The sequence below is a fragment of the Gossypium raimondii genome, chromosome 6 (assembly GCF_025698545.1).
Source record: "Gossypium raimondii isolate GPD5lz chromosome 6, ASM2569854v1, whole genome shotgun sequence".
NCBI lineage: Eukaryota > Viridiplantae > Streptophyta > Magnoliopsida > Malvales > Malvaceae > Gossypium > Gossypium raimondii.
Window position 1 is genome coordinate 54,404,787 of NC_068570.1, and position 52,730 is coordinate 54,457,516.

Below are 52,730 nucleotides of genomic sequence, written 5' to 3' on the forward strand. Positions count from 1 at the left end.
GACTTTTATGTGTTTATTATGCAAAAATAACAAACAGACATGACAGGATATATGTGATAATATGTTTGCAATATAAAATTTTGGAATTATTTGATCAAAATTCTTATTTTATAATCCAAAAAATATAAAGATTAATCAAATTAGAGTACATAGATTAAAATCTATAATTTACTCATAATATAGGGACTAATATAACAATTTAACCATGATTATTTTGAACCTATTTTGATAGACCTTTTCTCACAAAATGCAGCTTTTAAGAGAGACGTTAAACCAATGGCACGTGCCCCATCTGTTCTTCTTCGTCTTCAGTTCAAAAAATCAAATCCTTTTAGCCCACTCACCATCTCTCACTGTCTCAGCAAATGTCTTCCCTTTGTAACTCAAAGCTTTTAGCCTCTTTTTGGGGTTTCTGTTTTCAAAGATAAAGAAAAGGGTAGGGTGTTTTTTTTTTTTTGTAAAGTTAGCAAAGTATTTAAATATGGAGGCTTCAATGAAGAAGAAAGATAATTGGACCGAGTCATTATCTGCAACTGAGTTGAGTAGCTTTAATGACGGTGGTGAGTCGAAAGAGAGCAGTTCTAGTATTTGTAGTAGTAGTAGTAGTAGTTCCAGTGGGTGCGTTTCAGCTTCTTCTCTTTTGGGTTTGCCTATAAGGAAAGCCATTGCTACTGCTGCTGGTTCAGTGTCAAACAACTTAGATGTTTCTAATGGAAATGGAGATGAAGATGAAAAGTATAAAAAAATGGGTTCAAAGATCAATGGTTAGTAATGTTGTTTATAAGTTTAAAAATTTGCAGTTTTTTATTTAGTTTTTTTTTAAATCTAATTGTAATTTTTTTTCTTTGTAAATTTCTAGTAGAGACAGATATGATGAAAGAGAGGTTTGCAAAATTGTTGCTTGGTGAAGACATGTCAGGTTCAGGAAATGGGGTTTGCACAGCTTTGGCCATTTCTAATGCCATCACCAATCTTTGTGGTATACCCTCTTATAATATTGTATGTAGCTACTATATTTAGATCTTGGGTTCTTGTTCCAATTTAATTTGGGATATATTGTATATAGCTACTGTATTTGGGCAATTGTGGAGATTAAAGCCCGTTCCTGAGGAGAAGAAATCAATGTGGAAAAGAGAGATGGAATGGTTTGTTTGTGTTAGTGACCACATTGTTGAGTTCATACCCTCTTGCCAAAATTTTCCAGATGGAAGTAAGCTCGAGGTATTGCTCTCATTCTTCTTTCTTTTTCTTGAAATCTCATTTTAAATATTCGTGTTTGATGTATATGTAGATATAAAAACTGAAAAGATAAAAACTGAAAAGATCTGTATTTGATGCTTATTCCTAGCAATCCCCGAGCTCGAGTGCCTTAAAAACTTCGAACATTCACACCCGAGTTTGAGTAACATGTCACCAAAGATAAAGTTTCTCGTCCTTTTAACTGTTCTTTTTTTTTTTTTGTTTTTCATAGGTCATGACTTGCAGGCCTAGATCAGATATTTTCATAAACCTCCCAGCCCTGCGTAAACTCGATAACATGCTTCTGGTAAGAACTAGCAATGCTTGCTTTCGGGTTCAAGTTTGAGTTCAGAACATGCTAGCTTTGTTATGCAGGATATATTAGATGGTTTCACCAATGCAGAGTTCTGGTATGTTGATCAAGGGATTATATCCCCGGATGCCGATGGCTCTGCCTCGTTCCGGAAAACTCTGCAACGCCAGGATGAGAAGTGGTGGCTACCAGTGCCCCGTGTGCCTACTGGTGGTCTCAGCGATCATTCGAGAAAGCAATTGAATCACACTCGCGAGTGCACGAATCAAATATTGAAAGCTGCTATGGCAATCAACAGCATTTCTATTTCCGAAATGGAAGTTCCAGTTTCGTATTTAGACACACTCCCAAAGGTCAGAAAACTAGACATAATTTGCTGTCTTGTTATGTTCTCCGTTTGGGGACAGCATTCCAGTCTACGGACAATGTCACAAGTTCCTACTTGAGCTCTTAAATGTTACTAACTGTTATCAAATGTGTCACACATGACATAGTTCCCGAAAATTGTGTTGCAGAGTGGAAGAGCTTGTCTTGGAGATTTCATTTACAGGTATATAACATCTGATCAATTCTCGGCAGAGTGCCTGCTTGATTTCCTCGATCTATCATCGGAACATGTTGCACTTGAGATTGCAAACCGTGTCGAAGCCTCAATATACGTGTGGTGTCGAAGATCTTATTCAAAGCTTCCAGTCAATCCGAACCGATCTACTACAAAATCATCATGGGAAATAGTAAAAGATATGATGGTTGATGGAGATAAAAGAGAATATCTAGCAGAAAGAGCTAAAACTCTCTTGCTTTGCTTGAAGCAACGATTCCCGGGTTTGACGCAAACTACGTTGGATACAAGCAAAATCCAGTGCAACAAGGTTCGAACTTCGAACCCTTTTCTCAAAAATATCTGGTTTTGCTGACAGCTGCTTCATTCTAGTCCCGAATGTTATTCAAACTATTCCTTATTTTAAACTTGCAGGATGTTGGAAAGTCCATTCTTGAAAGCTATTCAAGAGTTCTAGAAAGCCTGGCATATAACATTGTGGCTCGGATCGATGATTTGATATATGTCGATGACTTAACGAAGTATTCTGAGAATTTGTCATCGGTTCCTACTACAGTTAGTCTAATCACGTACAAAAAGGTCCCGGTCATGCCTGTCTCAAGCACTCCATACAAAACAGCAATCACCAGACCGAGCTTCTCGCCTGCTGCACCCCTGATCAGCCCTGCAGGGGGAGAAAGAACTCCTTTTCTCAAGGAGAACCGCAACAACAACAACAACAACAGCAAGCCTCATCGCCGTGGCATCGGAGTGAAGAGGGTCTTGACTAGTTATCTTGGAGTTGATCCTAGAGCAAAGGTCTGCGGCAATCCAACCGGTGATGGTTCATCAATAATGAACTCCAAGACTACAGATATGCCAGAGAATCAAAAGGGTTAAGTTACATCAAATCAATCATCGGTACACCATAATGGGACGAGTATGCGGCAAAATTGTCTGTGATATACTGTCAGTTGAGATTTCCTGAAGATGGAAAATAATACAGATGTGATAAATAGAAGGGAATAGTTGATGATAGAAAACTTGTTAGGTGCAGTAGAAGAGTGATATTTATGTTCCACATTGTTGTAGTAAATTTGAAGCAGGTTTTGTATGAAAAGAGGGTATACATTTTTATAGGACGTTAAATGTGAATGTAACCGAGAATGACATGATATCAAAGTTTATAGGCCATTGGACGTTGGTTCACTTCACATGCTTTCTCCAATTATAGCTGGAAAAAGCGAAAAAGAAAGGGGGCATTCCGAGAATTGAACTCGGGACCTCTCGCACCCTAAGCGAGAATCATACCACTAGACCAAATGCCCTACACGGGTCATTGGTTTACTTTACATGCTTTTTACAGTTATAGCTGAAAAAATTGAAAGAAAGGGGCATTCCGAGAATTGAACTCGGGACCTCTCGCACCCTAAGCGAGAATCATACCACTAGACCAAATGCCCTTTCTGTTGGCTGCAGGTTAATATAATTTTTCAAAACAATTTCGATTTAATTTTTGGGTAAACAACTTGAGTGGTCATCCAATTTTTGGGTAAGTTCTATTTTGATCACTCAACTTCAAAAACTTCCAATTCCATCAACAACAGTTTTAAAAATTTTGTCAGACTTCACGGAAGGTTGACGTGGGCATTTTTTTATTGGCCTAATAACAAATTTATCCTTTCAATATTTGCACATTTTATCAATTTGATCTTAAATCTAAAATTCAATAAATTTAGCCTTCAATGTTTACAAAATTTGTCATTTAATTCTAATACCAAAAAATTAAATAATTTTAACCCTAAAAATTTTCCAAATTTGTTAATATCAATCTCAACCCTTAGGTATTTGGTTTTTACTTTTTAGCCGTTTTATTTAAACATTTTATGTAAAAAAAATACTACTTTAAATTATAATTTTTAAGTAATTTCACTAATCGAACACCAAATTCAATCATAGAGATAACTAGATTATATCTGAAAAATTAAAATTTCAATGTAGCGTATAATTTTAAGAGTTTTATTACCAAAGAAAGCAAACAGAGACATGAAGCAGCCAATTACATCGTACAAACATGGAGTTAACAAAATAGAAGGATGTTCATATAAACGCAACGATGGGACTCCTCACTTTGTGCTCACCATCGTCCCACACTAAAGCACCAGACACCATAGCTTTATCCATTGTCGCTTCCACTATTACTTCAAAAGACAGCTTTTGTCCCACCGACGTGAACGACAGAACATCGGGGTTAACCCTGATTTTCAACGTACCTGTCGAAAAACTCAGGTTAGCTCTGTAAACCGCCGTCGGAGATCCCACGTTTGTGACGGTCCTTTTGAAGGTACGGCTGAATGGTTTCAATGGCGAAGTGGAAAGACCAAAGGAAGGGTAGTTTAGTTCCGAAACTGTCCCATTAGTGTCTTTAGGACAAGTGGAGTTGTCTTTGGATAATAATTGTATTAGCCGAGTGGCGTATCCTTGTCCGCATAAGAAGTTTATGTAATCGGTTTCATTAGCATCCTATACTAGACCTGGATTTGCAGCTTTTAAAGGATTCAAATGGCCTGAACCGTATGCAAATTCAGCTTCCATGTTGATGCCAGAGCTCATGGGGGCGGCTGCAATTAACATTGCAATTGGAAATTTAAGTGAAAGTTGTACCTAATCGAACTATAAAACATATTTGTTATGAGGTTTACAATTAATTACCTGTGGTCATAAGGGCAGATTGAATAGCAGCAGGAGACCATGTGGGATGAAATGATTTAACGTAGGCAGCTGCACCAGAAACATGAGGACAAGACATTGATGTTCCTGAGATTATGTTGAATGTCACGAACTTGTTGTCGCCTGGAACTGAAGAAACAGGAGAAATTGAAGACCACGCTGCTAGAATGTGAACCCCTGGTGCTGATATATCTGGCTGCAAACAACAATTTAATGAAAAAAAAAACCATCAATCCATCACAAGTTTCTGCAAAATCATATACTATCATATACTTGGAAAGATTTAGATAAAAATATCACCTTACCATTTTTTTCTAGATCTATAATATAATATTTTATTTTCTTATATTAAATTGTAATTTATATCCCATCAAAAAATATTTTAAGTTATCTATTTTAAAATTTTAATAAAAGAAAAATATTAGAATACTATAATTTTAAAAATTATATTGTTTAGAATTGAGTAAGAAAATAAAAAAATCAAAGATTGATCCAAATCGAGGTGTTTAGATGATGAAATACAAGTTAAAATATTATGGTTATCCGGACCGAGTCGAATGCTACTTTTTTGTTTAATTTATAATCAATTTTAATTTTTATGATTTAAAAATAAATATTTTATATTTAAAATAGTAAAAATAACTTAAAAGTTCTATATAGAAATATTTTTAAATTTACCATATAAAAGTTATTGGTTATTTTTATTTACTTGAAAAATAATTTTTTAGAAATATTTATAAACAAAAGTTGAAATTTTATCAAATGATATTCAAAGATATAAAATAAAATTTATTTTTCAAAATAAATTTTAAATTCTAAATAAGGATAAATCGAGAATCGAATTGAGTTATGACAAACGAGTTAAAAAAAAAACCAAACTAAACTAAACTCATCCCTAATATTGACAAGCTTAAACAAATTTGGATTAAATATTTACTAATCCGAATATGCTTGAATTAAATCCTTTGACCACGAATACTTCTATATTTACGTTAAAAATGTTTATGTTTTATATATTGGACACAATAATTATTGAAAGAAAAAAAAGTCAAACCATTAAATTTTCCATCAATTTACCTTAATAATCTCGGGTGTAATCGGGTTCGGACCTCTCGATGAGAAAGAGATGATATAAGGAGCCAACGAGTCATTAACCTCACTACTCCTGAATATAGTTGCTGTTGGAGTTGTACAAGCCCAATTTGCCCGGGCCCAACAACCAAATAAAACCCAAACCAATTAAACTAACCCACCAGCCCAACTAACCTAATACCCTTCAGCCCAAACCAATTACAACCCGGGGCCCAAACTAAAAGACTAAGCCCAAATAACCCAAACCCAACAAGGAGTCAAACTAGGGTTTCAGCTTTTCTGAAACACTAGGCGCCGCCCCTTTCTTCGGACCTTTGGTCTCCCAAGCGCTGCATGCTTCAGACCTTTGGTCTTCTACCGCCACCGCCTCTGTCCCATCCGCCGGCACCCATCAAATGCCTGCAAAAAAGAAAGAAAACAGACAAGCAGCAAGGGAATAGAAATAGGAGCAAATCGGCTATATAAAGGCCGAACCACATTCTGTATTTCTCTCTTTTTTTTTACAACATTTTGGAATACAAAAATAAGCAGATTAAAAGAGCAAAAAAGGTGGATACCAGTTTTTATTTTTGTTCTTGTGTTTATCTTAATTCATTTTATTTTTTTTATGTTTGTTTATATTTTTTTTACAACCCTATTTAACGAAAACGAAACAAACGGGGAAGAAAATACCTGTTCGCAACGAAAACCGGTGTCGGAGCCCATCTTCGCCGTCACCGAAGCCGAACGGTGAGGGTTTCCTTTCTTTTTCTCTCGGTTCCATGGCTGAGAGGGACTAGCCCTCAGGGACGCCTTAAGGAGAGGGTTTTGAAAGGCTTTACGCTACTCCGACCACGGTCCACGAAGGAGTCTTGGCGAAGGCCAAGGGCCAAGGGCCGGATACCCCTGAGGAGAAAAGAGAGAAATTTTTTAGGTTTTAAAATTTTTGTAAAAATGATAGCTTTCAAAATTTTTTGGGTTAAATATTGTTTTCCGAACGGCATCGTTTTGGCAACAGGGGTCAGGTGCCAAAACGACGCCGTTTTGGCCCTGACCCGTGACCCGACCCGTTGGCCCTCAGGATCCTCGTGTTTTTGCGGTAAATGGGCTATTTGCGCGCAAGGCCCTTCCTCTTTTGAGCTGTAGTGCAATCGGGTCCTTGTGGTTCTTATATTTTTGGCCTTATAATTATCTGATTGTTTCCTTTTGGTCCGGATTGAAACGCTGTGTTTGGGGGCTGGGAATATTGCACGGTTGATCCCTCGTCCCTTAAACGAGTTTTATTTTGGCCCCGAGCCATCTTCTTTGTTTATTTGCGATTCAGACCCCAGAGTTCTGTTTTGAGTTTAAATTAGTTCCTTTTTTGTTATACTCTTGCTATTAAATTAATTTATTTCGATAACGTTACCATTATTTTTACTATTATTATTTTATATATTGTTATTATCATTATTTTTCCTATTATTATATCTTTGTAATTTTAGATTTAATTACATATATATACATTTCGGATATATATATAGATACATACTTATATTCTTATATTTTGTGATTTATATTCGTGCATGCATATTTTGCTTTCATAAATATATATATATATATATATATATATATATATATATATATATATATATATATATACTCTTATATATTTTAAGATTTTAAAATGTAATCTCCTTTATACATGTTCATAGTTCACAAGCATATATATATATATATATATTATATATACTTATTAATTCTAACATACATACATATATATATATATATCATTTTATTCATTACCATTATTTCCTTTGGTATACATTTATCTATTTATCTATTTACATGCTCATTATTATTACTTATTTAAATGCTTAAATTTTTTATTTGTGTATACATTATTGATTTCTTTTCATTATATATTTGCCATTTATTTATTTATCTTTTATTATTTGCTGTATTATTTTGTTTGCATTATCATCATTATTCTTTTACATTCATTTCAGATTAGTCAAAAACAAAAAATTTTAAAATGAAAATAATACTCGATATTTAGAATTTTCGAGAATCGAGCCCTAACGTATTGGGTTCCGATTTTCCTCGTTGAATCTAAATAATCGAGATTACTCTTTTAAAAATAATAAAAAGCTCATTATCGGGAATTCAATATGTTGTATCCTAACGCATTGGATATGACACGCTGTTTTCCTGATATGAGAATTTTTTCTAAAAAATTCTAAAGTAAGGCAATGTTTTGCGTTTGGAAATTCGAGAAAACATGCCCTAAGGTGCTGGGTGTCGTTTTTTCTCGTTCAACCAAATAGCTTAATATCCTTCCCAAAATTTCAAAATAAGGCAATGTTTTGCGTTTGAAAATTCGAGGAATGTGCCCTAATGTGCTGGGTTTCGATTTCTCGTTTAACCAAATTGCCAAATATCCTCTTGAATTTTAATCCATGCCATTTGAGTTTTTTCTAAGGATCGTATTTTAAATTTCTTTAAAGTTTTCAGTTTTTCGACACTAAGACATTAAGCAATCAACTAGGTACCAATTTTGGGCGTATCGAGGGTGCTAATCCTTCCTCGTGCGTAACCGACTCCCGAACCCATTTTTCTGAATTTCGTGGACCAAACTTGTTGTTTTAATAAAATCAAATTGTTTATTAAAAACAACCACTTTTCGAGGTGATCCGATAACACCTCATCAAAAAGGATCGGTGGCGACTCCCATTTTTGTTTTCATTTTCCAAAACCCAAGTCGACCCCGTTTTCCATCAAAAAAATGGTGTCAACAGCTTGGCGACTCCACTGGGGACATTTCCAAAATAAGTGAGTCGAGCCACGAGTTGATTATTTCTTGTCTTTTTGTCGAAAGTTGAAAATTTGATTTAAATATACGATCCTCTCATTGCATTTCATTTGTTTTGAGTTATAGTTTTCATCATGTTTAGTATTTTAAATTTTTATATCTTTTTGCACATTGCATTGCATGACCGTTGGTCACACCTTTTAAGTGGGAGTGAGAAACTAGTCCTTCGTGAGGTTTTCACCTCCGTGCAGGATAGTGGATCGCTTTCGGGATACATCTATACCTGTGTCTTCGTGAGATTTTCATCTCCGTGTAGCCATAGGGAAATGTATTCCCCTGAACCGAACTCGGTCCGTATGAGCCTATAATGGGTGAAGATTGAGGAATCTGCTGGTTCGGATACCTTGACTTTAGAACCAACCCTCATATAGTGGACTTAGGAACTTAACCTAGGTAGAGCCACTCCAAATCCCTAGTGGTTACCTGATTAGGTACTTTCTGTTTTCCTTGTTTGTTTCTATTTGGTACTAACCTATCTTGTTTCGTTTTGATTATGATTGCATTGCATATGCATCTTAGGAAGGAGATATTGATTCAAGTTTGATTACTAACTTAGAAAGCTTGTCATGGAATACAAATTCCTTGATAAAGTGGAAAACAATACGACTTCCCGAATATATTCTGAGAAACTCAAGAAGGATGATGAAAGAGTTCGTGACCTTTACTTCGTGGCCTAAGGATTCAAGACGATTGTCTAAGAGCTTTTGACATTCCAACTCCCTTAAAGAAGCCGACAAGCCTTATGAAGATGGACAGATGATGGATCGCGACCAAGATTAAGAAAATGAGCTAGTAGTGGCATCTTTTGGAAATTGGCGAGATTATCTCAAACTTGCGGATGAAAAAAAAGATCGATGTTGCCTCTTGGAATATAAGGGCGAGGCCGTACATGAATCTGCTTTATGTAAAGGAATTTGCTTTCTAGAAAAGTTTCCTAAATGTAATTGAATTAGAATCAACGTCTCTTTAGGCATTCATTTCATGCATCTACATATCATCATTCATCATATGCATTAAAGTTTTAAAAAAGGGATCCTAATTAATTTAAAATTATGACAGAATTACTCTGGAAACTAACAAAAATTCGCCAACCGTTTATCACTACGGTACCCGTCGCAAAACAAAAGTCATGGATCAAAGATTAGAAAGACTCGAACAACTCCAAAAGGAGATACAAGAACAAATGCAAGAGCGGTTAGAGAAGATTCAACAAGATATGAGGAACAAAATGATAGAGTCTCAAAAAAGCATGATAGCTGAATTGACGCAGTTGTTGAAAGGGGGAAACGACAAAGGAAAGGACCCCGTGGTTAATATAGAAGAAGGAAATAATGATAGCCTTCTCTATCCCCCAGGTTTCACACATCCGCACGCGCAAGCTCAAACTGAGGCGTACCTACACAAATCCCCTGTTACAATTAGACCTCAACTATTTCCAACAGGCAGCTCGAGGCCAACAAACTTCCAAATCGAAGTAAGCTCTAACCCCGGAGAAAACCCTACCAACCATATCGTCCCAGATTTCGACGAAGTGGCTGAGAAAGAGAAAACGACAGAAGAATTGCCAAAGCAGTTAGAAGAAAGATGCAAATGGCTCGAGAAAAGGTTCAATGCCATGGAAAGCATTGAGAATTATCGAGGGATTGATGCTAAAGACTTAAGATTGGTCCCAGATCTGGTACTGCCCCATAAGTTCAAAATGCTAGAATTTGAGAAGTACAATGGGACTAGTTGCCCGGAGGCACATATTACTATGTTCTGTAGGCGTATGGCTGGACACGTCAGCAACGACCAACTGCTCATACACTGCTTTCAAGATAGCCTCACAGGGGCAACGTCTAAGTGGTACAATCAATTGATGCGTACCCAGATTAGTTCTTGGAGGGATTTAGCACAAGCCTTTATGAAACAATACAGTCATGTAGCTGATATGGTCCCTGACAGAATTACCCTGCAAAACATGGAGAAAAAACCTAATAAAAGTTTTAGGCAATACGCACAAAGGTGGAGGGAGATTGCCGTACAAGTTCAGCCACCACTCTTGGAAAAAGAGACAACAATGCTCTTCATCAATACGTTGAAGGCCCCGTTCATTACGCATATGTTAGGAAGCGCAACAAAAAGCTTTTCTGACATAGTTATGAATGGTGAAATGATTGAGAATGCTATAAGAGCCGAAAAAATTGAGGCAGAAAAGAGTGATAGGAGGTCAACCCCAAGGAGAAGAGAAAATGAGGTGAACAACACAGGTTACTCAAGGTCAGTAAGTTATCCAGGTAAAGGGGTCGATAGTCAACAAGGTTCATCAAGACAAGAATCTTATGTGAAACAAGGCACTGAGAACCTCCAGTTCACGCCAATTCCGATGTCGTATAAGGAGCTGTATCAAAGCTTATTCAACGCGTGTATTGTCGCCCCTCTCTATACGAAACCTCCACAGCCTCCGTACCCCAAATGGCACGATGCGAATGCACAATGCGAGTATCATGCGGGAAATACGGGGCATTCCATAGAAAACTGTATTGCCTTTAAGAAACTGATTGAAAGGCTTATCAGTATGGGCGTCGTTAAATTTGATGATCCCTCCAGTGCAGAAAATCCATTACCCAATCATAATTGACAAGTGGAGTGAATGCAATGCCCAAGCAACTGAAGAAGGGACCTTGTTAGTGTTCTAAGCAATTCGACTGCGGAAGAAAACCCTATAGTCTCTAGAGCTTTTTAAAGTAATGTTCAGAACATTTTTGTTGCTTTTAGCCTAAAAATGATAGAAATTTCCTTTGCGAAACAGGCTCATGTTTGAACGTTGTTATTTTAATGAAATACATCTTTGCAATTATTACTGAGCCAATATTTTCATTCTTTACAAACAATTCCAGATTCTTTCATTCTTTTGAATTTGCTTCTAAATTGTTATTCATTCATTCATAATTATATTGTATAAATAATCATTCGTAAATTTATACATTCTTCTGTATATTCTTCGGTACTTATTACGGGTCCTCAGATATCAATTTCGTGAATGACCCTGCTACAGACCCAGATTTTCCTTTTGGGCGAGATATGTTTTTAGAGGAATCACATGACTTTGAAAATGACATGGATTTTAGCCTATCTCTGGACTTGTTGGGGATGGTAGCGCGAGAGGATAGACAGATCCTACTTCACAAGGAATTATTGTGAGCTTGGCAAAGATTAAAATTGACCTGTCTTTAAAGATGAAGCAAAACTTTGTTCAAAGATGTCTTTGTAGGATCATACCAGGATATGCCAAGGATAAACGCTGATAAAGAAATCTGCACAACAGCACGATGACAGAAATTTGCAGTAGGAACGATGCATTCCTTTGTCGAGGCAACGCCTTTCTCGTGGAGTCAGCATAGTTTTGCCCATTTGAAGTCGAGTTTCCATCCCTTTAAGATGTTTTCTTGTCGTAGTTGCGCCCCAAAAGGCTCTATGAAGGAATTTGATATCAGAGAAGATTCTTCGAAAGGAATAACAGGGACTTGCCTAATCCCAAGAGTTTAAATCCAATTCAAAAAGAAGAAAAATAAATCAAAATCAAAGTCAAAATGAAAATAAAAAAGAGAAAAGAAAAAGAAAAAGGAAAAAGAAAAGGAGAGGCCAGGGCGAAAACTTGCAAAAGGCGCCTTGTGACCGAAGGTGGTTTTGAGTTGAAAACCCGAAAGGGGCGACTCAAATTTCGAGTAAAATGGGGGGTGAACATCACCATTATCGAAGGTTTCTATTGGGCACTGCTTCGCTATTGAGATCATTAATTACTTCATCAAATGAATAGAGGCTACTGCATGCGTCAATGTCATCATATGCCGATATAGAACTCCAGAAAAGATGGTATTGAAAATTGCATTGAACTTGAATGACAGCACGATAGCTAAGGGCTGTAATCAGTTCAAAATCAGACATCACGGTTTGTCACCGTACACAATGGATTTCAAGAATAAAAAAACAAAAAAAAACAAAAAAAGATGAAAAATGAAAATGAAAAATGAAAAATGAAAACGGAAACGGGGAGGCTAAGGGGAAAACCCGCAAAGGGCACCTTAGGCAAAAGGGGATTTGAGTTGAAAACCCGAAAAGGGCGGCTCAAATATTGATTAAAGTGGGGCATGAGGTAATCAAAGCAACTCGAATCTTGACCAAACAAGGCATATGGTGATCTTTCTATGCCTGAATCAACAGGAAAGGATAGGCGACATCTTGGGGCATCGACAGAGCACTGTAGATCTCCTAAACACATGTCCAACTCAAAATGATCTTTAGAAAGTTTGTACAGAGAAGTTCAAGCTGCGATATCTGGGGCACCCAATTCTCATATTATTTGTTGTTCTTGGAATACTTTTTCCTTTCCAAGATATACATTCCCAATTAATTTCTTTGTCATCCTTCTTTACTATTTTCGATAATTTGTTCTTTCGAGCTATGCTCAGAACCAACTTTATTCTTATCCATTGTTATGACCTTTTTGCAAACATGTTGCATTGGAATAATGATTAATGGACTAATAAAACTTTCACAAAGGAAGTTTTGCATATTACTCTGAAAAGTTTCTAAATAATATAGGAGCCTGAAACAGGACTATTGTTTAGAACACACCAATTTTAAAGGTTGGAAATCTGAGAAGGAAGAGGCTGAATTTAGACTTTCTCTTTGAATTTTGTTGTCGAATGCATTGGTTGAACAAAATGATAAGTTGACGGGTTAATGACAAAGCTTAAATGAACAAGCAAGCAATGATCACCAGGCAAGAGGAGGAGGTTACCTCGGAGAAGAGAGCCTTCATCTGCGCATAAGTCTTTGGTACGACACCCTGTAAAGGGTGTAAGAAACCAGAACGGTTCAGATCTTATATCCCCGAATTGTGTTAAAAGAGGACTGAGGAAAAGTCACATATTTCTACCCTTGGATTACAGTGGGAGAATGATGGTATAAATTCTTGTGCCCCAGTGGATTAAACTTTAAGGTTTACAATATGAGGCAACCTGGCTAATTGTTTCTTCAGAAAAGCCAGTCATGCAAGAAGGCGTTGTAGCACGTCAGTCGCAAAGCTTTAATAAACTTCGAGTAATGAAAACCTAAGCGAGATCATTCTCAAAATAAATAAATAAATAAATAAAATTCTGTATTCAAGCAAACACCATTCACACATGTCTAGTTAGGAGCATTTGATTCATTTTGATCATGCCATCCTAATCATTAGGCATAATTAGGTTCATTATACATGTCATGTTCCCCAGAGAACAGATCAGTGAATATTTCAGATCTTATCTCCCTGAGGTTACAGTGGAGCAGATCGAAGATGGCGAATCTTATCTTCCTAAGCAGTAGTGAAGCAGATTTAAGCCACCAGTCCTATCTCCCTAAGCAGTAGTGGAGCAGGTCGAAGATTGTAGATCTTATCTCCCTAAGCAGTAGTGGAGCAGATCGCATCAAGTCTTATCTCTCTAAGCAGTAGCGGAGCAGACAAAAGAAACCAGTCCTATCTCCCTAAGCAGTAGTGGAGCAGGTCAAAGATATTAGATCCTATATCCCTAAGCAGTAGTGGAGCAGATCAAAGACGACGAATCTCATCTTCCTAAGCAGTAGTGAATCAGATTTAAGCCACCAGTCCTATCTCCCTAAGCAGTAGTGAAGCAGGTCAAAGATATTAGATCCTATCTCCCTAAGCAGTAGTGGAGCAGATCGAAGACGGCGAATCTCATCTTCCTAAGCAGTAGTGAAGCAGATTTAAGCCACCAGTCCTATATCCCTAAGCAGTAGTGGCGCAGATCAAAGACGGTGAATCTCATCTTCCTAAGCAGTAGTGAAGCAGATTTAAGCCACCAGTCCTATCTCCCTAAGCAGTAGTGGAGCAGGTCAATGATATTAGATCCTATCTCCCTAAGTAGTAGTGGAGCAGATTGAAGACGGCGAATCTCATCTTCCTAAGCAGTAGTGAAGCAGATTTAAGCCACCAGTCCTATCTCCCTAAGCAGTAGTGGAGCAGGTCAAAGATATTAGATCCTATCTCCCTAAGCAGTAGTGGAGCAAGTCGAAGATTGTAGATCTTATCTCCCTAAGCAGTAGTGGAGCAGATCGCATCAAGTCTTATCTCCTTAAGCAGTAGCGGAGCAAACAAAAGAAATCAATCCTATCTCCCTGAGCAGCAGTGGAGTAAGTTGAAGATTGTAGATCTTATCTCTCTAAGCAATAGTAGAGCAGATCGCATCCAGTCTTATCTCCCTGAAGTTACAGTGGAGCAGACTAAGACCACAAACATCGTCCCTCTGAAGTTGTGGCAAAGAAGATTGAAGCTTCAAGTTAGACCTCTCTGAAGCGTAGTGTAGTGGATTGAAGCAATAGGACACAGTGGATTAGAATGGGGCTACTTGAAGAAGAAAAGCACCAAGAAGTCAAGACTCAACGAGACCGGGAAAAATTGGTCTTTCTTAGTCTTTGCTCTGTTCTCGTTACACGACAACGAGCAAAGAGGGGCAGCTGTACAAGCCCAATTTGCCCGGGCCCAACAACCAAATAAAACCCAAACCAATTAAACTAACCCACCAGCCTAACTAACCCAATACCCTTCAGCCCAAACCAATTACAACCCGGGGCCCAAACTAAAAGACTAAGCCCAAATAACTCAAACCCAACAATGAGTCAAACTAGGGTTTCAACTTTTCTGAAACCCTAGACGCTGCCCCTTTCTTCGGACCTTTGGTCTCCCAAGCGCTGCATGCTTCAGACCTTTGGTCTTCTACCACCACCGCCTCTGTCCCATCCGTCGGCGCCCATCAAATGCCTGCAAAAAAGAAAGAAAACAGACAAGTAGCAAGGGAATAGAAAAATGAGCAAATCGGCTATATAAAGGCCGAACCACATTCTGTATTTCTCTCTTTTTTTTTACAACATTTTCGAATACAAAAATAAGCAGGTTAAAAGAGCAAAAAAGGTGGATACCGGTTTTTATTTTTTTTCTTGTGTTTATCTTATTTCAATTTATTTTTTTATGTTTGTTTATATTTTTTTTACAACCCTATTTAACGAAAACGAAACAAACGGGGAAGAAAATACCTGTTCGCAACGAAAACCGGTGTCGGAGCCCATCTTCGCCTTCACCGGAGTCGAACGGGGAGGGTTTCCTTTCTTTTTCTCTCGGTTCCATGGCTGAGAGGGACTAGCCCTCAGGGACGCCTTAAGGAGAGGGTTTTGAAAGGCTGTTTGCGCATCTCGACCACATCACGAAAGCGGTCTGGCGAAGGCCAAGGGCCAAGGGCCGGATACCCCTGAGGAGAAAAGAGAGAAATTTTTTAGGTTTTAAAATTTTTGTAAAAATGACAGTTTTCAAAATTTTTTGGGTTAAATATTGTTTTCCGAACGGCATCGTTTTGGCAACAGGGGTCAGGTGCCAAAACGACGCCGTTTTGGCCCTGACCCGTGACCCGACCCGTTGGCCCTCAGGATTCGCGTGTTTCTGCGGTGAATGGGCTATTTGCGCGCAAGGCCCTTCCTCTTTTGAGCTATAGTGCAATCGGGTCCTTGTGGTTCTTATATTTTTGGCCTTATAATTATCTGATTGTTTCCTTTTGGTCCGAATTGAAACGCTGTGTTTGGGGGCTGGGAATATTGCACGGTCGATCCCTTGTCCCTTAAACGCGTTTCATTTTGGCCCCGAGCCATCTTCTTTGTTTATTTGCGATTCAGACCCCAGAGTTCTGTTTTGAGTTTAAATTAGTTCCTGTTTTGTTATACTCTTGCTATTAAATTAATTTATTTCGATAACGTTACCATTATTTTTACTATTATTATTTTATATATTGTTATTATCATTATTTTGCCTATTATTATATCTTTGTAATTTTAGATTTAATTACATATATATACATTTCGGATATATATATAGATACATACTTATATTCTTATATTTTGTGATTTATATTCGTGCATGCATATTTTGCTTTCATAAATATATATATATATACTCTTATATATTTTTAAGATTTTAAAATGTAATCTCCTTTATACATGTTCATAGTTCACAAGCATATATATATATATTTTTATATATACTTATTAATTCTAACATACATACATACATACATATATATATATATATATATTTATCATTTTATTCATTACCATTATTTCCTTTGGTATACATTTATCTATTTATCTATTTACATGCTCATCATTATTACTTATTTAAATGCTTAATTTTTTATTTGTGTATACATTATTGATTTCTTTTCATTATATATTTGCGCTTTATTTATTTATCTTTTATTATTTGCCTGTATTATTTTGTTTGCATTATCATCATTATTCTTTTACATTCATTTCGGATTCGTCAAAAAACAAAAAATTTTAAAATGAAAATAATACTCGATATTTAGAATTTTCGAGAATCGAGCCCTAACGTATTGGGTTCCGATTTTCCTCGTTGAATCTAAATAATCGAGATTACTCTTTTAAAAATAATAAAAAGCTCATTATCGGGAATTCAATATGTTGTATCCTAACGCATTGGATATGACACGTTGTTTTCCTGATATGAGAATTTTTTCTAAAAAATTCTAAAGTAAGCCAATGTTTTGCGTTTGGAAATTCGAGAAAACATGCCCTAAGGTGCTGGGTGTCGTTTTTTCTCGTTCAACCAAATAGCTTAATATCCTTCCCAAAATTTCAAAATAAGGCAATGTTTTGCGTTTGGAAATTCGAGGAATGTGCCCTAATGTGCTGGGTTTTGATTTCTCGTTTAACCAAATTGCCAAATATCCTCTTAAATTTTAATCCATGCCATTTGAGTTTTTTTCTAAGGATCGTATTTTAAATTTCTTTAAAGTTTTCAGTTTTTCGACACTAAGACATTAAGTAATCAACTAGGTACCAATTTTGGGCGTATCGAGGGTGCTAATCCTTCCTCGTGCATAACCGACTCCCGAACCCATTTTTCTGAATTTCGTGGACCAAACTTGTTGTTTTAATAAAATCAAATCGTTTATTAAAAACAACCACTTTTCGAGGTGATCCGATCACACCTCATCAAAAAGGATCGGTGGTGACTCCCATTTTTGTTTTCATTTTCCAAAACCTAAGTCGACCCCGTTTTCCATCAAAAAATGGTGTCAACAGGAGCACTACAAAAACATATAGGCAAAATCTTACATGATATTCATTTGTGTATTCATATTATATTCGCATCGAGTAATCGTACCTGGTGGAGTTTACGTACTCAAAAATGTTGCGACCGTCAATCAAGTTAAAACAAGATGCAGGCAAAGGAAAAAGGCTAGAATAGTCAATATTGTTGCCCTGGTCTCGAGCCACGGTCCCAGCTGCACCAGCCAAAAGGGCTCCTATCCCGTTAGTAAGTATCGTATCACAAAGAACAATCTTACCCTTCACCAAATTTTTATCCAATGAATTCGGAAAACAGAATCTGCACTTCAACGATTGGATCATTAAAATATTAATAGTATAAAGAGATACGAAAAGATAAAATACTTTAGTTTTACACATGTGTAACTGGATCAATTAAAAAAGAAAAAAAAAGGCTAAGTTTATGTTACCTCGATGATATAGTAGATGTTGAAGTAGTGTTTGCTGCGTCTCCGCCATAAATCATAGGGTACGTTTTATTCTTGAGATCAAATGTATTTATTGATACTCCCTACGTACAATCATACGTGTATATATGTATATGATAGCTATCATTATAAATCATAAAATTGATATATGATTACAAATCATGTATGTATTTATATTACCTCATAAATCTTGTTGTTGCCAAGTTGAACCTTGGTGGAAAACTTACGATCAATGGTGCTAGCTACCACGGAAAGCGACCACGGTGAGAAATTAGAGATCGTTGAACGTCTAGGGCCATCGTTACCCGCCGAAATTACGGTCAGTATACCGTTTTTCATGGCGTGAAAAGATGCGACATCGATCGCATGTTCGAAATAGTCTCCAGTCCGTCCTCCTTCGACTGAAATTGATATAATATCGACTCCATCAGAGATCGCATCATCGAATCCTACGAGAATGTCGGCATCCTGACAACCATCGGACCAACATATTTTGTACACCGCGATGCGTGCTGATGGAACCCCTCCTCGAGCTGTTCCTGAACCAAAGCCGTAGAGACTTGCACCATCAACTAAATTCCCGGCTGCCGTGGAAGCAGTATGAGTCCCATGACCGTCGCTGTCTCTCGGAGATTCAAAGTCATCCGGTAAAAGCAGTCCATCGCTGCGGTAATATTTTGCACCTATGATCTTGCTGCATTTGAACATATAGCAATATTAGTTAGACATTTGAAGCACTAAGATTTCTCCCATATCGAACATATACTTGTATCCGAAACGCACCCTAAACCCGGTAACATAACCCAAGAAAAAAAATTTACTTGTTGCAAGTGAAATTGTCTTGTGGTTGAAATTGGCAACTGCCTTTCCATTTGGAAGGAGGTGGACCAAGTCCTTTGTCATCAAAGCTTAGAGATTCAGGCCAAATTCCAATGTCTAAAACACCAATGATAACATCACTTTCCATGGTTGCTCTTTCAACTTGTTGAGGGAATCCCATAAAATCCCATGACCTTGTTGTATGTAGTTTTCTCTTTTCATTTGGAAACACTGATACTACACCCTTTATTCCTGAACATATCCAAACAACCAAAATTCAAATTAAGCTCGAAGATCTGCATCTTAATCCACAGAGTATTTTCGCTTTGATTTTTAAAGTAGATCTATTATTATAACTAGAACTTGAAATTTTAATTTGTTTAACTCGAATATGAACTTGATTTAACTTGATTTGATATAAAAAGTAACACTATGAAACCAGAGGGGCATGCTAAGGTCTTGACCCTCACCTTGGTTGAATGAGGACTCTTTAATCCTTACCAAAAAATTGTATTTTTTTAGCATCTTCAAAAGATTAATAATATACTTTAAGCTTTTTAATATAAAAATTTTAACCTTGATACCTTCAAAATTTTATAATTTTATTTTGGATCTCTAAAAAATTCATGGCTTCACACTTGGAACTGGCTCAACTTGAACTTAAAAATGAACCAAACTTAAGTGTCAAATCCGAATGAAAAACCCAAAAAGCTCAATTGAAAAACCTCAATGATTTAATTTTGAAATTGACCTGAAATCAAAATTATTCAAACTTGAAATAATATAAAATTTTAAAACTTGAATTGATTCAATCTAAAATAATCAAATTTGGAATCAATTGAATATGTTCGATTACAAGTCTACTTGAACTTATAGTGCTCTCTGTTTTACTTGAAATTCTTATAATTTTGTCTAAAGTTTACCAATCTAACCCTTGATTGAATCATTCAAATCATCTTTTAAGTCAAATTGGTTCGCTCAAGTATAAATGTTGACCTAATAATAATTAAATAATTAATTCAAAATTCATAAATATTATAAAATATTATAAAATCGATTCAAGCGCTAATTTTTTATTTTGATTTCTAGTTTTTTTAATTGAACCCAAGTGATTCACTCAAAAATTAATTCAACTCTTGTTTTCATATCGATATATTGATCGGTCTTGTTCAACCAATCCGACCTATCAATCTGATTCGATACAAATAACACTGTTTTTATCTCATAAAGAATAATTGATAAATACAAACTTAAATGTTTGTGTATATATCATAATGGATTTGAAGAAATTTTAAATGTGAGGTTGGAGTGTTACACTTACCGGCCATTTTTTGTGCTTCTTCCTCAGTCAAATCCACCACGAACCCATTAAAACTCTTTTTGTAGCAGTACAGCACTGTCTTCGACTCACTGCATTCATTCCAATTGCATGCTCAATCTCAATAAATAGTAGGTTTTATTTTGTTTTGGGAATAATTATAATTAATTATTACAATTATTAGGAATGGCTAAGGCTATTGACTGCCCTTTTACCTTGGTCCCTGTTTATATATATACGATATAAATCAGAGGCAGCATATGTTTACACACCTGCCAAAAACATCTTGTACCATGCTGCTGTGAAGCAAAGCTGTGGAAGCTCCATCTTTAAGTCGGTCACCCATATACACAATATAGCTCCGAATATTCACCGATTACAATTTTTATTTTTTTTAAAATGAAGTTCATCACCAATGGAAATTTAAAAAAAAAAAAAAAGACAAGAAATTAAATCCAGTATTAACCTTTTGATTGGCATTGGCGTTGGATTGAAAAAGATGAGAGGCTGCTTTGTTAGTAAGAAGAGCTAAAAGAAAGCAATGAAGTAGATATTTTCCTCCATTGAAACAATGCTCACACAAAAATAAATAACAAACTTTTCCAAGTAGTATATTTATGGAGAAAAATAGATGCTAAAGTCTTAGTCTTTGTGGAAATAAATTATATTATAAATTTAAACTTTTCATACTTTTCTTTTGTTTTAATTTATATTTGGGATAATATTTAAAATTGTATATAAATTTGTTGGATAATTACTACAAAATTTCCTTTACCGTAATTTTAGTAAAATGTCAAAGTTTTGAGAAAATCAACAAGAATGAATGAAGCTCTCTTGTTGCTTATAAAAATAATGACCTCCTATTTATAGGATTCGGGTAAAGTAGTTCACGAAATTCAAAGGTGATATTGCAATGATTAGATTCTAACGGTCATATTATTGCATTACCTTCGTTATAAATTATATTTGGGATAATATTTAAAAGCTGGACATGAATTTTGGTCAAATATGTAATGTTATAATTATTTCTTTAAATATAATTATATTTAAAAAGAAATTGGATAAACCATTTATTTTATTTATGTTTGGATTAAATTTTAATTTTAAAAATAATCGTGTATTATGTCTATTTCCTACCATGGTAGCTTATTAAATAAGTGTTCCTAAGTTTTTATATTTTTGTGGATATGAACATATGACCTACACATTTTGATTTTCTTTAGTATCAATAAATTTGGGGTCACCAATTGCTACAACTAGTGAACTACTTTTCAATATTATTATTATTTCATTAAAGATGGAGAAAAGTATTTTGAGATTGAGAAATTATTAGGTAAATTGTTCCTATTAAATAAATTATTGTTTTATTCGATAATTTATTGTATAATAATGTTTTAAAATTTTTTCTTAAGTATTACTTAAGGGTGAATTCATTTGATTCGATAATATTTTTTAAAATTATTTATGATAATTTTGAGTTTTAAGTTTTGGATTTTATTTTAACAAAAGGATATATACATATATTGAAAAATAAGTTTCATATAGAATTTTAGGTATTTCTAAAGGATTTGAATAAGTAACAAACTTAAGCACGAAGTTAGAATAGGAGAAAATATGTCAAATTCTGTTATTAGACACTATATTTTGAATAAGTTGTGGATTTAGTACCTATATATTAATTTAGTCATTTTCAATCTCTATACTTTTAAAGTTTTAATCTTGACCAAATGAAAACTATCACATTAATTAAGTTCTGTTATTTTTAAAATTTGACACGTCAAACATATTATCGCATATGTAATGTCATGTCAACTTGCCATCTCCATATATTACTCACAGAAAACCAATTAATAAATTTAACAGTTGTCGTTTACATTAAGATTAACGTTTGGAAATTAGAAAATATAAGACTAAGAACGATCCAATTCGAGAACATGAACTAAATCTCTAACTTTACACATAATGTAGGACTAATAATAGAATTTAACCAAATAGATTTAATTGCTATTGTTTGGTCAGAATAATTTTTTAAAATTTAAAAAGTAAATAAACTAAAATTGATCAAATACAAATACATGTATTAAATATACAATTGATGTAAAATACATGTTCTAATGGCAGAATTTGACCGGAGAAAATATGATAAATCAGTTTGATTTTAGCTTGTATGTGGTAGAATGACATTTTATTTGGTGGCGTGTATGGGAAGGGTAAACCTCATTCTTTAATAGCTGATTCAATTATTAATATATTTTTACTTGTGGCTGAATTACGTATTTGAGAATCAAATCCATAGAATTTATATATGTAGAGATTAAATCGATTGACTTAATTCAGAATTAGGATTATATAAATTTAAAAGCTAAATATATTATTATACCAATTAGATAAAAGTCATATTTTCTATTAACAATTTAATAATAATGTTAGTGATAAATTTGTAAATTTTTATATTTTGGGTGTCTACTTGCTATATAAAATTTTTAGTTTTCATAATCATTTTTCCAAAAATTATTTTTCAAATAAAAAATGATTTTTATATAACATTTTAGCTAAAATTCTAAACTGTGGAAATAAAGAAGAAGCTTGACTACGAACTAATTTGTCTCCTAACATGTCCAGAGGGAGACAGTGCGTTAGAATAGGAGAAAATATTACAAATCAGTTTGATTTTAGTTTAAAGAGGTGAAATGACCTCTTGGCATTATTTGTCGGTTTGTATGGGGACGCAAGAAAAATATTACAAAAAGGCATAATGTCAATTTTAGATTTTCTCTCTTTTTAACTTTTATTAATTTGGTCCTTTTTTAATTAAATTTGAACATTTATTTTTCCAAAAAGAGTTAAATTGTTTTTCTTAAATAAAAATACTGATTATAATATTATTTCTAACAATTTTAGCGTGTGAACTCGCTTAATAGTCTATTTGTGCTATTTATAAAAATATTTAAAACTAAAAATATAAAAAGACGGTTGTTCTTTCATTTTCGCACTTTTTATTTTTTATGAAGAAATTAAACCCTTAATTTTCTTTTCTTTTTTTCCAATTAAAATGTTAAATCACCGTTAAAAAGAATTTTTAAATAATTAAAAATAAAAAAAATATTTTAAAAGAACTATAAAATTTTCAAATATATATTAAAAGAAACCCATCGTGGGTTCTTGGCAGTTGGCATCGTAGGTGTGGAATCTTTCCTCACAAGGTCTTGGATCTGGAAAGAAGCCGATAAGCAGTTCAAATAAGGGCTAAGGCCACTCCAAAGTCCAAACGAATAGACATCCCGTTTTTGGGTGGGTGGGTCCGCCCTCGGTGACTCCTCCCATTCAAACCCCTCCCCCCCGGGCCAAAAAAAAACAACTTTTTGGCTTTCTCAAGTAACCCACATTTCTTCACCACTTTCCTAACATGTTTTTAATGATTATTTAACATTTTTCATCCAAATCAAGCAATTTTACAAACAAAAAAAAATTTAAAATTAAAAGATGAACTTTTTTTAAAACAAGAGTCAAAATGAAAAACAGAAAAACATTAAGAGCACGTTTGGTTCGCTGTATTGGATTAGAGGTGTATTGGATTAAAGGTGTAATGGAATAGAGGTGTAATAGCAAATCAACTGTTTGGTTAAATGTAATGGAATAGAGGCGTAATAGTAATCTTGTGTTTTGTTGAATGGAATAGAGGTGTAATAGCATAATGGAAAAAACTAAAATGACTAGAATACCCTTAGCATAAATTTGTTTTGGTAAATGATTATTGTTATTGTTATTTAAATTTTAATAAGATTATTATTATCAATAATAAATAATTTAATCATATTTAAACATAATTATTATTAAATATATTTTAATTAAAATATATAATTTAATAAAATTCTTAAGAATTAATATTCTTATATGAATTTACTCAAATCATAATATATGATCTTGTAAAATATAAATTAACATAATTATTATTAAATATATTATAATTAAAATATATAATTTAATAAAATTCTTAATAATTAATATTCTTTTATGAATTTACTCAAATCATAATATATGATACTATAAAAAATTTGAAATAATTAATATTAAATATATTTTAATTAAAATATATGATTTAGTAAAATTTAAAATAATTATAACTAATAAATTATATTTTATGAATTTGTATAATTTAAAATAATAATTATTACATATAATTTAATAATAATATATAATTTCATAAAATTCTTGATAATAAATTTTCTTATATGAATTTATACAATTTAAAATAATTAATATTAAATATAATTTAATAGTGATATATAATTTCATAAAATTCTTAATAATAAAATGTTCTTATATGAATTTACAAAATAAATATATAACTTGAGAATTATATTCTGCATAAACATAATTAACTTATATTAAGAAAATGTTTGATAAAAATGAAATTCTACATCCTAATCCATATATTATATAGTTTTACAACATCAAAAACTTCCATCATCTTCAACATGTACTTCAAAATCCCATCCTGTGCCCTCGACATCTTCTTTCTCCTTGCCTGTTCTTGTGACAGGCGCTGTTTAGCAATATCAATCCCCTCCTTGCACTTATTCTGCTCTTTAAGCCGTTTGAGACGTATTTTGTCCCTCCACATCCTCCTCTAAAGTTCATCCACATCAATTTCTTCATCACTATAATCATCCTCCACCGTCGCCTCTGGTTCAATTTGTGAGGCTGCCACATCTTTTTCCCCAAGTGGAGCACTGAAGAAATCCATATCCCCACAAATTCCCATCTCGTCAAACATCATCATTGTTCCAAGATAGGAACTCAAATATGGCTGAAACTTGAGAGAACCTCTAATCTGCTAGTACTGATATAAGTTCAACCCACCCAAAAATAGGCCTTAGTTAACCTATTAAAAATTGAATAAATATACTGGTTAACAAATACCCAGAGTTCCTTGATAAACTTGCAGCATCTAACCAATAAAATTATATACACAGTCAAAATATAAATTTAACACCACACACAAACAGACACATATGTATATACATGTATACATATATGTAAACTCTGGCTAAAGAAACATAGATGAAGTAATCAAAAAATTAAACAGATCAATCAGTGGATCCTCCACATCAGACACAGCCCAAGTCTTATCCCGGTGAATTGAAATATTTCCATTATCTGTGACAACTGTGACCACCTCTTTCCGGGTCAAAAGCTCATTGGCTACAACTGCATTCATTTTGTACTTTTTCAGAGCCATAATGGCCTTCTCTAGGAGAATTTTTGAATCTGTCTCAAGCTGTTGATCGAAACCAGATAAAATGGAGCCAATCAATTCATGATACATGACACGAAGAGCATTCATTTGAGACACGAAGAGCATTCATTTGAATAACAACTTTCAATAAGTTCTAGCTTCCAAAGCAAACAATAAAGCAAGTGCACCATTGTGTCTGACCTTGAAGGATATGCAGAAAGCCTTGGGAATTCATTCCGTCCTTAACACTGAGAGCATCTTTGGCACTTGCATAAGTCGCATGTCCAAAGGACCAGATGCTGACTGAATCTTGTGCTCTACCTGTGCAATTAATCAGTGTTTTTGCCAAAGAAGAGAAATTATAAATGAGTATTCAAATGAAAATAATATTTCAGTCTAGAAAAGGAAGATGATTTCATTATATTGAACCAATACCATGCTCTTCCAATGAACATAAAAATCAGAGACAGCAGCAGCAAGATAAAACATTGCACGAGGTCCAAGGGTTCTCATTGATGAGGCAGTGATCTTTAACATCTTCACTTGCAAGAAAAACCATTCAGGTCATAAGAGATGGTTGCTGTATATGATGAATTTCAGATGTTTTCAGTGTAATAACAAAGGGCATACTTAAAAGCTATTTATCTAATGACAGTGAGAACTAAATATGGTTACCAAATCTGAAGAAAAACTGAAAACATAGAGTGACTAACATTTTCTCCTAAATTTTACTTCAGAATATCTCTCCCAGTGCATTCATCAACATAGAGAGGTCATGGGCTCAGCCAAAGCTATCATTATGCTTTGCCAAAAGCAAAGATAAGAGACCATTAAGTTAAAGCAATATTAACCAAAATGGTAGCTCACCCATGAAAAAGCATATAATAATGGCTAAAGCTATCACTATGTTTTGCTAAAAGCAAAGAGGAGAGACCATTGAGTATAAGTTTTTTTAACCAAAATGATAGCTACCCCAGGAAAAAAGCATATAATAAAGGCCAAACTTTTAAATATATTTAACTGTACACTCGAAGCTTCACCCACAAAATACGCATTATGAGTTCCCAAAGGTACAAATATATCAACATTGGCAATGGGCCATTAATATGAACCTCAAGGAGTCATATGAAAGTTTATTGAAGCCAACCTGAAGATACTCAAATATGGTTGCAAAGGGTAGCTTCAAAAGGAGACCATCTGCTACTGCCTGCAAGAAAATGCGATGAGGCCAACTGTTAAAACAATGTTGATAAGGCTTGCAACCATTAACTAAAAGAGCCACAAGCTATATCAAAGATAAAACTAGAAGAACGATTAGTTAGTAATGTTGACAGCCCATACAGCATGATGATCTCTAATGGTCCCCTTCACTACTTCAGAATGTGATTGCCGCACTAAAATATTAGACATAACCCAGTAAAGATAAACTACGATTCATAAATCTTCTAGCTGCGATGACTTCTCCTGCGTAACAAACATGAATACTTCCCTAAATGCAAACTTAAGAATGTTAAGAAAAGCATACAAAATACAATGTATCGTCTTTCATACCATGTTTATAGTTTAAGACGCTGACCTCATCACAGAAAAGAATTGGTTCTTTTCATGTGAGCGCAGCGACATCAAGCCGCAGTGTGCAATCCTCCCAATGGAGGCCTGAGCTCCCCTCTGAAATTTCTTCCCTTGGGTTCTGATTGCAATTTAAAATGACAACAAAATCATCATCAATCACTATCCTAAATATCCTGGGACACAAAAATAAACCTTTGCAAAATTTCCTAGTCTCTAAATTCTCAAACAAAAATTGCTAATGCATGACATAGAACAAAAGCCTAATTCTAGCAGCTCCTTTAAAAGAAAATATACCTTGTTTGAATCAAGCTCAACCATGTCACTTCCACAGTCATAGTCCAATATCACTGTAGGAGCGGTTCTTTGAAACATCCAAACAATCAATTTTGCTTCACTTTTAGTTTAATATTCAAAAGTAGAATTAAATCAAACTAAACGATCGTAAAACTGAATTTAAATCACCAAAAACGTTAAATAAAATAATCGACATTTCTTTTTACCTCTGAATTCCATTGAGCAGCAGAAGGAACTTCAACAGGAGGCAAACCTTCATGCTTCCAACCGGAAAAAGCATCTAATGCATTGAAATGAATATCGTTGCTGCTTGCGACGTCTTTAAGAGAACCAAACAACTTTCACCGAATATCATTTCTGGTAAAGTGGCGAAGTTTGGAGTCTTTGTTCCCATTGTTGGAGAGCCAATAAGTTGAGAATCAAGCGGTTACCACCATGAAACAGCAACAGGGTTGAGCGGATGAAGAAGAAGAAGCAGTCTGCTAATGAGTGATGAAGAAGAAGCAGTTGTGGCGGCCGAAAGGAAGGAAAAAGTTATGGAATCAGAAAAATCAGAAGAAGCAATTAGGAGGGTAAAACAGGGTAGAAGAAATGGGGAGAACTTAATACGCAAAGACAAAAGCAGCTTTTCATCCGGAATAGAAATCGGTGGATTTTGGGGATTAGGTCTGTAATGGATTAGACCTGTAATAACAATACACTGAACCAAACAATGGATTAAAGGGGTATTAAGTGGGGCCCACCGATTAGGGGTGTATTGGCTATGCCAATACACCCAACCAAACATGCTCTAAGGGTTAAAGTTGACATTAAAACGCCTTTTGAGTACTAATTCTTAATTAATAAGCAATAAATAAAATTAAAATCTACATTTTCAAAGGTTAATATGTTAAGGGTAGACTATATCATTAGTCACTAAATTATAGATAAGTTTTCGTTTTAGTTACTGAACTATTCAAAAGTTTTCATTTAAGTCGCTGGACTCTTAAAATCGGTGCTATATGGTTTTCTCTATTCGCACTGCCTACACCAATCAAAAGTTCTCTTTCCATTCTCTTTTGCAGTTTGTTTGTTTTCATAAAACAATTTTAGACATCATGAATCTGCGAACCAAATTTCAAATAGCTTTTTTTTCTGATCTTTGATACTGACCGTCAGATCAACTTGGACTTGAAGTATATTCTTCTACTCATAGATGGGTACTAATCCATCATATCGATCATCATTTGGAGCTTGTTGGTGGAACTTTAAAAAAAAAACCCTAATAGCTTAGTAACTTGAATAAAAAATTTTGAACAGTTCAGTTGTTGACACCATTTTTTAAATAAAGCGGAGTCGACTTGGATTTTAAAAATGAAAACGGAAACAGGAGTCGCCACCAATCCTTTTTGATAAGATGTGATCGAATCACCTTGAAAAGTGGTTGTTTTTAATAAATGGTTTAATTTTATTAAAACAACAATTTTGGTCCACGAAATTCAAAAAACGGGTTCGGGAGTCGGTTACGTACGAGGAAGGATTAGCACCCTCGTAACGCCCAAAAATTGGTACCTAGTTGATTAGTTAATGTCTTAATGTCAAAAATTGAAAACTTTGAAGAATTTTAAAAATTCGATCCTAAAAGCTTTTGAACAATATGGGTTGGAATTTAAGATTCTCTTGTTCCGAAAGCATATCACATCCAGCACATTAGGATATGATATTTTAAACTCTCGAAACCAAGATCACCTTATGGTTTCCAAAACCCATACTTTGAAACTTTAAGAGGGTATTTGGCTATTTGGCTAAACGACAAATCGAAACCCAGCACATTAGGGCACGTTTTCTCGAATTTCCAAACGCAAAATATTGCCTTGGAAATTGTAAAAGGATATTTGGCTATTTGGTCGAACAAAGAAATCGAAACCTAGCACATTAGGGCACGTTTTCTCGAATTTCCAAACGCAAAATATTGCCTTTATTATTTTTTAGAAAAATCCTCATTGTACAGCCCAATATTTGCCCAGCCCAAAACCCAATAAACCCAGACCTGGAGCCCAAATTGACCCAACAAATATAAGCCCAAAAACTAGCCCAAAGAGCCCAAATCTAACCCTAACAACAAAACAAAATTTTCAAACCCTAGGTGCGGCCGCACGTCCCATCGCCGTGCCTACTCTCTGCTCCACCGCCCGCCCACTTGCCTTGCCTCGTCAAGGTACCTGCAAACAATAAAAGAATAGCAGTACCAACAGCAGAAGAGGGAGAGAAACAAACAAAAAAAAGAGAGTGGAAAAATGGCTATAAAAGGCCATTCAAAACAAATTGTAAGGGGTTCGGCCTCTATTTGATAAAGAACAGAAATAAAAAAGGTTCAACATTTTGTTCAGTTTTCTTTTTTCTTTTGCTTACTTTTTTTATTGTTTTTTTTAAAGTTTATTTTTTTCTTTTTTAACCCGAAAACATAAAGAGGAAAACACCTTACCTGTGCCGCGTCAGAGGAGGAGGAGACGAGCAGTTTCTCCTTATTTTCGGGCCTTGGGCTCATCTTTCTCGAAGTTCCGCCTTGGATTCGTGTCCTAAAGGCGTTTAGCTTCAAAAAGGAACCGAAAAGGTCCAGTTTTGTACTTCTGGCCGCCGCCCACGGCGTTGCTACGGCGGAGGTGCGCCGGAGCCTTCGTCGGACCATGGCCGGAGGAAGGACCGAGAGAGAGAGAGAGAGAGAGAGAGCTTTTCTCTCTGTTTTTTAGAAAAAATGAGGAAACTGATTTTTTTTAGTTTTTTTTATATATTTATACTAATTAAAAAATGGCGTCGTTTAGCTATAAGGGTCAGGCGCCAAAAGCAGCTGCTTTTGGCCTGACCATGTGATGTTTGACCACAGGGGAGGACCGCGTGTTTTCACTAGAGGGGATATTTGCGCCATAGGCCCCTCCTCCTTTGTGGCGTGTTCGATGCGATCCTTTTTTGATTTTTGATTTTGGCCACATAGTTTTTCTTTTGTTTTAATTTGGTCCCGACCATGCACACGCGCCTCACTGGAACGACGCCGTTTGATCGGTGAGGGAATATTTCCCTTTTCGGTCTCTTCCCTTTCACGCGTGTTGTGATTAGGTCCTTTTAGTGTTTTTCTCTTTTAATTTGACCCTAAACTTTATTTATTTTTAATTTAATCCCTAATCTATTTTTGTAGTTATTTTTCTACTAAATTAATTGTTTAAATATTATTAATGCTATCATTATTAATTTTGTATTAGCATTTATTATTATTATTATTATTATTATTATTATTATTATCATTATTATTATTATTATCAATATTATTGCTAACATTGTTATATTCATATTTATACTCATTTATGTAAATTTCAAATATCACTACACCAAAGCAGGCTTTTAGCGGCGTTTTTCGCGGCGTTTGGATACAAAACGCCACTAAAGATAGACCATTAGTGGCGCATCATTAAAAACGCCGCTGAAAATAAACATTACCGGCGTTTTAGGTACAACGCCGTAAAAAACCTAGCGCAACGACGCCATTTCAAGAGTATTTGGTGATTTAGCGGCGTTTTTAAGTAAGCGCCGCTAAAAACCCTAAGCCCAACGACACCGTTTCTGAGATTTTGGGGATTTAGTGGCGTTTGTATAAAAGCGCCGCAAAAAAACTAAGCGCAATGACGCCGTTTCCCGAGCTATTCACGAAATTAGCGGCGCTTCCTATAAAGCGCCGTTAATGCTCAGGTCTTTAGCGGCGTTTCTGGGAAAGTGCCGCAAAAAAATCTAGCGCAACGACATCGTCTCGCCAGCTTTCAGGGATTTAGTGGCGCTTTATAGGAAGCGCCGCTAATTATCAGGCTTTTAGCGGCGTTTGTTGTAAAAGCGCCGCTAAAAACCTAAGCCCAACGACGTCGTCTCCTTATCTTTTGGGGTTTTAGCGGCGTTTTAAAAAAGCGCCGCTAATGCTCAGGGATTTAAAATAATTTAAAATATTTCTTAAAAATTGAAAAATTAAAAAACTATTATTTAAAATATTTTTAAAGTTTTTTGGATACATTACTGATTTTTTTAGTTTATATATTAAATAATTTCTTATATAATCGTAAAAGAGGTAGTATTAAATTTAAAATATTGAATTAATTATCATTATAGTATATGGTTTAGAGTTTAAGGAGTAGGTCAGGATATGAATTTAGGGTTTGAGATTTATGGTTTAGGGTTTAGGTGTTATGCTTTTGGGGTTAAGGGGATCTAAGAGTTAGGATTTAGGGGTTTAGGGGTTTAAGGGTTTAGGGGTTTAAGAGTTTAGGGGTTAGGGGTTTAAGGGTTTAGGGGTTTAAGAGTTTAGGGGTTAGGGGTTTAGGGATTTAGGGTTTAGAGTTTGAACGGTAAAGTTAGAGTTTAAGTTTAGATTAAATATCTTTTATTAATTTTTATATGAAATATGTTATTTAAGTTAATAAGAAATTTAATATATTTAAATTATGAGTATATAGTTTATATTATTTAAGAGATATAATAGATAGATGATCGATCACTTTATGCATGTAGATTGATACATGTATCAAATACTTTTAAATATTACATAATGTTTTTAAATAATATTTATTGACGTAAAATTTAAATAGTAAAATTGTATAATAAATTTTTTTAGGGGTTTTGCTTTAGGGATTAGGGAGATTTAGGAGTTTAGGGTTTATGCTTTAAGGGTTAAGCGGGATTTAGGGTTATGGGTTAGGAATTTTTATATTAAATACTTTTAAATATTACTTAAAATATGAATAATTATTAATGTAAAATTTAAATTAAATATACAAGAGATAAATAAATAAATAACAAATTTTATTCAAATTTTAGCAAATATTTATTGCATTTTTTTGTGGCGTTTTTCAAAAAACGTCGGAAATTATCTTTAAAATGAAAACGGCGTTGTTTCAGTAAATCATTTGTGGCGTTTTTATGAAAACGCTAGAAAATTTACTTATATTTTATTAAAACGGCACCGTTTGTTTACGTACATAAAATTTTAGTGGCGTTTTTGGTAAAAGCGCATAAATATGAACACAATATCTGCAATTACTTATAAATAAATATAAATAATTTAGTGGCGTTTTTGTTACAAACGCTGCAAATAATATTTGAAAAATTGAATAAAACGGAGCCGTTTCATGATATGAAATTTGTAAGATTTGTGGCGTTTTCTTTAAGCGCCGCTACATTAAATGAAATTATACTAGCATATCTCCATCAACCCAATTTAACTTAAAAAAATAGCATAAATTTAAAATTGTAATACATTATTTGAATAATATCAATAATTTATAAATTGAATGTTGATAAAGTTTGAATATTTATTTACGTAAAATTTAAATAGTAACATTGTATAATAAAATTTTTAGGGTTATGCTTTAGGGGTTAGGGAGATTTAGGGGTTTAAGGTTTATGCTTTAAGGGTTAAGGGAGATTTAGGAGTTATGGGTTAGAAATTTGAGAATTAGGGGTTATTAATTTTTATATTAAATACTTAAAAATATTACTTAAAATATTAATAATTATTAATGTAAAATTTAAATTAAATATACAAGAGATAAATAAATAAATAATAAAATTTAAATTTATTTTAGCTTTGTGGCGTTTTTATGAAAGCATGGAAAAATTCTTATGTTTTAATAAAAGCGGCACCGTTTGTTTACGTACATGAAAATTTAGTGGCGTTTTCTACTAACGCGCATAAAAATGAATAATATCCGCAATTACTTATAAATAAATATAAATAATTTAGTGGCGTTTTTTTAAAAGCATAAATAATATTTGAAAGATTGAATAAAACGGAGCCGTTTCGTGAAATGAAATTAATTTAGTGGCGTTTTTGTAAGAAACGCCGCAAATAATATTTGAAAAATTGAATAAAACGTAGCCGTTTCGTGAAATGAAATTTAATAGATTTGTGGCGTTTTCTTTAAGCGCCGCTACATTAAATGAGATTATACTGGCATATCTCCATCAACCCAATTTAACTTAAAAATATAGCATAAATTTAAAATTGTAATACATTATTTGAATAATATCAATAATTTATAAATTCTTGATAAAATTTTCATTATACACCCTTTAAGATTTATAAAATTTATTAAAATTTAACAATTAAAATTAATGTATTAAATATGTAACATATTTTAAATAATATTATTGAAATAATATTAATAAAGTCATAACAATGTACACCTTAAAAATAATGTTATATGAATGTATCAAATTCATAAATATATATCTTATAATTTGAAAACTTATAAACTTATTAATATATATATTTTAAAAGTGAATAATTAGTGGCGTTTTCCTGAAAAACGCCACACAATCAAAACCTTAGTGTCGTTTTGCCAATAAACGCTGCAAATAATATTCTATAAATTGAACGAAACAGCGACGTGTCACTTTGGGAATTAAATATTAGTGGCGTTTATTCTCAAAACGCCGTAAATGTTGGAAAATTAGTGGCGTTTGGTTGTTAGCGCCGGAAAAGTTGGAATTGAAAACGGGGTCCTTTTAAACATATTTCAGTTTTGGACTAAATCCCCGCCCCCAGCACCAAATCCCCAATCAGTCGAAATCCCTAATTCTTTTTTCTATCTGCCATTTCTCACATCCGATTCTTCAATTGAAAAGCTTCTTACATCCGATTTCTTACATCCGTTGTTCGGTTTCTTGCAAACTTGTAGGATTATTTACCTTCATTGTTTCGGTTTGTTGCTAACTCACATTACCCAGACAGAGAAGACGGAGAAGGTGGGCAGACATTCGGATTCATCGTCGGGGAATCAGTATTTAAGGTACCAATTTCCCGATTCTGCGCATTTAAACATTGGGTTTTATTGTGTTTGTTAATTTTTTTTGTTTGTTATTTGTTGATGACCCTGATATGTCTTGAATTCGTCTTCTCTGTGTATAGGGTTTTCAATCGTTTCATTTTGCTTCATCGTCGCGAAGGTACACTATAGCTTTCACTTCTTTTATACTGGGAATGATTTCATTGGTTTGGAGTAAATGTTATGTTGTTGGTGACGACGGTTTGGAGTATGCATCAAATGCTTTCATTTCTTCTCTGTTGGTGTCGATGAAATCGTGTGGTTGTTTTTTTAGGTGAAATTTTGCTCGTGTAATTTAGGTTTTTTTAGGGGATGACATTTGCAGGTAATGAATTCGATTTTAATGGATTTTTATGAGACTATGTTTCTCAAGATTTTAATGACAGATTCCTTCAATTTAGGTTTGAGGTTCGTAATAGTAGTTTACTATCTCAGAAAATAAATTCAAAAAATCATTCCAGAAATGTAAAAAAAAATGGACCGGTTTTGAATTATAATTGGTTTTTGCAGCTAAGATGGTACATTCTACTGGTTTTTGCTGCTAAGATGGTACCGCTTCTATTGAATTATAATTGGTTTTTGTAGCTAAGATGGTACTTTCTGGTCATAATCTGGTTTGCACATTATGCATAATCTGGTTTTCCATATCATTTAAGCATATGAGTGTCTTTAAATAACTATTTTTTAATTTAAGAATGTGAGTTAAAATATAATGTTGGGTTCTTATCTATATTCTGGTTTGTATCTTAAATTATAATGTTCTAACTATGACTCGTAACTGGATGTAAACTTATTCATAACCACATTTAGACTTTGCTTAAATCCCAATTTGTACCTCATGTGTTCGGTTTTCTTTGTTGAAAATCAATTGTTTTACTTAGTATGCAGTTCTTTTAGCATAGAAAGGATTATGAACACGAATTTTCCTTTATCATGTTTTTTCTACAATGACTTCGTGCAAAAAACGCAATCATATAATTAATTGAAAAGAACTATTAGTTTTTAAAAACATAGGACTATGAGATCTCGTTTTTATTTCACATATGAAAATAACTAATGTTATAAACAATGGGGTAATTTTATGTAAAATTTGAAGGTTTTATTTCACCAAAAGATTGCTATAAATAATTAATTTATTAAAGAGTATACCTTATAATTAATTTTTGTTGTCATGTTATCATAAAAGATAAAATAAAATATAAAAAAATATGTGGAATATTAAAATTGACTATTAAAATAAAATGTGTTTAGAGGATTATCATACCGTATGTTAAACTCATTTTAATATTGGCTATTGTGACTTAAGACAACGGTGAGATGCTAGATTGAAGCAAATGATATTAGGCAATGAAATATTCTTAATAATAATATTATATTAAAATTATTATTAAATATTGTTAATAATTATATTAGTAATGTTATTAAATTATATATTATTTTATTAAATTTTATTTTAACAATAATTATGTTAAAATATAATTAAATAATTTATTTTAATAAATATTGTTAATAATTAAATTATTTATGTTAAAACATAATAACTATATTAGTATAATTATTTATGTTAAAACATATTATTTTATTAAAATTTTAGTAAATATTGTTAATAATTAAATTATTTATGTTAAAACATAATAACACTTAACTTACAACTTACATAATACATTTAACTTACAACTTACATAATACATAATAACTTACAACTTACATTATACACTTAACTTACAACTTACATAATACATTTAACTTACAACTTACATAATACATAATAACTTACAACTTACATAATACATTTAACTTACAACTTACATAATGCATAATAACTTACAACTTACATTATACACTTAACTAACAACTTACATAATACATTTAACTTACATAACTTACATAACTTACATAATACATAATAACACAACTTACATTACATACATTACTTTCATAGATTTAGATTTCGGACTTAATACATAACTTATACACGCACATAACTTACATAATTTACTTAATACATAAATATATATCATATGATATACTCACATAACGCATTTATACTTACCTTGAACAACTTACCATTGTAATTTCGGTGAAAATCGGACTTCAAGATCTAAGAAATGGACCGGTCTTGGATGAATTTGTCAAGGGTAGCGACGGTTATCGAAATGGAGTCTGAGACTTTTCTAAATTTTGCATTTCAATATGCAAGCCAAGAGAACATGATTCTTTACCTGTGTAAGAAGTGTGTCAACATAAACTGGCATTATCGTGAAGTTGTATATGAGCATCTAATTGTTGATGGGTTTGTTCGGGGTTATAAACAATGGTTATTTCATAGAGAATGCCCGCCTAGTACCTCCTCTTCAAGGATGGATGTAACTTGTCCTGATACTGCTTACCATCAGTCTGATAGAGGGGATGACATGGAAGGTATGTTGCGGGATGCATTTAATATGCACAATCATGGTGTCGAATCATTCCCAGCGGACTTTATGGCCTCTGATGATTGTAATATTAGTGGAAATGCTTTTACCGAACCGGGAAGTAGTGTTCATCATGAAGAGCCGAATAGAGAAGCGGCGAAGTTCTACGCGCTACTTAATGACATGAACGAAGAACTGTATGAGGGATCAAAATTTTCAAAGATGTCCTTCTATGTTCGTCTTTTTCAATTAAAGTGTTTGGGAGGGTGGACCGGAAACTCGTTGACAATCTTTGTTAGAGTTTTTGAGAGAGATGTTCCCGTTTGCAAAAATCCCTCGGTCATGCAAAGATATGAAGAAAATGATAAAAGATTTAGGCCTTGGGTATAACAAAATCCATATTTGCCCAAATGACTGCATGTTGTATTGGTGCGATCGGAGAAACCAACAGCGCTGTCATGTATGCGGCCACTCTCGTTGGACAAGTAGAAACACAGAAGATGGGAACGACGATGAAAATGATGCACAGTCATGGAAGAACACAGCCAAGATTTTGCGGTATTTTCCGTTGATACCAAGGCTTCAAAGGCTTTACATGTCGTCGAAGACAGCGGAGTCAATGACATGGCACCATGATGGACGAACCGATGATGGATTACTAAGGCATCCGGCAGATTCTTTAGCTTGGAAATCATTTGACAATAAATTTACAAGCTTCGCAAGCGATCCTAGGAGTGTGAGGCTTGGGCTAGCATCGATGGATTTAATCCTTTCAAGATCATGAGCACCGCCTCTCGATGACTTGGCGATGAGTGCTTGTTCCTTACAATCGCCTCCGTGGATTTGCATGAAGCAATCTTCCTTTATCTTATCTATGATTATCCTTGGGGAGAAAGGGCGGGAATGATATCGACATTTATTTGACCACTTATTGAAGAGTTAAAACAATTGTGGGTGGTGTCGAGACATACGATGTGGTGAGAAAGGAGAACTTTAATTTACGTGCAGCTTTGATGTGGACCATTAATGACTTTCCCGCCTATGCCAATTTATCCGATTGGAGTACCAAGGGTCGTTATGCTTGTCCTTGTTGTGCTGCACAAACATGTTCGCAATGGTTGTACAATGGGAAGAAGTTCTCTTACATGGGGCATCGTCGGTGGTTACCGGAAAATCATAGATTTAGATTTGAGTTCAGATTTGTGATCTTGAAGAGTTCAGAGAAGCTCCTTCGCAGACCAGTGGCTTTGAAATCTTGTTCATGTTGGAAGATATGAATTTCATTTATGGGAAGATGAACCAACCGCCAAACACGCAAAGAAATAGAAGATCCAATGATGAAGCTGATGATGACTCTGATGAAGAGGACGATCCTAATGAGGCGGAGTTGTGGAAAAAAAGAAGTATTTTTTTTGAGTTACCTTATTGGGAGCATCACCTTCTACGACACAATCTTGATATTATGCACATTGAGAAAAATGTCTGCGAGAACATTGTGGGTACAGTTTTGAATATCGACGGAAAATCAAAAGACAATCTTCAGAGTCGACTTGATTTAGTCCAAATGGGAATCCGACCTGATCTTCATCCCAATCCACTACCGAACGGGAAATATCGATTGCCGCTTTCTATTTTTTCAATGTCGAAGACGGAAAAAGAATTGTTCTGCACGGTGTTGAAGGATATAAAGGTTCTAGATGCGTATGCATCAAATATATCTCGATGTGTTAGTGTTAAAGATCGAAGATTATATTCGCTAAAATCACATGACTATCACATCTTGATGCAAGATTTACTGCCAGTGGCTCTACGATGTTGTATGTCCAAGAAGGTGACGTCTTGTATAATTGAACTATCCAACATAATGAAAGCCATTTGTGGCAAAGTTTTGGATGTTCAAGAACTTCAGAAGGTACAGGATCGAGCCGCTTTGACTTTATGCAACATGGAGAAAATCTTCCCACCTTCCTTCTTCACCATTATGGTTCACTTGATAATCCATCTCCCGCACGAAGCAATTCTTGGCGGACCCGTTTTCTATCGATGGATGTATCCCATAGAAAGGTGTGAACTATGAGTTTTTTAAAGTTTTCCTTCATTCACCTCTATGCCTTTAGTTTCAATAATTAAGAAATGTTGTATATTGTGTTTAGGTTTCTATCCAAATTAAAGTCCTACTGCCGCAACAAGCGATATCCGAAGGATCGATTCTTTGAAGGCTACTTAGCGTAAGAATGTATGACCTTCGCTCAAGATATTTGGAAGATGTTGAAACAAGGTTAAGCAGACCAAATAGGAATCTTTGGACTCACGGACCATAACCTATCCGATACTTATTTGTTCCAAAGTTTTGGAGAACCAATCGGAAAAGTTGAAATTGCAGAATTAGATCATTTATCGTGGGTACAAGCACATCGATATATTCTGTTTCACCACGAATTATTGGAACCTTTACGGAAGTAAGTTCTACAAATTTAATAAATATTTATCAAACTAATAACTGTTTATCTTCTAACAAAAATCACATTTTTTTAACACAGTGAGTACAAACAAATATTGAGATCTCGTTTACGCTCCCGAAGAACACAACATCAAGATATCAATAAGTTGTTTACAGAATCTTTTTATGAATGGTTAAGCCAAGCGGTATGCGATTCGAGCTTAAACACAAATAATAATGTTTTCTCATAACAAATGAATTACTCGGTTTACTTTTCATTCAATAGGTTTGGAGTGGGAATAACGTAAGCACGATGTTAAATGGCTCTCCCAAGGTCCAAATCGAGTGGTTAAAAGATATAGTGCGTTCCTCATCAACGGATTCAAATTTCATACAAAATATCGCGAGAGGTTGAGGAGAACGCAAATTTGTGGAATAGTTGTCAATTCTGCAATTACAAGTTATGCTAGTGCTAGGGACAATAATCCTGTCGAGGAAATGTGGAATATTTCGGACAACTTACTGACATAATTGAGTTGGATTACTATGGCAAATGGAAAGTTGTCTTATTTCATGGTGATTGGGCGATGTTAATACACTCGTGGAATTAAGCAAGATCAATTTGGTTTTACAATGGTGAACTTTGACCGATTGATTCACGGGACAACAAGCGATAGATGAGTAGTATGTATTCTCATCTCAAGTCAAACAAGTTTTTTACTCAAAAGATCCAACTGATGAGGGTTGGTACGTTGTACTCTGTAACATCCCTAGAGACTTGTTTGACATGGGCAGTGGAAGTAGAGATAACATCGACGATAGATCAGTAACTTTGCCCTTTCTAGAACAAAACTTAAACGATAATATCCCTAGTACTAGTGCACAATTTGGATGGGTTCGTCAGGATACCGATGAAGATATTTATGAATAATGAAGTAGTAAGATTTTACGATTGTTTAATTATATGTAATATCATAATTTAAATCTTCGTCTTATTATATATTTCAACTGTTTTATATGTGCTGTTATTGTTGTAATTAGTTATTAAGTAATTAACTATTTTATGTGTATTGTAGATAAAATGCCTAGAAGAAAAATTCTAAAGGGAAGCATTGTTCAAAATGATCCAAACTCGTGAAACACATAATCTTGAACAACGAATGCAGTTGGATCTTCAAATGTTCGATTACGGTGAGGATCTCTGAAGTTCAAAGTAATTTTACATTTAATTTACATGCGTGTTTACGTTATAGTTGGTTTATTTTTCAAATTCTTACATTATAATATACCATTTGTAGCTGAAAATGGTGGGGCCTTGCAGAGGTCGAGGACGACGCTACTTAGAGAGTTGTACGAGTTAGATCCAATCGGCGTGTCAAAGTTGGACGAAACAGTTTTGGTCAGCCTGTTGGATCAGAAGCTCGACTTTTAGCTGGATACATGGGCATTTTAGCACGAAATTCGAATATGTTGCCTATAAACTACGAGTCATGGCATCAAATGCCCGATAGCAACAAAAACCAAGCCCTCGATAATATTAAGGTAACAAAATGTTAATGTCATCTATAATGCTTGGGAAATAATTTCATTTATATTTACTTGATTAACTTGTGTTTTTTGTTTTTTGTAGGCGAGGTTTGCTTTAGAGGTCTCGGATGCTTATGTAAAGAAGGCATTGGGAAAAATATGGAGAGACAACAAAAGTACTTTGAAGAAAAATTATTATAAGACAAAAACAACCCTCGATGAGAAATTGCAAAATGTCCCGCCGGGTATGTTGAGGTACCAATGGGAAGATGCGGTTAGATTTTGGCATTCGAATAAAGGCGAGGTATGACGTACTTCTAAACTATTGTAATTATTTTGGTTTATAGTATTTTCTATTTACGTACTAAAAAATTTCGTAACGTAGGATCGTGAACAAGTTGGAATAAGCGTGATGAAACAAAAATTCACCCACAGTAAGATCGAGAAGTTTTGCATGTGTAGTGAGGCGGAGGTATTTTAAATTTATTAATTTTGTCGAATATGTATAACTTTGCCCTTTTAATATTTATACTACTATATTGTAGGAACGGTCGTCCGGTCAAAAAGTTGGACGCCTTCAACTTTTTGAAATTACACATAGGAAGAAAGATGGATCTCCCATGACTCCTGAAGCTGGTGAAATAATGGTACGTTTACTTAATACGATTTGACTTATTTTAGTTATTTATAGTGTTTATTTTCTAATGGTTTAATTCATTGCTTGTAATGCGACTATTGTTATGTTGCATATGTTTTTCAATATATAATATTGCGTTCCTAACTATGTGATTTATTTATTAGGAAAAACTAAAGGATAAAAAGGCGGAGTACGAAGCGATTGCTTCTAGTGATAGTTCGGTTCATCTTGAAGATATTGATAACCGGATTATTACTGAAGTTTTGGGTCCTGAAAGGTATGGTCGGGTTCGATTTCAAGGATGTTTTGTTAGCCCAACCCAGTATTTTGGATCCAGCTCCCACCAATACATGGCTTCCGGGAGTCGGGCTCAAGTGAAGTTCGAGAGGTTAAAAGACCGGATGGCTCGGATGCAAGCGACTACAATTGAGGTTCAAAGGAAATATGAAGAACTCGGCTACAACTTAAAGCAGAGGTGAGCGAGGAAGCGGTGGCGGGAAGCGGAGGCTGTGAGAGAAGCGAGCAGAGCAAAAAGTCTGACGAACTTCAAAGACGAGTTCAGATTATGATGAAGATGTTTAAGTCGCAACTTCCGCCTTCATAGTGTATGACATAAATATTTTAATTTGGTTTTAACATTTAACATTTTTGCAAAAATAATATGAATTCACTTTTATTTATTGATATTAATATTATTTTATTCCCTTATGTTGAAATATTATATAAATTTATTGCTATTGGTTGCTTTTGAATTGTTGCTACTGAGGAGGACCGAAAAATGAAAAATTTAATATAAAAAATCCCAAAAATAGTGGCGTTTTTGTAGAAACGCCACTAAAGAACATGTTCTTTAGTGGCATTTGTAAAAAGCGCTCTGAACATGTTCTTTAGCGGCATTTGTAAAAAAGCGCTAAAGAACATGTTCTTTAGCGCTTAGAAAAAACGCCGCTAAAGACCATGTTCTTTAGCGGCGCTTAAGAAAAAACACCGCTAAAGATCATGTTCTTTAGCGGCGCTTAGGAAAAAATGCCGCTAAAGAACATGTTCTTTAGCGGCGTTTTTGTTTGTAAACGCTGCAAACGTTTGTGACGTTTTCATTAGCGGCCTTTTTTGCGGCGCTTGAGGAAGCGCCGCAAAAACCTTTAGTGGCGTTAAAAAGCGCCGCTAAAGGCCTAAAAAAACGCCGCTAAAAACCTGTTTTGGTGTAGTGTATATTTATCTTAGTATAGTATTATTATTATTATTTTAATTACTTATATATATACGCATATATATATATATATATATTTAAACTCTAGATTATTTCGTTGTTCTATTAGTAATATTATTATTATCCTTATTTCATTTATGTTTTCTTTCATTTTATTTTTATTTTATTATTTATTTATTTATTTATTTTTCTTTCTTTTCTAAAAGATTGTTATATATATTACATACACGCACATATTTTTGTAACATATATATGTATACCTTTAAAGGTTATTAGATTTATCTTTATATTTTGTTTTTTATATATTATGTAATTAATTTACATACGCAATTATATATATCTATATGTATATTTTTAATCTTCATAAATGCGTGTATACATATGTATATGCTTATACGTTTATAGTATGTAATTTGTATACATACCCATGTACATACCTTTTAATTTTCATAAATATATGCATGCATGCTTATTTACATTACTTATTATGTCTTATAATATATATACATACACATGTACATCCATACATTTCTTGCATTTTTATAATTTTATTTGCTTGATTCATTTATTCATTTATTTATTTACTATATTTATTTATCCAATATGTTCATTCTTACTCAGATTCTTGAAAATGAAAATTTTAAAAATAAAAGTAATACTCGATATTTGGGATCTTTGAGAGAATCGAGCCCTAATGTGTTGGGTTCCGATTTTCTTCGTTGAATCTAAATAATCGAGATTACTCTTTTAAAAATAATAAAAAGCTCATTATCGGGAATTCGATACGTTGTGTCCTAACGCATTGGATATGACATGTAGTTTTCTCGAGATGAGGATTTTTCTAAAAAATAATAAAGGCAATATTTAGCTTTTTGGAAATTCGAGAAAATGTGCCCTAATGTGCCGGGTTTCGATTTTTTCTCGTTCAACCAAATAGCTAAATATCCTTTTAAAAATTTCAAAATAAGACAATGTTTTGCGTTTGGAAATTCGAGAAAACGTGTCCTAATGTGCTGGGTTTCGATTTTTCTCGTTCAACCAAATAGCCAAATATCCTTCGAAAAATTTCAAATAAGGCAATGTTTTGCGTTTGGAAATTCGAGGAACGTGCCCTAATGTGCTAGGTTTCGATTTCTTGTTTAACCAAATAGCCAAATATCCTCTTGAATTGCAATCCATGTCATCCAAGTTTTTTTTAAGGATCGTATTTTAAATCTCTCTAAAGTTTTCAGTTTTTCGACACTAAGACATTAAGTAATCAACTAGGTACCAATTTTGGGCGTATCGAGGGTGCTAATCCTTCCTCATGTGTAACCGACTCCTGAACCCATTTTTTTGAATTTCATGGACCAAAATCGTTGTTTTAATAAAATTAAATCGTTTATTAAAAACAACCACTTTTCAAGGTGATCCGATCACACCTTATCAAAAAAAGGATTGGTGGCGACTCCCGTTTTTGTTTTCATTTTTCAAAACCCAAGTTGACCCCATTTTTATCAAAAAAATGGTGTCAACACTCATCTCGAGAAAACGTGTCATATCCAATGCGTTAGGACACAACGTATTGTATTCCCGATAATGAGCTTTTTATTTATGTTTTTTGATTAAAGAGCATCCTCGATTATTTAGATTCGACGAAGAAAATTAGAACCCAATACGTTAAGGCTCAATCCTCTCGAAGATCCCAAATACCGAGTATTGCCTTTATTTTCAAAATTTTCTCTTTTTTACGAATTTTGGGTAAAAAAATCATATATGACGGAATAACAATTACGATGATGTAAGTAAAAATAATACGATTGATACCAATAAAGATGAATGAATAAAATGACAAATTAATAACATGCGAGAATAATAAATATGTGAACAAATTAGACTGAAATATTCTTTTTTAAATAATAAAGACGTGAATAGATAATTAAAATGAAAATGAACAAAATTATAGGAGTATAAAAGTATAAATATGCATATAGATATGTACGTGGAAATTATAAAATCTAAAAACAAAACAACAAAGATATACGTAAATATACCAATAAACATCAAGTAACAAAAATATAAAAATATGTGTGTATATATATACATTGTAAAATTATAAAATATGACAAAAACATATGTATATATATAAATTATAAAATATATGTACATATATATATTATCAAAATGTATGTATGTATACATAGATATATATAAAAAGAATATATGTATATATATAGGGGTTATAAAATATACCTATGTATGCATGTATATATATATATTATAGAAATGTATATATACACATTGTCGAAACCATTTTTAAATTTGAAAAAACGGGGATCGAATTTGAAAATAAAAAGGGAGTCGCCACCGATCTTTTATTGTGGTGTGATCGGATCACCTTGAAAATAATTTTAGGTCTGCGAATTTTGAGAAAACAGGTTCGGGAGTCGATTACGCACGAGGAAGGGTTAGTACCCTTGTGACGCCCAAAATTGGTACCGAATTGATTGTTTAATGTCTTAATGTCGAAATTTTGAAAAGATTTTAAAATACGATCTTTTTATCTTGAATAAAATGAATTGGATGATAAGGTTCACTTATTTCAAAGAAATAAATTGTTACACTCAGTAAGTTAGAGTGCAACATTTCAAATCCTCAAAATTAAGTTTATCCTTTGATTTTTATGCATTTTGAGAAGGATATCTGATTATTTGGGTCAAATGAGAAAATCAAAACCCAGTAAGTTTGGGTTCGATTTTACAAAATTCCTAAATATCGAATATTGCCTTTATTTCCATTTATTAGAAAGATCATTGTCTCAAGAAAACAACATGTCTTATCCAATGCGTTAGGATACAACGTGTCGAATTCCCGAGAATGAGTTTTTTATTTATGTTTTTGATTAAAGCATATCCTCGATTATTTAGATTCAACGAGGAAAAATTGGAACTCAATACGTTAGGGCTCAATCTTTTCGAAGATCCTAAATGCCGAGTATTTTGAAGATTTTTGAATAAATTGGTTTTGATACTTAAATGATATGAAACATAACCTTTTAAGCGAATAAAATGCAATAGAATAATAGTGTACAATGCGAATTGATTATTCATAAATTTAAATATACACCAATGAATACAAACAATCAATAGGTAAATACAAACAAACATAGTAACAATAACCTCAATTATGCCAATATCAACATCAACATTCAAAATGAATACTATAAAAAGATAAATCAAAATGCATTAAATCATATACATATATTAATTTAAAAAATAGTACATGTGGAAGGAAAATTTTAATAATAATATAAACAATAATATATACATAATAATATACAAAAGTTGAAATAAGCAAAATATATTAAAGTAGGTTTTTGTTTTTTTTGTTTTTAAAATGTATGTATAAATAAATAAATAAAAGATATAATATAAAATCAATAATATGTTATATATACACCTAAAATAATATTATATAATAATGTACATACATAAAAAAAATATGTAGATAAATATATAAACTAATATAAATAATAATACTAATAATAATGATGATAACCAGGATAATAAAAATAATTTAATAATAATAATAAGGCAAAAAGGGGACTAAATCGAAACTAAAACCAAATTTAAAGGATGAAAAATGCAATTCGAAATGTCCAAAGGTTGCGTTGAAACGCGAGCGTAATATTAGGGATCAAATAGGGAAATAATCCCTTGCCCAAAACGCAGCGCTTTAATGCGGATTAAAATGAAACAAAAATAAACTGATAGATTAAATCTAAAAAGAAATAAAGGGATTGGATTGAAGTGAGCTTGAAAAGTGGAGGGGCTGTGCGAGCAAATAGACCGTCAAACAAAATGCGCGGATCCTTCCCTCGGATCGGGTTACCGCGCGGATGCTAGCGTCATACGACGCCGTTTTGAGACCATCAAATTGGCATAAAACGACGTCATTTATTACTACACTTATAGACCAAAAATAACCCTAAAACTAGCAGCCATTTCATTTTAACAAAACAAAACAGAAAAACCTAAACTAAAACACTCTTCTCTGCACCGCTCCGCCGTTTGCAGCCCAGAGACGACCCCCTTTCGAACTCCGATTTCAACAGAGCAGAACGGGGGTTAACGGCACCATCAAGGTAACTTTCCCTCTTTGTTGTTGCTGCTGTTTTCTGTTTGTCTTCTCTTCTGTGTACTACGACGGAGGCCAAGCGTGGCAAGACGGAGGAGGCCGTCTGAAAGCGTGCGTGGTCGGGGAAAAGCAATATTTGGAGGTTCTTTATTGCTTGGCGCTTGTGTTAAATTTGAATGCCTAAGGTTTCCTTTAGTTGTTAGGCCACATAGCAATTGGGCCGGGTGTATAAGCTTGGGCTAGGTTAATTGATTTGGGCCACATTGGGCCCATGTATTTGGATTGTGGACTGTTTATTAATTTTTGTTTGGTTTATATTTTTTATTTTGATTTGATTTTTATATTACGGGCCGGGCAAATTGGGCCTACTACACACATATATAACAAAGTTTGGAATTAAAAAAATAAAATAAAATAAAATAAAAAGGACATAAATAAACAAACAACAATATTAATATAATAAGACAAATATCTTTAATATTTAAATAAGTAAACATAAATAACAATAACAAATGATAGTAATAATAATACATAGTTTACTAGTATTATTAATAAAATAACTAAAATAATAAAACAAACAGGTTAAATTGAATTTTGAAACGAAATCCAGGTTTAAAACGTAAATAAACGAAAAATGGGGCTTCAAGGACCAAAATTTAATGCGCTCAAAGAACGAATGGCTGATTTGGAAAATATCCTAAGCCCTATGCGCAGCGTTTTGGCGCAGACTGAAATGAAACAACAATAAAATTATGCGGCTAAATTAAAATAAAAGAAAAGAAAGAAAAAAGACTAAATCGCAACACGCTGTAAAATCGGAAGGACCGCGCACGCAAATACGGATCCTCTGGCGGGTCGGGTCGCATGCGCGGGTTGAGTGGCTAAACGACGTCGTTTTGGGCATTTGAGGCCAGTCCCAAAATGATGTCGTTTTGGGGGGCCTATAAAATTCAATTTTTTTCTCAAAAAATTTCATTCTTCCCCTTTTTCTAAAAAAAAAACAAAAAATCCTCTCAAACTCTACATTTTCTCTCCAACCGCCGATCAAAGGCCCAGCCATCGGCCATTGCGCCGGCCGTCGGTCGCCGGCGCCGGCATCACCGTACACGGCGGTCGAAAAATTGAAAAGTTTTCCCTTTTTTCTCCGATGCAAACCCTCGGCCTCTAAACACTCCGGCGGCGACCAAAAAAGGTAAAAAGGCTTCTCTTTTTTATTTTATGCGTTATTTTGAAAAAACAAAACCAAAAAAAGAAAAAAAATTATAAAACCAAAATAAAACGAAAAGATCACCTTTAAAATTTTTGTTGTTATTTATTTATTTTCTCCAAAATCCCCCCGAATTACAATAGTTGCTATGGCTTTATAGCCATTTTTACAATGTTTTTTAATCTATTTTTGCTTGTCACTTCTCTGCAGGCAAGTGGGGTGATGGGACGGTGGCAGAAGCGGCAGGTGGGCAGAGTTGGTGGCGGTGGCAGGTGACGCGGCAGACATAGGGTGCGGCGACTAGGGTTAGGAGCTAGGGTTTTTTTTATGTTTTTTTTATGTTTTTGGGTATTGGGTTAGTTTTTTTTATTTGGGCTTGTATTTGGGCATTAATTGGGTTGTTTGGGTTAATTTGGTTTGGGTAGGTTTAGGTTAGTTTTTGGGTTTTGTTTTATTTTGATTTTGGGTTTAATTGGGCTCCGGGTAAAAAATTGGGCCCTACATCAGTGACTTAAATGAAAAATTTTGAATAATTAAATAACCAAATTGTATCTTTTTTAAGTTAGTGGCCAAAACTAAGATTACCCATTATTTAGTGACTAATAGTATAGTTTACCCACATATTAGATAAGACCTTGAATTTTATCATCACTTTATTTAGATAAAGCGCTTATACTTTTACTATACTTAAATAAATCATTAAACTTTTATGGGTAAACTAAATTAGTAGTCATCCAACTATTAATAAATTTTTTAGTCACTAAATTATGAAAAATTACAAAATGGTCACCCAACTATTCAATTTTGTCTTTTTGGTCACTAGCTAGCTAACGGTGGTAGCTTTTAAAATTGACATAATAGCAACTTTAACATTAAATATTTATAAATTATGTCAATTTAGTCTTGATTCTAAAAAATTAACTTTCAACATTTACACAATGTGTAATTTGGTTTTTTGTTGCAATTTTACTTTTCTTTGTGAACCCAAAGGTTAATTTTAAAAGAATGAGAAAAGATTAAAATTATTATCTTAGAATTTTTGGTATTTTCATTTTTGTATATTTTCAATCAAATTCAACTAATAAAATTATTTTTTTAGCTTTTTAGGTGAAAGGGTCACAAAAAAAAACTTCAAAAAAGACCAAATTACTCAATATGTAAACGTTGAGGGTTAGATTTTTTTTGAATCAAGACTAAATTGATACAATATACAAAATGTCAAGGGTTAAAGTTACTATTATGTCAAATTTAAAAGCTGCCACCGTTAGTCTAATAGTGACCAAAAAAGACAAAATTGAATAATTTGGTGACCATTTTGTAACTTTCTATGGTTGAGTGAGCAAAAAATAAAATAAAATAATTAAGTGACCATGTTGTAACTTTTGATAGTTAGGTGATCAAAAAAGAAATTTACTAATAGTTGAGTGACTACAATTGCAGTTTATGCAACTTTTATTGGTACCTAATCTCAAACCTGTATACAAATAAACCCTTGAAATTTAAGTTATATCTAAATAAAACTCTTAATATAAATCATTATTTCATTTACAATAAGAGCTAATTCAAATACAAATAAAAGTATAATAACTTATTTGGGTACAACAAAAAATATAGGGACTTATTTAATGAATGTAATCTACTTCAAGGGCACTTTTGGTAGTTTAGCCTTTTCAAATTTCAGGTTTTCACAGCTATGATATTGAAGCAAATACAACTATTGGACTCCTCGCTTTATGCACACCATCATCCCACACTAAAGAACCAGAAACCATAGATGCATCCATTGTTCCTTCAATTATTACTTGAAAAGACAGCTTTTGTCCCACAGATGTAAACGACAAAACATTAGGGTTAACTCGGACTCTAGCTGTTCTTGTCCGAAAACTCACTCTTGCTCTATACGTCGCCATCGGAGATCCCACATTCGTAACAGTTCTATTGAAAACACGACGAACAGTTGTTGAAGAAGAAGTGAAAACAGCAAATGAAGGATAGTGTAGATCCGAAAGTACTGTTCCATTTGTTGCTGCAGAACATGTTGCATTATCCCTAGTAACTTGTCGAAGAAACCGAGTGTCATATCCTTGTCCGCATAAAAAATTTATGTAATCAACTTCATTGGAATCGTAGATTAAGCCTGGATTTATAGCTTTGATTGGGTTCAAATGGCCTGATCCGTATGCAAACTCAGCGTCCGAGTTCATGCCTGAACTCATAGGGGAAGCTGTAGTGATAAGGGAAGATTTGATAGCAGAAGGAGACCAAGTGGGATGGAAAGATTTAATGTACGCAGCTGCGGCAGAAACATGGGGACAAGCCATTGATGTGCCTGAGATTATGTTAAATGGAACCCATCTATTATCGCCTCTATTTCGGGAAACTGGTGAAGCTAAAGACCATGCAGCTACAATATCAACCCCTGGTGTTGACAAATCTGGCTGTAATTATTACCCACAAAAATTTAGAAAACTTGGGATTAGGTTACGCCTAAGCTTACTATTACCATATTTTATAAGCTCTCCCCGAGCTTAAAATTTTGTTTAAATTAACTCATATTTATAAATAATTAATTTAAATCTATTTTAGATCTACCCATATTATTTTTTTAAAAATAAAATATATATTTATATTATTTTTAATTTAATATTTAATAATTTTATATATTTTTTATTTATTAAAATTTTATATATAATTACCTAATAATTTTTAATTTTTAGATTATAGTAGTATTATATAGTACTATAGATTTAATTTTTATAAATGGTATAATATATAAAAATAACATAATATAAAATATTAGAAACATAAAAATTGAGTCGGACTTGGGTTTTAAATGTTCAATCATAGAGATTGTACAGCCCAAATTTTTACTCGGCCCAATACTCAAATTAAAACCAAGCCCATTACAAAACAACCCAAACCCGGACTCCAACTAGCCTAACCCGAGACCCAAACCTGACCGGCCCAATAACTAAGGCCCAACTCCCCCCCAAAAAAATCTGCCTAGGGTTTCAGAGACTGAAACCCTAGGCGCCGCCTCTAAGGTTTTGACCCCTGGCCTTCTGACACAGCCACCGTCCCATCGGCGCCGCCTGCAGTCAAGTCGACCTCCACTTGCGCCGTCACCTGCAAAGAAGAAACAAAACAAAGAAACAGAGAGCAGAGAACGCAAGCAATAGTGGAAATCGGCTATAAAAAGCCAACAAAATGTAATTTTTTGTTTTTCGGGCAATATTTGTAACAAAAAAAACAGATATTAGCAAAAAAAAAACATTCAAGGTGATTTAGACTTCTGGATCCCTCTGTTTTCTTCCACTTTAAGTTTTTATTTTATATATATTTTTCTTTTCATTTGGATTTATTTCTCTAAAAAAGGTCAAGAAAAGGGTGAAAGGCGATACCTTTCACTTGCGTCGCGCCACCGTCGGTGATCCCTTCTACGCTGGAGCCGTAGAAATCCTCTGGGGTTTCGTTTAGGCCGCGTCAGAGGAGAGACGGGCAAAAAGGAGCAGCCCCTCCCCTTATCTTTTCATTTTCCGGCAACGCGAAGCCGCGATGAGGCCACGGCGAGGCCTTCGCGCGAGCTCACCGATGGTGTGGCCGGATTCAAAGGGGAGAGGAAGCGTTTTTAACAGAGAGGGGAAGAGAGTGATTTGAGTTTTTTATTTATTTTAACTGTAAAAAATGTATTTTTTGTAAAAATTTCTGTTTAAATAACCCCCCACGAAACGGTGCCGTTTTAGGCTTCCCTGACCCCGCGGTGACCCGACCCAGGGGAGGATCCGCGCGTTTTCTATAAATGGGGTATTTGCGCAATAAGTCCCTCCGAGTTTGTGGCACTTTCGAGGCAGTTCTCTGTAGTTTTGCAATTTAGCTCCGCAGTTTTGTTTCTTTTTCATTTTAGTCCCCTGAAACGCCACGTTTTGAGATTTAGGTTTATTTTCCGTTTTGGTCCCCCCTCTTTCAGCGTGCATCGTGATTTAGTCCCTTTTGCCTTTTCTTATTTCGATTTCGCCCTATACTCTTGTTTTTATTTCGATTTAGTCCATATTTTAGTAATTCTATTATTTAGTTATTATTATTATCTTTATTATTATTATTATATTTATTAATATTATTGTTATTATTATGTTTTTATATTTACTTATGTAAATTTTAGATATGTGTTGTATTATACTATTATTATATAATTTTTTATACATATATGTATATATATATATTTCTAACTTATTTAATATATATAAATACTCAATTTTATATACGTATATATATATATATATATATATATTATATATTAAAATATGTATATCATATATTATTTTATGTTATTTTATAATCCACATATGTATCTCTTTACATTTAATTGTATTTACTACTTATTTATTTCATTTTCTTTATTTTTTGAATAAATGTTTTAATTTATTTGTTTATATATTGTTATTTTATATGATTGTAAGTATGACTTTTATTTATTTTATATTGTTGCTATTGCTCGTATCATTTTTATACTTTTGCGTACATTATGATTTTATCATGCATAACAACAATGTAATTGGCTTTCGTATTTTTTTTCTACGATTTTCGTATTTCATTTTATTTGATATAACAATGTTGTTTTGAATAAATAATATTTTGTGTTTAGATTTGAGAAAATCGTACCCTAACTTACTGGGTTTCGATTTTCACGATAAACGCAAATGCACGAATCTTTTTAAACTTGAATTCTAAATAATCTCGGGTTTTAAAAACAAAATCGCGTCCTA

General features: G+C 33.6%; 3 protein-coding genes, 2 long non-coding RNA genes, 2 other non-coding genes and 1 pseudogene across 8 annotated transcripts; 1 reads left to right on the forward strand and 7 right to left on the reverse strand.

The window, feature by feature from the left end:
- Positions 1-289: 289 nt before the first annotated feature.
- Positions 290-3,307, forward strand: LOC105772837 (rop guanine nucleotide exchange factor 5). Of its 2 annotated transcripts, none has more exons than XM_012594310.2 (7): positions 290-764; positions 860-979; positions 1,067-1,221; positions 1,472-1,546; positions 1,615-1,905; positions 2,068-2,424; positions 2,529-3,307. In XM_012594310.2, the coding sequence occupies exons 1-7, from the start codon at positions 482-484 to the stop codon at positions 2,991-2,993; spliced, it is 1,746 nt and encodes a 581-aa protein (XP_012449764.1). In that variant the 5' UTR covers positions 290-481; the 3' UTR covers positions 2,994-3,307. The 2 variants fall into 2 exon arrangements, with proteins under 2 accessions (XP_012449764.1, XP_012449765.1); XM_012594311.2 differs by having other exon boundaries at positions 863-979.
- A 42-nt stretch (positions 3,308-3,349) lies between these two features.
- TRNAP-AGG (transfer RNA proline (anticodon AGG)) lies at positions 3,350-3,421 on the reverse strand. Its single transcript has one exon. It is a non-coding gene; the product is annotated as a tRNA-Pro (tRNA).
- Positions 3,422-3,484: 63 nt separating this feature from the next.
- TRNAP-AGG (transfer RNA proline (anticodon AGG)) lies at positions 3,485-3,556 on the reverse strand. The gene has a single exon. It is a non-coding gene; the product is annotated as a tRNA-Pro (tRNA).
- A 3,171-nt stretch (positions 3,557-6,727) lies between these two features.
- LOC105772838 (cucumisin) lies at positions 6,728-21,052 on the reverse strand (the record flags this gene model as incomplete). Its single annotated transcript, XM_052632087.1, has 7 exons — positions 20,742-21,052; positions 20,473-20,561; positions 19,154-19,403; positions 18,513-19,026; positions 18,315-18,415; positions 17,960-18,184; positions 6,728-6,800 (listed from the first exon to the last, which is right to left on the reverse strand). Coding segments are annotated over exons 1-7 (1,326 nt in total), but the record flags the coding sequence as incomplete, so codon positions are not given.
- Positions 13,870-15,966, reverse strand: LOC128041906 (uncharacterized). The gene is made up of 2 exons (XR_008196930.1): positions 15,820-15,966; positions 13,870-15,547 (listed from the first exon to the last, which is right to left on the reverse strand). It is a non-coding gene; the product is annotated as an uncharacterized LOC128041906 (long non-coding RNA).
- A 4,310-nt stretch (positions 21,053-25,362) lies between the features above and the next one.
- On the reverse strand, positions 25,363-30,242 carry LOC105772839 (uncharacterized; annotated as a pseudogene).
- Positions 30,243-49,461: 19,219 nt separating this feature from the next.
- Positions 49,462-50,411, reverse strand: LOC128041770 (cucumisin; the record flags this gene model as incomplete). Its single annotated transcript, XM_052632088.1, has 1 exon — positions 49,462-50,411. A coding segment is annotated over one exon (753 nt), but the record flags the coding sequence as incomplete, so codon positions are not given.
- Positions 50,412-50,713: 302 nt separating this feature from the next.
- LOC105772840 (uncharacterized) lies at positions 50,714-51,977 on the reverse strand. Its single transcript, XR_001126895.2, has 2 exons — positions 51,369-51,977; positions 50,714-51,093 (listed from the first exon to the last, which is right to left on the reverse strand). It is a non-coding gene; the product is annotated as an uncharacterized LOC105772840 (long non-coding RNA).
- Between the last annotated feature and the right edge of the window lie 753 nt (positions 51,978-52,730).

What these genes read in the sequence shown, in the direction of transcription:
- LOC105772837 (XM_012594310.2), top strand. Translation starts at nt 482, where the DNA reads ATGGAGGCTTCAATGAAGAAGAAAGATAATTGGACCGAGTCATTATCT. An exon ending in ATTTAGACACACTCCCAAAG is followed by an intron (nt 1,906 to 2,067) that starts GTCAGAAAACTA and finishes ATTGTGTTGCAG; the next exon opens with AGTGGAAGAGCTTGTCTTGG. An exon ending in GCAAAATCCAGTGCAACAAG is followed by an intron (nt 2,425 to 2,528) that starts GTTCGAACTTCG and finishes TTAAACTTGCAG; the next exon opens with GATGTTGGAAAGTCCATTCT.